The sequence below is a fragment of the Xiphias gladius genome, chromosome 7, assembly GCF_016859285.1.
Source record: "Xiphias gladius isolate SHS-SW01 ecotype Sanya breed wild chromosome 7, ASM1685928v1, whole genome shotgun sequence".
Taxonomy (NCBI): Eukaryota; Metazoa; Chordata; class Actinopteri; order Istiophoriformes; family Xiphiidae; genus Xiphias; species Xiphias gladius.
The window spans coordinates 19,584,150-19,655,685 of NC_053406.1; the positions used below are offsets into that span (position 1 = coordinate 19,584,150).

Here is a 71,536-nt window from a genome sequence, read left to right on the forward strand (position 1 = left end):
TCAGGACCATGAATGAAGTAATTAAATTGCTTAAGTGACATCAAAAAAGTGATTTTAAATGGAGGAGAAATGTACACAATGTAATCACAAAACTAGAATAGAATAAGGCTGTAGAAACACTAGAAATAATTTCAGAATATTAAAAGTAAGCTAAAGGTATAAGTAAGTGTGGGAATTACTATTTATGTCAATTTAGTACAGATTGAGTATTTTTTGCTTTTTTGTCTGATGATGAACAAACTATTATGAATATGTGATGCACATTAAAAAAAAAAAAAAAAAAGAAAAAGAAAAAAAAGTTAACCACAGAAACACATCTTTTACCCAATTCCCCAGTGGTGAAACTCCCGGTCCTGGTAGAACATGGACAGAAACAGCCACATACTTATGGTCTCGACCCAGAAGATAACAAACAGGAACCATAGCGATGACAGCAGGACTTCACACAACATCCTGGAGCTCTGAGAGGACAACAGGCATACAGTAGAAAATAAGTGATGCCTTCTGGATTTGTATACTGCGACAATAAAAAAAAAAATTCACCTATCCTCTGACTTTTTTGTGGTATTTTTTAACTCTGACGTAGGGTGTCTACTGCCAGTGATGTTGCCGTACAGTTTGGGAAACTTTAAAGATCATGTTTTTTTTTTTCCTGTTCAGTTAATACCTGGGTCTATGACCAAAATGTTGCTGCTTTAAATAAACTTAGTGCTGACAGTTGTGAACGTCACTGCTTTCCTTTGCATGATTTCCTACGCCCCATGCATTGGACAACTTTTTACAGATACATATACATTAAAAAGAAAATATTATAAAATTTTGTATACATTGTACACATGGAAAGTCAACATAATATTATTGGGTTGTTTTTTTTTTACGTTACTCAGCTGTACAATACATATTTGAACTCATGATTCTTATACTGTAATCCGTTTATGCTAATCTACCCTATGTTTTTTTTGTATATGCCATCTACAGCACATCATACAAAATACTGCTATGGGAGGTGTTTTGATATCTAACATGCCTCAGAACATACTGTGTTGTATTAAACTATAAGATTATGGGGTGTAGCTTAATAATGTAGCTAAACTCAAACGAGCATGCATTGTGTCGTAGTATGTATATTATAAATCCATACATTCCAATAGCTATTTTATAAATTGGCTGGCTTGTAAATTTAAACCTAATGTTTGAGAAACGTTACCTGGCCAACCTTGAGCTTTTGTGTTTTTATTTTGCTTTAAAAGTAAAGTTAGCAAATCAGTGTAAACATTTTAGCTAACGTTAATTAACGACTGCTATTCATCCTACAACACACGGCTAGCCTGATATCACCGATGTTGTTTAAGTTAGTGTATCCTTGCAGTAATGCATAAACTGTTGTTTGTCAATGTCCTCGATGCAGGGAAAACATTAAGTGTTAAAGCAATAATAACAATGGCTAACTTAGCTTGCTAGTTAAAGCCGAGCTACAAGCAGCTGCGCTAGCCAGCCAGCTAGCTAACATATAGTTGATTTAAAGCCTCGTTTGTGTAGTCAGTCAAGATAATCCATACATTTTTTTCTGTAACATTAATGATTACATTTAAATGTAATTATTGCATCACTACTGCAAAGATTTCAAACGTTAAAACGATAAGGTTGAAAGAGAGGAACTGAACTGATGCAACTTAAATTTTAAAGCTAACACTTGTTAAATATCCCTATTGTTAACGGGCCCAATACAAAGGTAAAATACACTATATACGTTAAACAAATACAAATTCTTGTTTTTAAGACTATTTACTTACTCAGGCCAAAGACTCTTTTGACGGCATTACTTTTCCACGCTAACTAATGGTAAACATTCCCTTTCCTTTACAATGTTCGTCACATATCGCGTTACATTATTTCCGCTTCTGGGACCACTTATACCATTGTTTGATTGGTTCCCAAGCTGTGGTCCGCGGACCGTCAGAGGTCCCGTCACGCCCTTGCTGCAATTCCACGGAAGTAGCATTAACACTATATTGTGCATGGCACAGTGGTAACCTAATGTTGCACGTTAGGTCCAAAAAACACACACACACAAGGCGAGTTATACTAAAATTACTTTATTACATCTGATTTCTGTTCAATATCCCTCTGCCAACACAATGGTAACTATACAAACAAAATAGTAAATTTGATCCTATTCTTATTCTGTTTTGTGAATCTTTTTACAGAATTTAAATCCACTTTTAGTACTTTACCATCTCTTATGTAGTATCTTCATAATCTCTCTGACATTCAATAACGAGTTCCACCATCTATACATTTTAATACAGGTTATGAGTTGTAGTGGTAATGTGCCAAAGAGGAATACTGACATCTTCAAAGAAATGCAATCTCGTTTCAAAAATTGCCTGTCACCATGTCATCTTCTCAAGCCTTTTTACCATAGGCACTATACCAAAACCAGTTTGTTTCTATGTTTCATACATATCATGCCACCAGCCCAACGATAGGTAAAATGGAGATGAAACAATGCAGTGGTATCTGGGCTTGGCAACTCAGGTATGGCACAGTGTTTGACCATAGAAAGGATCGCCATTTTCTGTTCTGTCCATTCTGTTCATTCGTTATCCCATATGCTTTCAGTCAGTAGGACAAAATTTGACATCAAAGTTTTAAGTAAAAAAAAAAAAAAAAAAAATTAAAATAACAAATAAAATCCAGGTTGGTGGAGAGGTCTTATGACTGACAATGATTGACAAGAATATCCAGACTCCTTCACACACAACACTGACATAAAAGTGAACAAAAATTGTGCATACAAACTTAAGGTTGGCATGTATGTGAGGTTTGATTGGCCTAACATTCAAACTCTTGGCCTTGGCTTTCGACTTAAGGTATGATTTCAATAGTGATAAATACATTCCCCTTTATCAAATATCAATAAAGCAGAAAAGAATTGATGAATGTAACCTGTTGTGTTACAGTAGCTGGAACTAGTCACTTTGCATTAAAAAAAATTTTTAAAACAAAAATAAAATAAAAAAAACTTTTGGGACCAAACCACATATAACTTGATATAATGCATACTTTGTAGGTAGGATATATACACATGGAAAACTGAAATCCCACCTATTTAAGAAAAAGACCCCAGCATTTGTGTGTCCTTAAATGTGATAAGAAAATATCACATGACGACATTCGGAAAGAGCCAGTATCTGAAAAGTTGGCTCTGAATCAGTGGAATTGGGACAAATGGTCAAAACTTGACCGCAGAGTCGGGGAGAACAAGCTCTGCGGTGATAATGCTCAGCGATGGCCAGGCTGACTGGATAAGTGGCATTTAAGGGAGATGACAGCAAATACGTGCATATGAGGCATTTTGTTTCTTTACACAAAACCAAGAATGTCTTCCAATGAGCTTTGATCAGACAACTCAACACCACTTTGAGTGTGAAAGGTTTGCTAATATCAATGTGTTCTTTCAGTTAAATAAAGTTAGTTTTAGAAATTATTTACTTAAAATGTGAGTTTAGTTTTTAAATGTTTTCTTTAATAAAATATACACATATGAACATTTCATTCCAGCTTTGTGATTCAGGGGACCATATATCCTTTTTATCAATGGGTAATTATCCTTAAAGGCCTTTTCAACAGAGTGTTTTTAAATGCTCTGTATGTAAATGGCAAATCTCAGTTGAACAGAGAGGTTGTTAAAAGGTTAAAAGGGCACTGACTTCTCCAGTGATATTTCATCAACCAGAGAGAAGGCAGCAAGCAGACATATTAATCAGATAGGAACTGCTAGAGCTAGCAGGGGAATACCTAAGTGCTTTTTGCCACATTTATTTTGTATTTGGCTGTTTTTCCAGCATGAACATTGACTCAATTTCTACATTTACATGTATATGCTATGTCATCATGCGAGCGTGTGCTTGATTCTGCCACCCTTGTTCCTGGGTTCTGCTGAGATGGTGTAAATTTTATAATTTAGCACCATTTAAATTTTTAGTGTTACTTAACTGGGCCCCAACATTTTTCTAACAGTGTTGTAGGTTTTTGTTTTTGTTTTTTTTGTTTTTTTAGTAGTGCCAAGCCTGCTGTCATGGTCATGACAATTTCCTTACGCTACCTGCCTGCACATGATGGACTATCTTCAGTTAACTCAGCTCAGTTTGTTTTATGGAAACTGTAGCCAAAACATATCTAAAAGGTCTGCAACATCTTCACATCCTGTGTTCATTCAAAATTCAGCATAAACACACAGAAGAGATAACCAACAACAGCTACTGTCAAAAACACATTCAAAACACAGTAAAAGCCACAGAAAGGGGGGAAATGCTTTCACTTACATACTGTATGTTGCCATACACTAGGCCTTGTCCATATTTGGGAAATTGCTCCTAAAAATCACAGCACAGGTTAGCTCGACTCCTCAACTTAACAACATACGTACCAATAAAACCCTCATCCACCAGGTGGTTTGCAAAAAGAACTCAGATATTAATGTTACACATATTGCGCTGTATAAAGTGCTTTGAAAAAGGCAGCAGTTTTAAAAGGCACTAATAAAAATCAACAGATCAATAATAGGATTGTTTTGAAGGCAAATGAGTGTCCTTTTTTCCCCCTCACAATTCCTCCTCTCAACATGTACAGCAACATTCTCTGTAATGCAGGGGTTTCCAAGTACACCCCTATAGTACCACCACTCTAAAGACTTAAAACTATAGTTACTGATATGCACAAATGATTTTCTATATCTCAAAATTTATAAGACTTAAAACCAACTTTACTGCTTACAGAGTGAATATAATAATCTGAGAAAAGTATTTGGGACCTCTGGAACTAAGATCACAGCTGTTAAAATAGACTGAACAAAACATACACTGGCACTAATTAGAAATGGTTGAGGGATTTTAAAGTATTAAAACAATAAAACATCTGAGAATGATTTCTATAATGAAAGGTAAAAAGGCACTGTAATAGTGTAGCATAAGCCTGAAAGTTAAGATTATTTTATCTGGCTCTGAATTTGTAAAGTCTCATTTTGGCTGATGACCAGGAAATCGGATGAAATAAAACTACTGAATGAAAGGAGGCATCTAATTTATCACAATGACCATTACAGCAGGCTGGTATCACAACAGCGTAGCAAAAAAAATCTTTAGTTGGTCTGCTGCATTTTTAACCACCACCAGAGAACCAGCCAGTGTATAAATGAATATTAATTGAGTGAGTTAAGGAAGGGGGTCCTGAATAAAACTGTGATTGTTTGATAGAACATTTCTAAGGACATAGTCAACACATGTCAAAGGCTTTTTAACAGTGTGTCATGTGCAAAATGAGAACAATGGCTGTAAATAGCACAAAACATAGTCTAAACATTCCATAGGAGACAACTGTAAATAAAAACAAATGGGAATATTATGTGTTGACACTCAAATTGCTTATGTAACATAAATTTAAGGATCTGTATGTGTGCCGATAAACTGCCGTGAGGACGGGCTGTGCCTTTTCCAGCCCTTTTGACCTGAGCAACATTTATTTAATCACACATCCACATCTGTACACGGGAGAAACGGAGGGGAAGTGTCACAGAGAGAGACAGAGCACCAGAGCTCGGCCAATACTCTGTCCTGCTGTGTTTGTTGGATTCTACATCTCCACGCTCAAACTCTGACTCCACGGCTGACAGGGGACCTATGTGTAGGAGAGGTGTGACCCGTTAGATATTTGAGAGGTGACACTGGTACTCCTGCTCATGCCCTGCTCACTGCGCCCCCCTGAGGGTGTCCTCCCCATTACTTGGGGGCTGTTCTGTACACCTCCACTGCTGCGGGAGACCAGGACTCCTGCTGATGGGTGGCCCCACGGTGGTGGACCCCCACGTCCCTGCATGCCCTGCCCCCAGCCCTGCTGCATAGATGCCCCTCCTGGACTGGAGTGATAGTGGTGATGGCTGCTTTGGTGGCTCGACCCTGCGCCTGAACTGCCACTGCCCCAGTGTGGCCCTCTAGAGCTCCCACATGGGTGGTGGTGCTGATGGTGACTCCAACTCCCTGAGGCCCCGGGAAAGCTATTGCTAAGGGCCTCTGGTGAGATATTTGACAGCACCATGTTGCTGAAGCCCAGGCGCATACTCTCTGAGTCAAAAGCCTCAACTTCTCGGGCTTGACGTTCCAGCAAGCTTCGGATTCGTTCCAGGCGTTCATTCTGCAAGGACAACATCTCCTCCTCAATCTACGGAAAAAAAAAAAAAAAAAAAAAATTAGTAAATAACAATGTTCATATAACGTATGTGTTTCACAGTAGGCAGGTACACCTAACTGCTCTGTATTCTACCGGCATCCGTCCAGCGACGGTGCATATGTAGCACTCTCGCTGGACGGATGATTAGTAACACCTGTGCTTTTCCTACTGAGAAAAGGGCCTATCATTCAGTTTCTATTAAAAGGCCCAACACAACCACGGTACACATCCACAGGTGTTCTCACTTATTTTACTTAATTAGACCTCTCCAGGACTGAGTGGAGGTTTACAGACTGTGTTTGATCGACATTCACCTAACTCTCCTGTTAATTTTGTTGCACCTGTACCTTCCGGACAAATTACACCTATATCATTTATGAGTACATGGGGTCCACTGACCTCCCAGGATAGCTTCGCCCACCTTCAACTCAAGCAGGTTTAATAAACCAGAATAACTGCGAACCTGTGTGAGTGTGCTGGGGTTTTTTTTAAACTGGAAGTACTTTCTAACTTTCTAGCTCTAATCTTGCCAATAATCCTGGAGTCAGACCAGTGTAAATCTCCACACAAGAATAATTTATAAAAGGCAACCTTCTGTTCCAGCAGGGCCCTCCGGAGTGACACCCTCTGCTCTAGTTCCTTCTTCTCGCGTTCATGCTGGGCATCTGTCTGCATCTTGATCTTGCTCTGGTAGGCATTGAGAAGCTCGAGCTCCTCCTGTAGCTGCATTCGTAGGGCTTGGCACTGAGCCTCCTGAGTCTCATCCAGACGGAGCTAAGGACAGAGATACGGTCAAGATCAGGGTGCAAGGAGAAGAATACATACACATCAATTAGTGACTCGGACGAATCCTCAAAAAAGGTAGCAAAATGTAATATGGGTGGTGCATTCACGGCCCCAGTCTTCCCTCACAATTTTAGGATTCTACATCCCTGCCATTGCCAGACTCACCGCCTGAGTGGAAAGCATCTCATTGATCGAGTGGTCATACTGCTCTGCCAAGATGGCGAGCTTGCGGTGCTGCTCCTGCTTTAGCCGTTTAAGGACAGCCTTGTGTTCTGACTTTGGTGTGGTCTCCAGCAGATGATTCCTCAGTGCTTTGTACTGCCTGGTCTGGATCTTACAGGTGTCCTGGAACTGCTTCTTGATCTGTAGCTCTTTGGACTATGTTTTAGAGAAAAGTAATTAAATTATGTATTTCTTGATATTTAAAAGCAAATATTGAAGCACACAAATACAGACCCTTATTATCTATGTTAGGGCCTGTAAAATCACAATATTTTTAGGCTCAGTTCGGGCAAGTAGAACTGGGAAAGCAGGTATTACATCAATAAGAAACATGGGTCAGCTTCTATTTTCAAATTTTTTGAAAACAGTATGCCTAACTAAACGGGAGGTAAAAGCCGTACATTCATAACCCTGATGCACTTTTTGTGCTCTGAATATAATGGATCAGCCCTTCACCACATCTTGGCTTATACAAGATGAAAAATAGGTCCGCATGACAAGTGGTGAATTGCTTATTATACAGATGCTGCAGGTACCTAGAGCAGCATTTAATTATCATCATTAGAATTCAAATGAGCTTGTCTACTGAATATTCAATGTACATGCATGCTCACAAGCTTATTCTAACCTTGAGACTCTTGGGTTGCTGGCGAACCTCCATAACATGTTTGCGACGAAGTTCCCTCTCCCTCCTCTTGTTGTACTCCTGCTGATTGGTGAGCTCCGTCTGGTGCTGCAGGCGGATCAGCTCAGCCCTCATCTTTTGGATGGTGTTGAGCTGGCGGAACTCCAGCTCTTGCATGGACTCGTGGTGCCGGAGAAGCATGGCATGTTCCAAATCCTTCTGGGTCTGACGCTTGTTTAGCTCCTAATTATTTGCACATGCGAGGACAAACAAAAAAGAGATGAGATTATCACACAAGAAAGATAACTCTGGGAAAAAAAATCTTAAGAGACCAATTTTAGTTTTTTAAGTAATTAATCAATATTTGTAACATCTGAAACCCAGCACTACAATGTAGGACAGTACTGACCTCTCGCACTAAGTCCTGTTCAATATTGTGGCGAGCAATCAAGATCCTTCGTTTGAACCTGCGGCACTCCAGCTCAAGGTACTGCCTCTGTCTGCGCTGTAAATTGGCCTCCTCCTCTGCTTGGAAGTGTTGGAAGTTTTCTTTCTGCTTGGACAACCACTCCTGCTTTTCTTTCTTGGGCGTTGACTGGTTTTCATTCAGCTCCTAAAGGGTAGAAAGATTACAGGTCACCGGTCAAACTGACTTCATAGTTCTGATTGATGTCTGTTTATTTACAGTAAGTAAGCTGAAAGGCTTACTTATGGAGGAAAATGTATGGAGCAAGAGTGCAAATGGATCTCCCTACCTCTTTCAGTTGCTCCTTGCGAAGTTTGTACTCCCGTTTTTGGGATTCTAGGAAGCTGTTGAGCTCTTTCTTCTGCTGACTCTGGATATGCTGTTGGAACTTCTTTTCATCATTGCTAACGGTTTTTGCCTGATGGGGAAATGGAGATCATAATCAGTTTGATCTTTGCCAAATATTACCCATGGAAAATGGAAAATCGTAAGGAACAAATAAATGAGATGAAAGAATACATCTTTCTCCATTGACGCCTGGTGCTTTTTGATCAGTTTCTCCATCTCCTGGGCAAAGCTATTCCTCTGGTTCTCCAGCTCCTTGTCCAGACGGAGTCTGTGCTCATCCATCTCAGCCTTCAGCTTGTTTTCCAGAGCCATCAGCTGTTTCTGGTGCTGCCGTCTCATGCGCTTGTAGCCCAAAATCTGCTCCCTTAACTCAGAATCCTGCTCGTGCTCCTTAATCTGGCGAGTCAGCTGGCAAACACAAGACACAGATTCTTTATATTGTCGTCGACTGGAATTAACAAGATTTTTTTGGGGGGGATAAATAAATAAATAAAAACATTTTTAAAAATTATATATCTATCTATATATCTATATCTCTCTCTCATATATATTATATGAGGCAACCATATGTATCATATAAAAGTGAGGTATTTAAGGAAATGAGAGAAAAATAGACAATTATTTTTAAAGTATATCCAAGTGCATACATTTTTCAAGCTGGATCATGGCACTGCTTTTGATCACATACAAAATTACTACTTTCTAGCCTTAAAGCAAAAGTATTCAATGATCACCAAGGCAATATGTCAGAAGATTTTTGTCTTTTAACAAGCCATTGATGTTCAAAATTCCAGCAGGTATACCAGCAGTTATTTTAGCCATCATCTCATTTAACCTGCAAGTACAATAACTGTGTTGTTACCACTGAGGCTGTGCGTATAGTGGCAAAGTGTTCGCGGTTTCGTTTTGGCCGTGGAGTGTGTGCAGGTGGTGACTGTTGCTCAGTTGGCCGGGTGTGAGGTTCTGACTCTTGATTATATGTCTCTTCATCCTGAAGGGGAGACAAAAATGCAAAGAGGAACAACACATTAACAACACATAACAATTACTGTAACCAATTTGAAACACTTATATAAACCACGGCTTCAGAACAGACTAGAACCTGAACTTCTTACTGGTTTGAGGTGTATGACAGAGCTGTTGGACATCACTGTGTGGTCTCCCTCCATGTCCACCTCACTCTTGTCATCGCCTGCATCTGTTAGACTGTTGACAGAGCTGCTCTGGGAACTGGCACTGATTGACATACTGGGGATGGATTGGTTGCTCCCAACGCTGTTCACTGTACCTGTCCTACCCACATTGTGTTCTGGCTCCTAAAAATAACACACACAGCGGACAGTAACAGGGTTATAAAAAGGCTCTCTAACCACATCAGTTGACACAATACTATAAATACAGCCTCCCTAAACTGGAGATGAATGACAGAGAGAGACAAGCAGGTTAGCAGCAGCTAAAACAGTCATACGACAGACCTCCTCTTCATCTTGTGCCTCAGTTGTGGGGCCATTGTGAGCTTCCTGAAACAAGATCTTCTTCATTTTACGATACTGCAGATTGTCCAGCTCCCGCACTGCATCCTTAGTCCGATTTATCAGGTCTATTAGAACTGATTCTGGTCGTTCACGCTGGACAAATGCATGCTGTAGGAAGGACAAAGAAAACACCTGTTGCATTAAAATCCTAAATTCTAATGTGGCTATAAGGATTTACCATAAAGCGTTACATAAGTCTGTCATAGCCGTTTTTTGATTTGTACCTTTAAGAGCTCTTCAGAGTTTGGTCTATCCTGGGGAAATTTCTGAAGGCAAGAATCTACAAAGTTTCGGAAATAATCCGTCCTAAAGTTGAGAGATGAAATGTGGAAAAAGGATGCAATTTTTGTTATTTTGTGGATTCATTTTGTTTAAGAAACATTACACATGCTCTTAAAAATGTAATTCTAAACTCACCATTCACTAGACTGCAGTGTGGGGCTCTCATTCTGTGCTATATGGTATAAGGCACTCATTGCGTTCATGTTGAACAGTGGAGGCTTCCTCTCAGCTACAAAGCAAGTAGCAAGTTACACCAAAGTCAGACGTGAAGAAAAATTAAATTATAAGAGGAAGAAAGAGCATCATTATTCAGTCATTGACTGATTAAATGAGCAACATTAATGCTGGCTACGAGATTTTAAAAGTATAAAAACAGATGTGTGGATGTAAGCAATGCAACAACAAATGAGGTCTAAATGTTAGACAGTACCTAATTCAATGCAGGTTATTCCCAAAGACCAAATGTCCACCTTTCCATCATACTGACCCTCGTCCATAGCTAAAATGACTTCTGGGGCCATCCTGAGAGAACAAACACACACACAAAAAAAATATGTGAATGGAAATTTAATGAAAGATCTACAGAAGTGCTATGAGAGGCACCTTTAATGTACATGTTTTGTAGCTTACCAATATGGAGTCCCAACAAAGGAGTTGGCAGGACAGGCAATAGAGGCAGAACCAAAATCTGCTAGTTTTACCTGCCCTGGCTCTGTCAGCAAGATGTTTCCTGCTTTGATATCGCTGTAAACACATATGAAGAAATGATTACAGCTCCACACAGAAGAAAGAACGCCTGGGGTCATAAGCACTTGGTGCGCAGCATGCTCCCTAACACTTGAGACACTCACCGGTGAATCATGTTGTGGGAGTGCAGATAAGCCAACCCTTGAAGAGCACCATGGGTAATTGCAGCTATTTCAACTTCTTGCAGAGGTTTTTTGTGAACTGTAAGGGATACATTCACCAACAGTGACGTAAATCAAGAAAAAAGTAACAAGGGTAAACTTGAAAAAGGAGACTTCCCTCTCTGCTTGTAGTCATGCAGCCTCATGCATGATAATGAGTTCAAAGGTTTTTTACTCACCTTCTAACAAATCTGAAGCAGAGCCTAGACAATACTCCATAACCAGCTGTAATGAAATAAAGAGTGTTCTGTATGAATCTTTTTTTCCCCCTCTTTATTAATCAGTGGGTAATACAGTGTAGTCATCATCACTGACACTCATGTTGAATCTTACCCAGGCAGTGTGCTCTCGCAGGTAACATCCTTTGTACTCTATGCTGTTTGGGTGTTGTATCCTCTGCAGGAATTTCACCTCCTTGATGATGTCTTGCCATTTCTGTGAAAGTAGTAAAGAGCAGAGCATTGTAACGACAGACAAAAATAACTAATTAATGAGTAAAGATAATTACAATTGCCTGTTAACTGGTAACATGATATAGGTTAGTGAAAGTTATCATACCTCACTGGACTGCTTTCCATTATAGGACATCTTCTTGATGGCCACGACCTCATTTGTCCGCACATCCCGTGCCTGAATGATAAGCACATTACATTTTGGTGTGATTGTTGTGGTCACTTCATAACTGTGCCAATGATAACTAATTTTCTCTGTATTATTTGCATGTGAAGCTTAAATGTCTGCATGTGTGTTTTTGCATTATTAAATCGACAATAACTGTATATGACCTCATTGCCCAAACCATCATGACTTGAGACTACACTACAGGATCCGAATTAGAATTCAGACTATGTAGACTCAATGTAGCTGTTTGAGCAACATTACATTGTATAACAACAACAAACTGGGACTTGTGATACAGTTCTCTGTGAGCTGACATAAGCAATGAACGCTTCTAACTGCTCAGGTTTAACACTGACATTACAACATATATATATAACTCATTTTAGCTAACTCGTTTCACAAAAACACCAAGTCACAACCAAAATATCATATTATCAAGGATACTGAGACAAAAAACACACCATCAGAATCACAAAATATCACAATAATCAATTTTTACTGTGAAGTTTGCTTGCTCAATAATTTGCTGGAAGTCAGTGTTGACTGTTGTTGGCTGACACACTGAGACAGTGTGATTAAAACAGAGCTGTATTTCTAGAATCATTGTGAAATGTTTAATAGGATATAAAAGGCATTTGTGATTCATACAACAGTGCTCTCCAATTGCACAATACTGAGAAAAAAGATTCATGGTTATCATGGTTATAATTTTATCCTTTATAACCATGATGAAGAGGTAACAACTAACTTTTGCCGTTCATGTAACACAGTGGTATACAAGAAATGTACGCTTAAATATATTTGATTGACTGAGCTAGGCATAACTTATTTCCCCTCACTGCCCTTTTATTTTTTTGCCAGAACCCTATGTGTCCTTATGAGCAAGAACAGTGGCTTCATTGAAATGAATGAGGAACCTGCATTTTTTTGTCGCAGTTCAGGTGTCAGAATGAACATAGCCTTATATTGTGAAATACTCACGAAATACACAGCCCCAAAGCTGCCATGTCCGATCTCACGCAGATCTGTGAAGAGCTTTTCTGGGTCCTCCTTGAAGAAGAGTTCAGCAATTTCGGGGTCCTTCAGGCTCCCCGCCCGACTGCTGTTGGGCATAATGGGGAGTTGGGGGGCAATGCCGCTGCCGCCAGCAACTATCTGGGTCTGCGACAGCGACTTGAAAGCCCCCACCGATAGCTCATCTGCAGGACAGTGGTCTCATATGTGTTCAGAGCTAAAAGTACAAGGAGAAACAAAAATGAGTACAATGAAAAAAATGTGCATTCCAATATAAATTAAAGTGCTTCATTATTAATGCAATAAGAGTACAATATGCTCAAAATATGGTTCCTGGATGTTTTGGGGTAAGATACACACATTCTCTACGTTATTATGTTACAGTGAGAGACAATGTGAAACAAAATGTAAGTGAAACTTCTGTCTAAAAATCACAGCTCCTTGGCTGTCCATATCAGCAACAGCAGAGTCTATTAACCAGAGATAGAGAAGGCAACACAAAACACAAACTGCAGCGTGATGTCAGGTGCAAATGTGGAGAATGGCCTGGTGGAAATCCTGAGGTAACAAGAGATAAGTCTCCCGTTACCATAGTAACAGCAACTAGAGTTAGGAAATCAGTGGGCTGTGTCCTGACAACCTCCCCTCACACCTTTAGTGACCGGTATGTTGACAGACAGATGTGATGAGGATACAAAGAACCAGCTCGAACAAAGAAACCAAGGTAACAACACACTGCTTCACTGTGAAATATGTGCCTGAACTGAAACAAAGCATTCCAGTGATAGGGCTACTTGTTAAACCTGTAAGTACTTGGTAAACACGCATTCTCAAACATACCAACCATTTTCATGTAACCTTCCTACAAGTGATTAAGAGTCCGTTCATCAAACTCACTCACTCACACACAACCCACTAACTACAACAACAACAACAACAAAAATCGATTCCCAATTAAGATATCCACGGCCACAGCATCTCAGTACAATGCAGACAAATACTTTGTGGTGCTCACAGTGTTGAAAAAAAATTACACCTGAAAAACTTAAAAACCAGCTTGCTCTTCCCAAAATAATAGCCCTAGGTATTTCATCAAGCTTACTGTAAACACCTGTCATTGTGAACTGAATGTAAACAATACTGAAAATATTCAAAGTAAGGTTTGTGGATTAAATATATTTCAAAAGTTCACCACAGAAAACCGACCAAAACTATCTTTGTGACTAGATACCACTATGTATTTGAGGGAAAATGTGGGGTTTTTCATTTGTCTCTCTTTTTTTTATTTTATCTTAGGCGAACTCACCCTTTAAAATTACGGAAATTAACAAAATATAGCTTAGGTCCACAACTCCACTGTCAGGCTTAAGCTTTTAACCATTTGCTGCCTATTAAATAGTTTGTTATACAGCTTTATTGCTGTATTACAGATGCAGACTTTAAAAGATCACTGAGGAGAGTTTACTGAGTACATGCAGCTCAGATGATCAGCTGCAAACAGATGCAGAGCTGACGCTAGAGTCACAAGACTTCTTTCTCAGCCTGGGAGAAACAGCCCCCAGTTCACGCAGACATCTTTTGTCTCACAACAGCACTGAACAACTCACTATTCCACACAGATTCAGCCACAGCCCTGAAATAAAGCCTCATTACCATGTGGGACTGTGCCTCTTTATTGCCATTGTTCTTTACTACGTTGTTGCTCTTGAATGAGCTTTGTTGTCATATCTCATGATGGCATTTTCAACTGTGGACACGTGAGTACAAAAGTGAGTGATGACAACTGATACCTTCATAAAACACGCTTGCGTTCCAACTAGCACACACACAAGCACAAGAATGCAGCAGGACAGGACAACAAAGCTAGAGGGCTGGAATTCCCTATGTATGCCCTCATTTCGCTTCATTTCTCAGCATTTCCTGTTCGCACAGCTATAGGGAGGTAAGACTGGGCCCTGGTGAGCATTTTGAGTAGTTATTATCTGTCTTTCTTGACTTAACAACAATGGCATGCTTTCAGACATGCACTCCAATTTTAGAAACAGGGAAAGACATTTTTTTAAAGCTTTCATATCATACAGATGATTTATCTCTACAAAATGCAACTGCCATCACGTCTTAGAAATCCGTAAGCAATTTAAATTTATCAGTAATCTAGGCCGGTTAAGTCATTCCTTTTTGGCACTCCAAATCATTGCACAAAAAAAATAAAATAAAAACAAAAACAGAATCACACTGTGACAACCACCAGTGTGTCCTTTATCTTTACCGCCCATGTCAAAGAACAAAAACCAAACACTACAATCTTATATCCAATGTATGTTTATGTAAAGGCCTAAATTACTGTATATTTATAAAGTGGCAATTGGGCATAATCAGAGTTAGGACAGGTAGACACTTTTAAATACAGTAGTGTTATTGGTTTGAAAAATGTAAAACCAGTACTACATGACCAACGTGTGCCTTACAGAAAACCCACAACTATCATTTCTGTGGTAGTAGCCCAGCCTTACCTTCTGCGTTTTCTCCCGAGTTACCTGTGGCTAGGTAACGCCACTGGAGTTAAAAACACAAGTGGAATTAGACAGAGCACTTAGTGGCATTTTGCTGAAAGTTGTCACTTTCCAACAGCTGTTTCAGTTGTCACACAAGAAAGTCAACCCTAACGAATACTGATATGTAAAGACCCAACAACACTCTCAAGCGTGTGCAAACAAATCAGACTGGGCAACGTTGACTGTAAGGCTAGCTACAGACCAAACTTAACGTTAGCTTAAGCCAAGTTACGTGTCATACGCTGAAACAATCCAAGCAACATTCACGGCGTGTTTGCTACCCGAGGAGTTCAATAACTGCCCGAGTGGTCTGGGATTAAACCAACTTTAAGAGCCATCTATCAGAAAATGCTAAATTAGCAGGCTAACCTGTGTGATGTTTGCTAAGTTAGCTTAGCCAGTTAGCTGAAACTCACCCTCTTCTGACAGGCCAGGTTTCAGCGCCTCAGATAATGTCGAGTAGCGTTAATTCAAAACAGTTTGGGGTTATAAAAGTATTCTTCCCGTTTCATCCCCGGTGCAGCAATTTCGCACACTAAATCCTTGTTGTTCTCAACACTGTCAGTCGATTCTAACATACAGATTTGTTAATTATCATAGGTTAAAATCCCCACCCTTGAAGTAACTGGGGTGCCAGAATAGTCGAATCCCACTCCCAGGCAGGTCCAAAGATGGCTGCCGAGCGCTCCACCGCCGCCTCCCTTCGTGAAAATACGTCGGGGAGAATGTGAGGGAAGTTCAAACCCCTCCAAAACACCCATAAACAAGCCGCGATGGTATCCGCGATGTAGTTACAAAAACGGAGGGGATGGGGTGGAGAGGAGGGGGGGGGTGTTAAACCTAGCACACTGGCATGTTAACTACTTAGCTATTTAGATATGCTGTGGCGCTGCCTGACTGTCCGTCTTCCCTCGACATACTGCGAACAGCAGTTCCGCCCTGCCTGTTGCAGTAAACTCTCACTGACCCAACGTCCAGAGGCGGAGACACTGGAGCAAAATTAAAAAACACTCTAAGCCTATAATGTATAGGGGAGTAAATGCTCTACTCTTTCCAGCCAGTTGTGGTGTGGTGGCACCTCGTATTTATCTCAGGCTACTGTACATTTTTGACTTAAATGACTACACCGTGGAATAGATGGTACCAAAATACACTGTATTACCTTTCAGTGAAAAATGCTTATCTGAAAAGTAGAATGGATTTTAGTGGACTACTGTAGTGAGTCTGTTGAAGGTAGCATAAGAGTAAAGTTCACAGATTGCCCAAAATGGAAAGTTTCCTCCTCTGGAGAGCATGGAAGTGGTCTTTGTCTTTCGTGATTGTCTGCCAATGAAATTCTTTATTTTATTGTTATTCCAGTGGCTATTTATTTTTAAACAAGTGGAAATTTTTCGCTTGATGGTGGCACCAGAGAAATGGTTATGGCCTCATCAAAAACACAGTAATTCCTTCTCTCTGTACCATAAATATCAGTAGCTACACTTCTTTCAGCAATGCTCCAACATTTTGGCTCATACACGTGTTGCCCAAGAAGATTTTTTGACCTAATTTTGGCAAAAAAAAAAAAAAAAATTTGGGCGATTACCAAACTCTTTAGGAACTGGGACCAACCGTACACATGCCGTATTTCATGTCAGACTGGCCAGGTGTAGTGTTAATAGATTGTGGACACTAATACTGGAGAAACACACTATGCGACTGACTGACGAACCAACGCCACCATCCCAGGCCCGCAAACATATGAAGAACTCGGGGGATACATTCACTTGCAGTTTCAACAGAACTCTCTTTAACATTTCTGCTCAACCAGTATTAATGATATAAAGGAAAGTGCTGTAATGTTTGTTGAATGTACTAATTGTGCGTGTGTAAGTACTGTGTGTATAATTTCCTATTTTAGGCCTTTACGATTATGAAAATATCTGAAATGTATATTCACTGGCAGCTAATGAGCTTTGCAGGAAATATCAGTTTATCAACACTACCTTGGCAAAAAAAAAAAAAAAAAAGCCACAAGGAAATGTTTTTCATCATGCCGTGGTTTATAAAATTTTAAAACACACACATGCATATTCACAGGATAATACTTCCATGGTCCACGCCACAGAATTTATCCTTACAAACACAAGTATTCCGTTTACCGGTGACTACTCAGCAGCTCCACTGGAACAGAGTGTTATGTGCCTCGCCCCTGGTGATTCTTGACAGTAGGCTTTGTTGTTGAGGGGCCAGAGGACTCATCTCAAAGCCTTCCTCTGTAATTTTCCTGATGATTTAAACCCGAAACATTGCAAGCATCCCAAACCAAAGCGTATGATCGATCTCGAGTTAGAGAAATATTGAAATTAAATATAAAATTGTTTCTATTTACTGAAAAAAAAGTTTCTAATAATCTGCAGCATAAAAGGTGGCGTTCTTGGGGCGACTGGTTGCAAAAATGATACTTATAGCATACTTATAGAATCATCCCTCAGGAGTAAGAGGGCATCCTCTCCTCCAAGGAGCCATCACTAAATGCATGGTAACTCAGCCTGTGTAATAACCTGTCTGTTACAAACAAATGGCAAAGTTCTACCTGCTTTTCGAGGCTATTTGGATCAGTTTAAGTGCTTCCTCTTCAGACGATGCCACATGTGACTAGTGCTGCATGTGTGTTGCACAACTTGGAGATTTCTTGTGAAGAATGGAGATCCTAGGGGTTACAGCAGTAATTTTGTCTGTTTTGAGCCCATAATAGCCCTGAGCAAACTGCATAACAGAAAACAGAAGAGGCTGGCCATATAAGGCTTTAACTGCAAACCAAAGAGTGGGCTCTTAATTTCAGTGTAAAATGTAGAAGCACAATTTACTTTTAATGGATGATGATGATGATGATAATGACATCAGTGATGACAATTAAATAAAATGGAAGTAAAGGAAGAAGTCTTGTTTCATGTGACAATAATTATCTCTCAGCAATTACACATTACTCTCCGCCCTTTTAAATTCCCTCTCATTCCTCTGCTTTCTCTCTCTCTCACCTTTTCTGATTGTTTTTTTTTTTGTTTGATACCCAGTGATCCCCTAATACTTCTTCAAGGCCACAGCATTCTTCAGTCATAAAAACACAGGATACACAGCCGTGCTTTTAGTTACTGCAACAAATAAAGTGTAAGATGAGTCATTCATTACACACATTCATTATCTTTAGCTTGGCAACAGAAATTGCGTAACATTTTTTTAAGCAGAAACCTGGTTGAAGTTCTGATAACAGCCACTTACATTACTTTTAACATGAGCAAACTGGCCTTATTTTTCTCTCAAGTGGTTCAAGCCCTGAATTAAGTGATGGTGGTAGGCTAGACAGGTAGACACAAAGAATTTGCAGGTGGTAGCTGACAGGAGTAGCAGGCTTTCTTACTACAAAAGGGGACTAAGAGGTTTTTGGGGGGGGGGGGTAGCCATGGAAGTAGTATCGGTGAATGTTGTCAAGTTGGAAAAATGCTCTCAGGCTTACTTAAACAGCATTAGCATAAAACAATGGGACCCATTAGCTAAAGGATGCTGCTATGACAGGAACCTGTTTTCTGAATGAACAGGTGTTTCACTGTGGGGAAACAACAGAATTACATAATTGAAAAGAGGTTGAATCAGAGACTTTTGATAAAGGACTAAATATCAGTATATTATTTTTGATCATATACATTCACAATTGTAAGTAGTGCATTAAGAACAAAAAACATGTTGAAATGTTATTTTCTCTTCATGGCAACGAATAATTATTATGAGCATGTCCTTTAATTTTAGACGGTTAATACCTTTTGTAGGATAGTCTACTCTTATCCCATGATGGATGAAGTATCCAGACGCTTTCCTTAAGTAATACCACACAATATAAAAATACCTCTTTACATGTAAAAGTTGTGCACTGAAATTATTGCTTGTGTAAAAGTATGTAAGTATTATCAGAAAAATGTTTTAAAGTATTCAAAGTAAAAGCAAGTGTGTAATACTTCTATATATCAAATCATACCTACTACTGATGCATTAGATGCAGCAAGTATGAGCAGCATATTAATGTTGTAGGTGGTCGAGGAGAAGTTATAACTACTTATTATATTGTTTGGTAGTTTAATCAATACTAATGTATCATATTTTGTTATGTGATCATAGATGTGATCAGATATTTTATATATTTTGTATATAAAATCTTAAAGCACCCGCACACCCATAGTCCAAGCATACAGGGGGTTTCATCTATCTTGTCCAGTTGCCCATTCTGCACTGACATGTGCTAACTGTGCTTGACTGACATCTTTCTCACCCTTTCAGTTGATTGTTGTTGTTTTGCTGTATGTTTTGAGGCAGGACAATTTGCCATCATTCTTACTACATAAGATTTGGTGAGAGAATGGAATTCACAGCATAGCTCCATTCAAAGTGCATCCGGGTCTAATCAGCCAGAGTAACTGAAAATACCTGTGTGGGTGTGCAGAGCCTTTAATTTGCAAAGTAACTGGTAACTAGAAGCCATCAGATAAATAAAGTGGAGTTAAAAGGCAATATTTCTCTCGGCAGTGTAGTGAAGTAAAAACATAAAGTAGCATGACATGGAAGTACTGAAATAAAAGGACCTCAAAATTGCACTTAAGTACAGTACTTGAGTAACTGTACTTAGTTACTTTCCACCACTACTCTTATCTAGTGTAGCCTATCATACACAAAATAATTTAGATTCAGTTTTTTTCCTTGGCTTGTGTCTAAAATGTATGCTGTCAGCGCACTGATATGATGCAGTCCTCATTGATGTCAACTGACGTGCAAAAACGCGTCCCACAAATGATAAGATGCTCCCGTGTTGTTACACGGGCTTTTATTTTGAAGGAACACTTTTCCGGAAAGTCTGAAAGTCGGAAGTAAACTGCCCGAGTTTCCCCACATGGTGAAAATGGCTGCGAGTGGGGAAAAACAACAGGGCCACAGACCCGGCGTATATAAACAGAAAAATAAAGGACACAAACATGGCAAGCACCGGACGAAAGGTGAACTTGAGAGAGAAAACAAAGGTGAGCCATGTCCGGTTAGACAGAGTGTTTCCAACAGCTGTTGTTAGCGGTGACCACGGCTCCGCGGACACACGTGTTGCCTCTTTCGCCGTGGAAATTAGCGGTGGCATGAGTTGTGTAGATAATGTGTTGCACGTTAATCGTGTCTTTTTTTGTTTTAAATTTTATATATATTTTTTTTTTACATATAAATGCCGATCGTGTGCCGAGTCTCGCTTGACATTGGAAACTGGTGGGGTAGACCTCGCTCTGTCAAGTTGACCATGTTAAGCATTTTGTGGTGGGGGGGGTCATCATATGTTCAAGTGAGCGGACACCGTACACTGTAATGCAGTTCATAACAGCAATGACAAAACAGCACGGCCTCCAAATTTATCCACTGAAATCAGTACTTCTGAGAATCTAAGGAGCTTATATATGTTCACTTTTTCTTAAAGTAAAGGCAGCGTTTGTTGCAGGGCCGTTGTATTGGATTACACTGAACCCTACGGGTGTTTTTGATATATTGTCAGCCCAACGTATGTTTAAAAGCAGCAAAGATATTGTATACATCAATCGTAACTACAATAACCTACAGAAAGCCATAAGAATAGTTGCACACTGTTTTCTTCTACTGCAGATCTATTGACAACTTACAGTTACAGCATCTGTTTTACCCAAAGGATGCATTCAAACCCCACAGCAGTTCAAATATTGAATCATGAAAACGTGCACTGTGCGATATGAGCTTCCAGTAACTGACACCAGTCTCTTCAATAAAGCATCCAAATAAGGCTTGGAACGCGTGCATCTACATATGTACCGTATAATTTGCTTCACTTGGGATCTTGCACAACGTACAGATGTAGTAAATCCTTGTGTTGAATTGACACACAGGGAGAGTGTCAGTGACAGCTCTTACCAAAAAACAGAGGAAGGAGCAAAAGAAGATTGACAGAAGGCACAAAGCCAGCCAGCTACGCAGGAATAAGAAAGACATGGTAATACTCTATTTCACATTAAGAATAGTCGATATTTTGAATTCAAGGACCAGTCAGTCTTTGAATTCCTGACTGATGCTGCAGAGTTTCCGTGCATCTTATCTGTTTAGGTCCTGACAGAGAAGCGACGTCTAGGCAGCAGGGATGGTCCTCCTCATCTGGTTGCTGTGGTGTCTCTCCATACTGGAGTCGATGCTGGGGCTGTTACCAAACTGCTCCGTGGGGAGGGCGCTGGGGGTGTCGTACATCAGGAGCGGTGCGTCAGTGGCGTCAGTGACAGTTTTGGGCTGATTCTGCCTCGTTTTAAACAGAGGTTCACCTTTCTGAGCCACAGCACAGGTAAGAATTTAGTGATATGGAACAGTTGTTCGCTTCAAAAAACAAAAAAAAAACAAAACACTGCCATTGAAAATATAAATATATCCATTTAAAAAAAAAAAAAAGTCCCATCAAAGTCTGCAATACTTTTTTTTTTTTTTTTAAATGGATATATTCATTTATATAACATAACATAATACTTAATTTAGCAAACAAAAGATGAGTTTCCTCAATTAAGTTACTCAAATTAGTCTGTAGTTCAAGAATATGTACACCAGGACCTGTGGGCAGTTTTACACTGGTGACATAAGATAAAATATCCGTAAACTCAAACAGTAAGACAGTCACATAGTGAAATAAAATGATTCACTGTGTTTTTCCCATATTACAAAAGTGGGTTGGATATATTGGCATTGGTTCAATTAAAACAGTGTAATGTAAAGTCTTGTCACAGAACAATTTAAAACATATTTAAAGATCATACTATGTATCATGCCTTTGTTGTACTAGTTTTGTCTCGGTGAACATTTTGTTTTCCCCACTATGACGCTCATTTCATGGCTTCTTTGGACAGCTGACATGCACTCCCTGCTGGATGTGGCCAAGATTGCAGATAGTCTTGTATTTGTGCTGGACTCTACAGAAGGTTGGGACAGCTATGGAGACTACTGTCTGTCCTGCCTCTTTGCCCAGGGCCTCCCGAGCTATGGTGGGTATATACCTGAACACACTGCTAGACACAGCTTTTGGACTCCACCATGGACACTGGGATAGACTGTTTTAGTAGATTTTATACATAATTTCTACCCCCCCCAATGTACACTTTCTAAACTCCTGTCTGTCTTTCCTTGAATTTATCCCATGTAGCACTGGTGTGTCAGGGTGTTGCTGATCTTCCTGTGAAGAAGAGGGTTGAGTCCAGGAGAGCTCTGTCAAAGATCACAGAGGTCCGTTTCCCTGACGCCCGTCTCTTCCCTCTGGATTCGGAGCAGGATGCCACGCTACTTCTCAGACACCTGGGCACTCAAAGACAGAGAAAGCTTGGTTTCCGCTCCAGACGTTCCCATCTTTTGTGTCAGCATGTCAGTTTTACGCCCAACAGCCCTGCTGAGGGGACAAGTGGTGGGCCCACTGGCCTAGGTACACTCTGTGTCTCTGGGTATGTCCGTGGCCGTCCTCTAAGGGTTGACAGACTGGTGCACATTAGTGGACATGGAGACTTTCAGCTCAGTCAGATTGATGCGCCATCAGACCCTCTTCCCCTCAACTTAACCCCCAGACCAGCAAAGGCTGGCAAGGCTGGAGATGTGGACATGCTGGTAGGTGTTTTTGGACTCCATGTTATTGCTTAGATTTTATTGATCAAATATCTTAAATTTCAAATTGCAGTTGTAGTTCCCTCAACGCCAGTTATCTTCCACATGGTATTTAAAAAAAAAAAAGTAAAAAGTAAGGTGAGGAGACGTGAAACTTGTTTAATTTAGTTAAAGCATCAGTTGTCATGTCAGCCTCTTTTTTTCCCTTCAAAGTCATGTTATTGTTGCTTAATAATGGAGTGCTTTCACTGAACATAAATAGATATAGAAAATGTAAATTTAATTAGTCAGACTTATCTCACAATTCAAACATAATTTTACTAACAAGATAAGTTTACAGGACAAAGTTGCACCAGTTTAGTCCAAGTTTGTAACTCTTTGAACTTGGCATATGATCATAATATTAAGACATTTTGATTTGTTTGTGCAGGCAAAATAAATTTATGCTTGCACCGTCTGAGAAATTAAACATTACATTTTCAAACATAGGGCTCAGCACCCTATTAATGTCCAAATATTTCCAAAGGGGTGACTCATCCGTTTACCAGTCTTTTGTGCACATTTATGCAAACAAAATCATTTTTTTGCTTCATTAATTCTCAAGTTACGAGCATCACATGTCCGATAAATGGCGATAACTTGGCAAATAACGAAGCACAGATGTTTGTTTTGCTTGTGCAAATGTAAAATGCGTGCGTATTAAAAGGTCTGCAACAAGGTGTGTGCTGATTTCCAGGTAGTGTGATGAACACTATGGGTGTGTGGTCAGGCACAATGAAACACCAGAAGAATCCAATCCAGTTGCAGTTTATTGTAAAATCTATGTTGCAGGGGGCTGGCAGGTTATATGCTTTAGCTATCTAAACAGAATATATACAGTATACCATGCATTAACACTACACATTCAATGGAATATACGCAGTAATTCTATATTGCCACCAGGAAACTAAAAGGAACTAACAATATACAGCAGCCATATAATTATTTCAACTTTAACATAGAGACCTCAGGCATTGAGGAACTACAAACATAAATGTACCAAGAACAAAGGAACTCACATATTTACTCAGACAACAAGGTTGTAGTCAGGAGCGAGCCCAGGGTTCTTTGGCAGGTAATTGAGAAGGCTCACACCTGAACTTCATCCTATATATAAGCTCCTGATGAAGCTAAGCTCCTCCTCCTCCTCTGGCGGGTCCTTCTCCAGACCTTCTCCTCACAACAAATGTGCACGAACAAATGAGCCCAATTTGGAGTCATTTGGGCGTTGACAGGGCGCTGACATAATACGTCCATGCTTCGAATCGTAATACTCAATTTCCTAAAAATGTCTGGAGCACAAATTTGTATTTTGTGTGTAGAAATGATCAGAAATAGTCTTTTTCGTATCCTGATGCCATGGGGTGCCAGCCTCACAGAGGTGCAATGTTTGTAACAGTGTCAATGCATAGCCCCACAGGATTAACTATTAACCATTTAGCTTGGTTTGTAACAATCACTTCGCCGTAGAAAATTGGAAACGTTCTCTTTATTTAACTCAACTGTGGTACTTATATTTCTACTGCCTTTGCCAAAGAAGTGAGCTGAGTAAAAGACTTTCCGTTTGGAGAGGTAGGTTGGGCTACCTTGTCGCTGTTTGCCGATTCTCTCGAGTGTATTGGCCAGCTGCTGCACACACACACACCCATGAAAAAGCTATGTATATCTGCTAAACAGTGAGCAAATTTAAGCATTAGATTTTCATATTGTAGTGTAATGATCGAAAAGAGTGGCTGACTGGAAGATGGCAAACACTATTCAAGAATGTAAAACTCCACTGTTCTTAAAAATGTTTGAGCCCATTTACCCAGTCATCGGTGTTTCCCACAGGATGCAGGTGAAGAGGAGGCTCCAGTGCGGGTGCTCATGAAAGCAGACCCGTCCCGCAGGGAAGGTCTGGAGACTGAGGCTGAGGTGGATCCCATGGACGGAGAGCAGACGTGGCCAACTGAAACAGAGCTGCTGGAAGCTGAAGGTGCAGAAAGAGAATTCACGCATAAAATTCTTACGTGACCTGGTTAGTAGGATGAAAACGCCTGGGAACCTACATAAGATACTGGTCAGTGTAGGGGTTGAGGCCTAGCTTGTGTTAAAGCAGCCACACCTGGTTTGAGTAGATCAAACATTAGAGTATAGTCTGACACTGTATTTTTTTTTTTTTTGGAGCAGTCCTGTTGCACCGAGTATTAACACCAGATTGTGACAGGCGATCTTGGAAATCCTTCAACTGACTGGAAACAGTTGTACTGAGGAGGCTTTGTGCCACTGAAGCTAGTTTGCCAGGTGCTGCTGACATTTGCCACGTTTCCCCTGATTACAGTTTTATATGACACCATCATGTGACATCTTGGAATCAGATGCTTCACAAAAAGATTTGATAGATAAACACAAACAGTAAGTTACATGAAAACTTGTACACAGCCGTCATGTCACCTTTTAATGTTAAATTGTCAATATAAAATTAAACTCTCCATAGTAAGACAGTAATCCAAATGTTTCTTTGATGTTTCTCGTTGCTCTTTAGAGGCCAGGAAGAACAAACGTGTAATGAAGGTTCCCAAAGGAACATCCGCCTACCAGGCCACGTGGATTGTTGACGGGGATGAGGAGGAGAATGGAGAGACGGATGAAGAAAGCAGTGATGACGATGATGACGACATGATGGACGAGGCCATGGAAGGGGAGGATGAGGAGAATAACTCTCAGGTACACATTAAAGTTTCAGGTTGAGACTTCTTGCTTTAGAACAACAACTTAAGAGTGGTGTGTGAGATCGGACCAAATGGAAAGTGAATTTCAAGAGGCAGAAGGGTTGCATAGTGTCCGGGGGAAAGTAAAGACGTTTTAGCCTCCAAAACAAAAATGTGCACTGAATGTAGAAAGATGACGAAAAATGAAAGGATGTTTTTTCCGTCAAGTTTTGAAATTTGTGTGTGTGTGTGTGTGTGTGTGTGTGTGTGTGTGTGTGTGTGTGTGTGTGTGACAAAAAAAGGGAGCGTGATTTTTGTGGTGAATAAACAGACGGCTAAACACGAGTATGTATGTCAAATATGTCAGAATAAAGTCAGGTGTAATATGACTCTGTTCAGTGTAGGGCTTTTTTTTTTTTTAAATGGACCATTTAATTGTTTTGTGCATAAATTAAAGGAGAAAAATGATGACAAATGTCAGTTGCAAATTTTATAGGTCCCAAGCTGTCGTTTTCAAAAATTTAATTTTATCTAAAACAAGTTTTTTTTTTTTTTTTTTTTAAAAAGGTAGAAAAATGACCAGAAATGGTTCTCATTATAGTTTATACTTAAAATAATTACTCAGTCATTAAAATTGTTAATTTTGTTCATTTTCTTAAATTCTTAATCGATTACCAGTTAAGAGTTTCAGCATAGGTTCGGCCTGAACACACCCTTTAGGGTTACTTTGTCCAGCTGCCTCTTGTTGCCACAGCAACAGCGTGGCTGCAGCCAGACAGAGTGTAATCCTAGGGAGGGTGACGAGGACGGCAGTCTTCGGACAGGCTGTGAAGTCTGAGTGTCAGTGGTTCCGGGGCCGGAGCAGTGCATACGTGACCCGCGGTCAGTTCACCTCGCTGCTGAGAGGCGCTGTTTGTTTTCTCACTGTCTGTCTCTGGGCTGCAGTGCCAGGCTGCTCACCACAACAATAGTGTTTGGAGCAGGGGTCCCGAGAGAAGCCTCCTGTCTTCCTGTCCTGTGAAAAGAACTTCCTGTCTGGTCGAAGGGAGGGGTTGACCATTTATTTATTTCCAGCGCTGCTTGAAAAGAAGTCGGGGAAACTCTCCTCATGCAACGGGTTCATTACGATCTGTAATTGTTATTAGCATGTGTTTGATGTCAAGGTTAGTGCACAGGAATACATATTTAGGAGAGGGTAACAATAGGGAAAAGGGTACTTCAAATGATAATGATTATTATTATTGCAGCAGGGATGTTGGAAAGGTTGTGAATCAACCTCCTGCTGAGTGCTTTTCCCCTCCCGTGTCTAGCTCCTCTTGTAATTTGCCAGTCAAGGGAGCCCCGTACCGCATGTCTACTTTGATGATTCATTTCCAAACGCAAATATATTTCCCATGGAAGTTGCAATTTCTAGATATTCTGAGAGTGGATGTCTGGAGATGCTGGAGGCATTCGTTTGTAGACACACTGGGAATGGCACAAGATTTAAATATATGTAAACTAAGGATTCCCATAGTTTGAATTCTGGCAAATCCTTATCACATTCACACATGCAAATCCTATTATGCACAGTACAAGTCTTCCTAAAACACTGTTCTTATTGTGGCTGGGATGGTGTTGTAATTAATAATTTTATTCTTGCTGCGAGTTGTATCTGAAACTGTCAGCGGTACCGGTTTTATTTTTCCATGTTTTGAGATATATACAGTAGAGCTCTGAGATGTCCTCCTCCATCCCAGTACAAGGGGATGGAGGAGGCTGCGTTGAGTACAAACTTGAATCAACCCCCATTGTGGTGGGGTGGCAGGATGCCTCAAAACCTGGACAAATCAAACCAGAACTACCTGTAAGGCTAGATACCAGTACAGGTATGTAAGAAATTATCATTATTATTTGGATGAACCAATGCTAAGGCAACTAAAAACTGTCCTTCTGTTAGGTTGAGTCCAAGCATTAGTCATCTTGTGACCTGTGACCATAAATTTATGGCCACTAAAAGACATCATACTGTGCAATGATCCAGATACAGTATGTTTGTAGTCAAAGAATAAGTAGCATTCTCTCTTTAGGCCTCTTCTGTCCACAGGGCTCAGTGCTACGGTATGTTAAGACAGATTTTTGCTGTGTCCTCCCTGCTCAGGCCCCTGGTTCATGTTGTGATTCAGAAGAAGAAGAGGAGGAGGAGGAGGAGGAGGTAGAGGAAGAGGTGTGCTCCACGGGGCGAACTGGAGCAGATCAGCGCTATGATGAGCACATGGATGAGGCTGCGGAAGAAGAAGGTCTAAAACGCTACCGTGAGGCTCGGGCCAATGAAATGTTTCCAGATGAGGTGGACACACCCCTCGACACGCCAGCTAGAATCAGGTCCGTTCTGTAGGACGAGGAATAAACATGAAAGTATTGTGAGTTTAGGTTAGAAGGAAAACAAAGTCTGAGGTAATTTTCTCGATACAGTTGCCACATTTGATCCGGTTGCTGTCCTCTGTCCAGGTTTCAGCGCTACAGGGGCCTAAAAAGTTTCCGCTCCTCACCCTGGGACCCCATGGAGAACTTGCCCCTCAACTACTCGCGCATCTTCCAGTTCCAGAGCTTTGAACGCACTCGCCACCGCATACTGGCTGAGGCTGCAGCTGAGGAAGAGGGGGCCATGGTAAAAAAAAGAGTGACTGTCCTCATTTATCAAATGTACTTTTATTAGGTTTTAGATTTGTGGCTTCACAGATTATGCTGCTCCTCTTAATTCAGGTGGGCTGGTACGTTACACTACATATCATTGACGTGCCTTTTTCTGTGATGGAGAGCGTCCAGTCAGGCAAACCTCTGGTGTTGGTGTCCCTCTTGCCGCATGAACAGAAGGTATGATCCACAGTTCTGACATGCGAAAGCCTTTGTGTCCGATTTCATAACTGTCCATTTGAAGAAAAGCCACACTGACAGTACAGTTTTTATTGTTGAATTTTCTGGCCTCATAATTTTTTCCAACTGGTCACAGATGTCAGTGATGCATGTCTTGGTGAGGAGACACCACAGCAATACAGAGCCGATCAAATCTAAAGAGGAGCTGGTGTTCCACTGTGGATTTCGGAGGTTCAGGGCCTCTCCAATCTTCTCTCAGCACACCTCAGGTAGAACACGTCATTCCAGCAAACATGCCCCCATATGACCTTTGAATTTCTTCTTAATGAAACAGTAATTCATAAAATTGTCCCAGTACTTGCAATAGAAGAACAGAGACGGACTGGATTTGGTGTTACTACAATTCAAAATATATTTAGCAGAATGATTGTCGGTGTGAAGGTCTGAAATGGATTTACTGTAGCTGCTGGATATACACTAGTAAATTAATAACTGAGGATTGAACTCGACTCTGCTCTTCTCTAGCTGATAAGCATAAGATGGAGCGCTTCCTCAGGCCAGATGCCCCCACCGTGGTGTCAGTGTACGCTCCTATCACCTTCTCCCCTGCAGGAGCCCTGCTTTTCAAACAGAGGAATGATGGTGAGATAAAAAGTCCTGCTTCTGCTGGAAAACAAGTAGATTTCATCAGTGGTCCGGCTCCCTTGATTTTAAACTTCTGACAAGCCATTCGGTCCTCTAATTCTTTTATTTAATTATCCACTTAAGTTAATTCAGTACTGATATTTGAGCTTGCGTTCTTGTTACTGTGTCTTTCCAGGCATCCAGGACCTGGTGGCTACAGGCAGTCTGCTCAGCTGTGACCCTCAGCGTGTTGTGCTGAAGAGGATCGTACTGAGCGGACACCCATTCAAAATTAATCGGCGCTCTGCGGTTGTCCGTTACATGTTCTTTAACAGGGGTGAGAGGGTGTTCTCATACTTTTTCCTGCTGTGGCTACAGAACATTACATAGTGGTTGACTTCTCTGTAATTCATGGGTTACTGTTCTTTTGTTTCTTCCTGTGACAGATGATATCATGTGGTTTAAGCCGGTGGAGCTGCGAACAAAGTGGGGTCGGAGAGGCCACATCAAAGAGGCTTTAGGTGAGAAAAATTAAAAAAACATAACACCGCTTCTTTAGGCAGCATATGTTATCTACTGTGAATTCTGACTGCCATATTTAATTTTTTCAGGAACACATGGACACATGAAGTGTGTATTTGATAACCAGCTGCGCTCTCAAGACACTGTCCTGATGAATTTGTACAAGAGAGCGTATCCTCGCTGGACATATGACCCCTATGTGCCCTTGCCTCTACCCTGGGTCAAGAGAGAGGGCGCCGTGGAGATAGACGACTTGGACATGGAATAGTGGTGGGACAACATGACAGCACAGGAAAGACACAGGACATGTATTAACAGAAATACATTACATCAGCGCGCTTGCGTGTCATTTTCACAAAGTGTAATGTGCATTGATTAAAATATTAAATAAAAGTATCTCCTGTTTAATTGTTGTTCATCTTTGAGCCGCTTTGTTCCATTTTGCTCGGAGGCCTCTAACTTGCTGCAGAGTCTGTTTCGGCCACTAGATGGCAGTAATGAATAAGTGTTAATAAAGTTTTTTTTTCTGTATTGTTGAGTAACTCTCACCTTTGTTTGAAATAGGTCCGAAATAATTGAGTGACTACCAGTGAGCAAATAGCTCTGTGTGTGTTTTTTTGTGTGTGTGTGTGTGTGTGTGTGTGTAGTACTTTATGGTAAAACAAATATCGAGAGCTGTTGCCACAACAATCGGTTGGTCAATAATAGTTTTTACATTAGTCACGTCAAGCCCATTAAACTGGCAACTCTTTGAAGTCATGCAGATGTGGCTTCAAGCCTGCAAGCACATTAAAATGTACAAACATGGAGAAAATCATTATATAGATAATTTTTGTCATATTTGAGGGACTTTAATCATGGAAAAATAACTCCCAAGTTGTACTTTTAAGCAAAAGTTCTTGTTCATAATCTCTCAATGAATTACTTGTGGCTTTTAAGATTTTGACAAATAGCAGCTGTCAGGTTCATTTACTTATATAATCTTTCATCACAAACATGTGTCAGTGGACTTTACAAAAAAGAGCCTACCAAGACCTAATAAGCAGTCTCGGATTGAATTTAATGCAGTATGAAACAACATAAAGCACAAAACACAAGACTTCTCTTGTTTAAACTACTGAAGCGACATGGCACCACCAAAATTGCATTAGTTTGAGGGCAAGAGAGGAAAAAAGCAGCTTTAAAAATAATTATTTTCCCTGTACCCTGTGATTCACTGAAATAATTTACAAGTGGTCTACCTAAAATTGTATGAACATCTAAAAATAGACGTACTGATAGAAATTTTCCTCCTACCAGTAGTATTAACCCCTCCACACACACACACACACACACACACACACACAGCTTTTTCTCTATCCATGGTGGCCTTGCCCTGACCTGAAGCCTCCTTTTTAGCTCTAGTTAACACAGACACACACTCAGATGGTGACCTCGCTGTCGTCTTCAAACCGAAGCTGAAATGCTCTACAGTTTTGCATCCTTCCCTTCCCCTTAGGAAAATGCTGATTTATGAATTGCAATATTTATCGCACAACTGAGCTCTTGCATGCTTGCAGCAACATGATTCATCTCGGGGCTCTGCTGGGACTGCACCATAGAGGCATGCCAATATGTCTGGGAAACCAGAAGTTGAAGACTGGAGAACATGTCTTCATGGATGGAGAGGAGAACATGATCCAAAAAACGAAGGGGGAGCAAAAGTTCACTCTGTGCATTTTTATTTGATGACAGTGGAAAAAGCTGAAGAAAAAAGATAATACAGCCGAGAAAGACGAATGTCTCTATTGCCCATGGGGGGGCAAGCTGTGAGCTCTGGACAGTTTTGTGGTAACACTCAATTTATTCCCAACTTTACTATTTTTTTTTAAAAATATGTATCAAGGCAAGGGCACAGTGATGTGTTGAACACATCTTGTTAAGGCTGAGGGGAGGGGTGTTGTGTGCTCTGCTGGCCAGCAGTTCATTGTAAGGGGAGGGGGAATTCAATACCCCCATGATGGAGAATGCTCTTAAAGTAACACATGTACAAAAATGGAACTGAATTTACATGCCTACACTACATTTTTCCCTGACACTATCAGTTTGAAGCAGATAAACATTTAGCTGTTTGGGGATCAACTGCGACGTGGTATGGCTGAATCCAGCCGATAAGTGAAGTGTGTGTTTGGCACAGGCCAACGCGCTGGTGACTTAGTGCAGTTTGGATCAGGAATGTTTTGTGGTTCCCAGTTCACTGCCACCACACTTAGTTGGCTCCCGCTGAAGATAAAATGGGTGAGAGATTTTTCCGTTGGATGTGGATAAAGAAACGGAAGGAGAGAAAAAGGGGCAGTTAGGGAGTGAGAGATAAGGGAAGAGCCAGCTGATGGTCAGCATGAATAAAACCAGAAGTGGTGGGAAGCAGCCAAAGGAATGCTAAAAGGGGGATGCATAGAATTTGGAAATTAAAATAAAAAGTTAGTGGGTGAAAGAGAGAGAGAGAGAGAGCGAAATGGAGGATTGTGAGAGTGAGGCGGTGTGGGCGAGAGAGTAGGATAGCGAGAGTGGCTGCTGTTTATGGATTGCAGATGTGGCGCTATGGGGTTTTGGCAGGGGCCATGCGCGCCTGAATCCTGCACCGGCTGGGTGGCACCGGGGTGAGGGGGAGGTCACTGCACCGCAGCACACAGCCCATAAAACACTGAGAGTACTGGGAGAAAGAGAGTAGGCCTCAAATACACACTAGCCCGGGCAGTAGGGGTGAGCAGATCACACTTTAGGTTCAAGCACACACATACCCAGACCTCATGCATATGTTGAGTCGGGCTGCCAATAAAGCCAGAGGTTAATGCATAACACTTAGCATGCGGTTTAGAGCCGATAGGCTTATCTTAAAGGATGAGCCATCCGAAGACACCTTGAAACCGTGAAAAACAAACCCATCTTCCCTGTTAAAAGGAAACTTTCCACTTCTGTACACATTTATGCTGAATTTATTACGAGTGCTTTTGTCAAGATTTCTAAAGAGAAGCCAGCCAGCCACGTGCAGAGCAAAAGTGTTCATTTAGTGTCTGTACGCTAAAGTTCATCCACCCACTTGCCTATAAATTTTACCATTTCTGTTTCCGTCCTCATCGTTCCCCTTTTTTAATGTAATTTACATGTCTGTTGGTTATTTGTGGAATAGTTGGCTTTGGACAAGTAACTATTTATATACACAGATAACACTCGGGCTCACATGTCTGATGGCCGAATATTTAGGAGGTTAGTTTGAAAAAAGGCATGTTTGATTTATGAATTCTTTAATTTTAGCTAGAATATGGCAAAATTTTAAAAGTGAAATGTCACACACGCTCTCTCTCTCTCTCTCTCTCTCCCACTCCAACACGCACACATAAACACACGCACGCACGCACGCACGCAAACAAATACTCGAAGCAAAAGGCAGCCATTAAAAAAACCCTGCAGTTGTGAAACTTGCTGCCTGCAGGTGGCGTGATACTTTCCTGGCTTATTTGGAGGCGACTAGGACATACAGTATCTACATCTGCAGATCTACGTAGCTGCTGTTGTGACTTTCCTGTCCTATGGGAGGCTCATAGCCGTACTCATAGATGTAGTGCATGTCTGACAAAACAGCTCCCTCTGTGGAGAATCTGCAGCCTGCTGAATGTGAATGACTGAATTTGTGAGTGAGGTACAAGTTAGTTCTATTCAGTGCTTTGCATTTGAAAAGTACAATTCAATACACTGATTATATTTAGGCAACTAAAAACATTAATTCATGCAAAATGGAAATACTTGAGCAAAATGCTATTACCTCAAAAATGCATTATGGTACTTTAGTAAATGTAGGGTTTTTTTCAACTCTGAGAAAACTACGTGCTGATTTTGTTGCAACATGAAACCACAAGACGACATTAGTATCAAATGGTAAAACAAACTTTTACAGGCTTGTGTGTTTCTGGAAATGTGATGCTTTTTACCGTTTTAACCATAAAAACCTTTGAGGAACATCTCATGCAATCTCCTGTTTATGTAGATGCTGCATGACAATACTTTCATATTAGGTCAGCTCTGTTTTTCTCTTTTCTCTTTTGTGATATCTTTCCTTCCCTCTCTTGGTCCCCTTTTTCTCCCCCTTAGCCTGGTCCTGACTCCCTGGTTCCTGGGGCCAGGCCAAGGCGTGTGTCCCTGGAGGAGCCGGAGAGAAGATGGTGGGAGGGGGCAGCAAGGGGGTGCAGTGACCGACTGCAAAACCACAGCTGCAGCAACCTCTCCTCTCCTCTCCTCTGATGCCTTCCCTCCGTGCCTGGCATACCCCCAGCTCTGCCATTAATCAGAGGGGAAGGGTATATGAGTGCATGTGTGTCTTTGTGTGAAGAAGGAGAGATATGCTGACTGCGTGAGTGGCTTACTGAGTGTTTATGTGTATCTCTGTGTGTGCTGATAGAGAGCTGGATGGGTCGGTAGTCATGGTATGGAGACCAGGATCTCACAACAAAGCTGGAGAGTTCACCCAGAGAACGAAAGCGGGAGGGAGGGAGGTTGACAGACTTAAAGCCTGGTGAGCAGATTGGGACTGCCGGCGACTAAACGGAAGAGGTAGACAGATGATCTGCAGAAGTTTTTAGCATCACGGGATGAGACCAGGATATCTAAAGATGGCCCTGACCTTGTGTGTAGCTTTCTGAAATCTCTCCAATCTAGTTCCTTTGGATGTTTTTGTAGAAAGGTGTCGCAACAGCACCTGCGCACAAATGTAAACTAGGCACACTAGGCAAACAGTCCATGACCTGACATCAAGGTTCCCTTCAAGGTGTATGCTCCCTCTCTGCTTTCCCTCCTTCTGCCCCTAATTATTCAGGTGGGAGTGAAATCTGAAAAAAAACCAAAAAAGCCAAAAAAAAAAAAAAAAAAGCGCTGGTCTCACCCCTGAATGGGCCTCCCAGAGTGCTTTTCTGCTGACATCACTGCACAAAGACCTGGCAAGCCAATCTCTCCCCTGCTCTACCATTCCCCTCTCCCTGCTTCCTGCCCTGATGATGTCACACGCCATATGGTTTTCAGCAGTATCAAGCCGGAAAAGAGATTTAGTCAGTGGAGAGGAGAAGGAGAGAAAAGGAGGAGGGCTGGAATGGGGCGCAGGTCGGACACAGAAAACAAAAGGTTCGCTCTTCCCCTTGTGTGCACTGTGAGTAGAAGGTAGAGAGGGGATAGGAGGGGAGGAGGTGAGGGGGCGAGAGGGGAATGGCTGCACTGTGTGAGGCTAATGAGGAGAGACCAGGGAGCAGAGACCATGCATCGGACAGCCATGTGCTGCACAGACGCCCATTGGGTTGGCCTACACACCAACACGCATACACAGGCACAAGCATTCATACCCACACTGTATAACAGGGGGATACAGGACTCAGCTAACAAGGCCGAGCTGGTAAATAAGGTCGACGTGCATTGCTCGACCCTCTTCGATTCCAATCTTTTTAACCTGGCTCTGCAGTTTCCCCTCAGCCCTACGGAGCATTTTTTGCGACTTTCAGCTAATTGTTCTCGTTTTCTGGCCTGCGGCTTTATTGTTTAGATCCACTCTCATCTCTGTTTTCAGCTGCAGCAGGTGGGCAGAGCTCTCAAAATCCACTGTACACTATCTGCCTAGCAACAGCCGGCAGATAGACACAGTTAGCCTCTAGCTGGTGAGCACAGTGAAGCTCTGAGCAGCTGGAGAGCCAGATAGTTTTTCTCAGGAGTTGGTGGACATTACCAACAGAGCTAATAGGAGAGTGAATATTGCACTTACATTCTCGGTGGCCAGAAACTCCAAATTTATTCTAATTTTGTTGCGTCTGGAGGTGTAAATAAGAAAGTGTTTGGAAACAAGTTCATCGTATCAACTTAAAATGGGATAATATATTCAGTTTTGTGTTTACAGCTTGTTTCCGCTCCTGTTATTCAAGCTTTTGGTTGTATCACATGATCTACCTATATTCCTTAAATACCTTATTTTCTGTAAAGAGAGAGCAAACAACCGTATTTCCCAAAATGTCAAACTATTAAGATAATATATGTATTCACTTTCTAAAAAGCATTTTAATATTTTTTGTAAGTTTTATTGTACTTTGTATTTCTCTTGTAAATTCAAATGGCTAGTTAGTGGATCGGGTACACTGAAACTGGAAACAACCTCATGTATACCACCCTAATGAAGGCAAGATAGCAAAAAAAACGTTTGGGGAATAAAACATGATACGGTTTAAGTGTTTTGGAAACCAGAAACTAAATTGCATTCATACACGTTCCTTATGTGAAAAAAAAAATCGGATCTGGCTCTAATCATGGCGTGATAATTGTCTATCACCAGCAGATGGGTGAACTAGAATAGCGACCAAATGCACACAACAGCTCTGCTCATTCAAATGACATGCCTTGCACGCCTATGCTCTAAAGCTGTCGCAAAACTGCTCATTACAATGAATTAAGAGAGGTCTGTGTGTAAATGTTGAGCCTACCATTCAATTTTTGGTGGCGAGGGGAATCTGAAGCTGGAGGGGGGTGTGTCTGGTATTGTGGGGCGGTCACAGCACGCATCTGGAGATATGTGTGGCGATGTCCACGGGAAGGAAAGAAAGAAAGAAAGACAGAGAGGAAAGAGGGATGATTGATGAGGATGAAAGAAAGAAGAGAGAGCAACAGCCCTTGTGTGAGTACTTGAGGAAATGTGTGGGACATTGCACTTGGATGGTCTGTTTCAAGGTGTTAAGATCACTTTTATACTGCCCTGTCTATTGTCCAGTCCCGCTCTGCCTCTTGGCTGGCAGACAGAAATGGAGCAATAAGAAGGTGATGGCAATATTCGTCATTCAAAACCTAAATTGAAACAAGATGGTTCTGGCCGTGGAGACAGGGTGACCCTGCAACATATCTGCTCACAGATGTTTGAAAAAAGTTGGCTACAGTCGTTCAGAGTATTCACCCCCTCATCTATGTCCGCATCCACCAAGCTTCCACAAAATATATGTCACATGTAAAACCTGCAATGCTCACACTTGGAGAAATGGTGGAAAAGGTGTATGATTTAGAGGGTGACAGCAGACTGTAAAGGGATTTAGCTGTTCAGCCTGCCTTATCTCCAGCTCTGATTCCTCACTGAGTGTCGGTCTTTGGGGACGTATTTGGGATGGGCTCCTTGGGCTGTGTTCGGCGCTCAGCTCTCACAGCTTTAACTGAATCATTGCTTACAACCTGCAATTTGGAGGCTTTTTCAGTTCATTAAAAGTTCAGTGTTTCAGGTTTTGCAGCGCCCCGGATTACGGTATGCTACGTTGTGTTTTGACAGGCTGAGGTTCGATGTCCAGCGCGGGCCTCTGGAGGCTGATTGATTAGTCAGATAAAGTTTGTCTAGGAGGACAACAGCTGTACCCAGAGACACACAAAGAGACAGAAATTTACCAATATTCGTTTCATAGTATCATAGGGTTTAAAAAAAACTCTTCCTTTCTTTTAAATATAGTTGACATGCCCCTGTTCACCATATCAAAACCTTTTTATTTGCTTTTAACTCTACCTGTCCTGGCTGTGCTCCGGTGTTTGCTATCAAAACACTTGTTAATTATTGGTTATGATGCCTTTGTAAACCATTCACACTCTAGGCTTTGACCCTTGACCCCTACGAAGTCAGACAGGCTTGTTTGACTCGGGTGAAACCTGAATAAAAGTTAATCAAATTTTGCCTGTGTTGTTCATCGGTTATGACGCTACTGTATGCGCATGGTTACTGCCACTTACAAAACCTCAGAGATTTCACTGATTAGTTGGATTACTGCTTTGTAATGAGCAATCAGAAACTATCTGTAAGGCTACATGTTGTGTGTATAATCGATCAGCTAAATAGAATGCAAAATACACATATAATATTTCTTCGTTTTAAAATAGCCCTGTTTAGAAAAATGTGCAAATCATCAATATTTGAAACCAGTAAAATACGCGGATGGAGCTAATAATCCCATAAATACCAGTAGCAGAAGAAATCAGTTTTTGGCATGAGAACGTAAAGGTTAAGCAGCACCGCCAACCATCATTCTAATGTTTTTAAAGGTGTGCACATTAAAACAGAAAGAAATCAAGCCATGTAAAAGACAGAACATACCTGACAGGCAGCATATGTCATCACTATGTGTTTCCCTTCGTGGAAAAAACTATTTTGGACCATGAATTGAAACACGCGGTCACATCCTTGATAGAACATATCTATTCTCCCGCAAAGCTCTGCCTACATCTGTCTGTGAGGTTATCAACAGTTCATCGAGAGAAGCTGGAAGTGAGAGACAATACCTTCCTCCACTCCACCAGGCTCTCAGGGTGGCTCGGATCGCTTCATTCAAACGGCAGCACCTTGAACTTGGATAATTTCAATAGGAAGAGGGCCTGCACGCTTTAGGAGATTGACATCTGCTGTTGTGATCAAAACAAACATGAGCAGACCTCAGTCTGGTGAGTGTTTCACTGCATCTCATCGTCTGTCAGTTAATGACCTCGGTGATGGTAAAATAATTAGTGTCATCTATTTCAATCTGCTGTCTTTAAAAAGAGCTCTGGGTGACTATAGAAAGACATGAAGTTGAAGGCCGGTCGGACATGAGCCGTCCCAATACAGCGGATTAAATATTAGTTAAAACGATTTATGTGTTGATTTGTATGATGTTTATAGAAAGTTAATGACTCCTGCTGACTACAGTGCAACGACAGAACAAAAATGTTACACTTTCAGAGACACCGAAGCTGATTAGCAGCAGCATCGGCACTCAGCATTTTTCCGGAGACGCTTTCTAAATTACTTTTGTCACATAAATTGAAATAGTCCAGCCTTAAATGGTGATCATAAACTAAAGAATTGTCATAACATGGTGTCAACGGGTATCTTTTCCTTTGCAATGACAGGTTGGAGTGCAGCTTATTCACAGACAGTCTAAGCCTTTTTATTAATCTACAACATTGTTAGACTTTTACCGGGGTTGAAACTACTGTAGCTAAGTACAGTACTTGAATAAATTTTTTTAGGTACTCATAATTTACTTGAAAATTTTAGACCACTATATACTTCCTCTCCACAACATTGCTGAGGGAAATATTTTACTTTGTGCTCCCCGACATTTGCCTGACAGCTTTAGTTACTTTACAAATTAAGATTTCACACACAAAACATAAAACCAGCCTATATAAGATTAAACTGTACTCCATTATATAAAGCAGTTAAAATCAGCTCCACCCCTGACTAATTACAACATTAAAGTACAGTTTACATGTTAATGCATCTATAATAATGATTCAATAACATAAGAATATAATTTTATAACACTAGCAGGGGTAAGAGTATCAAAAGTACTTTTACTTTTGATACTTTCAGTGCATTTTGTTTCTCTTGTTCTTTATTAAATGCCGGATTTTTTACTTACTTGTGGGATTTCCACCTTCACTGAAGCAAAAGATCTGAACACTTCTTCCATCACTACACATCTTTTGTGAATATGAAGGATATTCATCCCTGAAGGTTAATTCAACTGACCTTTCATTTGCAAGGCCGACGAGGGCTGATTTTCTGTATAAATACATAAGCAATACACAGATTTATAGGTTACTGCGTGTTTTATATATGGTGCTCATAAATAAGAGATCATAGCTTTGCTTCCTCTTACTTTGCAACCCACCCCCCCCCACCCCCCAAAAAAAAAAAAATCACTGCACAGCATGTCCACCTTGATAAGGCCAGCGGGACTCGCTGCCATTGGGTGTCGCTGTGCGCGTAAAGTCTCCACCGGCAGGTTTTCTGGTCCGACCGGACCTCAACACAGTCTAAAGTGTCAGATAGTCTTGTTAACACGTGAGAAATCCAGTGTAGCGAAGAGGGCGAAAGACGAGGGAAAACGGGGAGAGAGACAGGGCTGAACGCGGAAGAGAGTTTTTGGGGAAAGGGCTGAGCTCGGAGGGAAGCGCGCGGATCTCAATGAGGGAACGCCGAAAAGGAGAGCGGACGAGCGGCCAGAGCACCAGACATGAGTCCGAGGTAAGGCTGTGACACCGCAGAGAGGCAGGGATGCCATGCACTCAGACGTGTGATCGTACACCGTGTCAGAGGGAAGAATGGGCAGCATTTCGTGGACTGCGAGCACAACTCTAATGGGCTTTCTAATGTACCGAAGTTCCGAGTCGATGCTCCTGGCGTAGCCTGTACTGACTGAGCATCTGGATCATATGCTCATGTCCGGCCTCAAGCTTATCTGATGTACAGTAACTTCGGCTACAATAGACACTTTTCTTTTTAAATGATCAGCCCTGCTATATGCGCATTTAATTCACCCGAGACACTACCGTTGCACGGCAGACAGTGGAAAACATCCACCAAAAAACTGGGAATCAGGACTTTCAATGGCAGCGCGCTGTGTACGTTATGGCATACAGCTGCGTTCTTTTATTCCTTATGAATATTTTGACATAAATCCCTTTGAGGTTGGGATGGGGCGGGTGGTTCGAGTTTTCTTAAGTAGGCAGGCACGTTATTTAAATGTCACCAGAGGAAAGGGCCCCCCTATGCCCTTGTGCCGCCAGTTTTGCAGGGGGATACGTTCAGTAACCCTGCCCTGCTCAGCCTCCGTGTCCAGGTGATGGTGGTGGTGGTGGTGGGGGAGGGGGGGGGGGTCTGTTTTACCTGAGAGAGAGAGAGAGAGAGAGAGAGGGGGAGAGATGTTTTAAAGTGTTTAAAAGTGTTCATCCAACCTCCTTTTAGTTTCCACAGGGGTGTTCTGCGGGGCAGGTGAAAAACACCTTCAATTAGCCGCTTGGTTCGTTTGACTTGATTAGAAAGTGTACGCTTGCAGAGCACCCGCGGTGGTGAATGTATTTGCAAAAAAGAAAAGAAAGGAAAAAACGCAAACATGGATTGCGATTGAATTTGAGTTATTTGTGGCCCTAGTGACAACATGAAATTAAATATGGTGGTGTTTTGGGGAAAGTCCGTTTCCTTGAAGGCCCCTTGACATGGGAAGCTTCAGCAACTCTCGATTCAAACAGTAATTTCCGTCATTAAACTCCTCTCCAAAGTGGGCTGCCTGATCACAAATATGGAACATGTATACCTATACATACAATAGCTGCCTGTCTCTTTAAGACGATGTGTTGAGAAGTTCAAGTCGGGGTCACTTGAAGTTCCTGCCCTCGATTTTACCTTTTAGTTTTATTATAGACTGACATCACACGGGGCGCTAAAACACTTAGGGCGCATAGAGGCTCCATTATCATCCCGGTGCGCGTTATTGCTCCGACTCAAAAATAGCTAAGGAAATTACTAGAAAAAAAAAAAAAAAAAAAAGAGGAAACTGATGCTGGTCTAAGCACGTATTTTTTTTTTTTTATAGGAGGAGATGAGAAAGAAGGGAGAGGAGGGGCAGAGAGACAGAGAGAAAGAGGGAGAGGGAGGAAAGTGGGTGGGAGGACGGACCCAAGGAGCGACAAGAAATTCATATCAATTAATAATCATGAAAAAAGAGCTGGCAGACGCACTCGGAAAACTGGCATGGTTTGTTGGAGGCTGGCAGTTCAAAGCTGAAACGTCAGATATGACTCCTAGAGACTGCTGAGATGATCATTAAGGGAGACTTAGATCGGATGGCAGAAGACATCGGGCATGCAGGTAAGAGCTCCACACAGGCACCCGGACAAGGGGAGGGCAAGGCTGACGTTCCGATTTTTACTCATTAAACTGTACGGTTGTGTGCTGCCCGAAAGAAAGCGTTTTGGGGTTTTTTTTTTTTTAATTTTCTTATGAATCATTCATATATGAGTGGGGCGTATTTCCTATCACGCATCCTTTTATGCCTTTTTGAAGAAAAAAAAAAATGTCCAGTCTAATTCTGATATCGACATGAAAAGGCTCCGCTTATTCTTTTATCCGCATGAAATTCGAGTCGGTTGTAAACATCCAGCCTTTTTTTTTTTTTTTTTTTTTCCCCCCAAATAATTAATTCTACTCAGACCAGTGAGTTAATTTGTGAAACTCTCCGGGATCAGTCTGAGGTACCGGCGGATTTAGATTTAGATATCCGAAAAGCTGCAAAGTGATCCAAAAACAAAACAAAGAAAAAACAAAACTCTTTCACGCTACGAAATCCGATTTTTGAACATGATTTAAAGAAAAAAAACAAAAAAGTGGAAACTGATGCTGGTCTAAGCACGTATTTTTTTTTTTTTATAGGAGGAGATGAGAAAGAAGGGAGAGGAGGGGCAGAGAGACAGAGAGAAAGAGGGAGAGGGAGGAAAGTGGGTGGGAGGACGGACCCAAGGAGCGACAAGAAATTCATATCAATTAATAATCATGAAAAAAGAGCTGGCAGACGCACTCGGAAAACTGGCATGGTTTGTTGGAGGCTGGCAGTTCAAAGCTGAAACGTCAGATATGACTCCTAGAGACTGCTGAGATGATCATTAAGGGAGACTTAGATCGGATGGCAGAAGACATCGGGCATGCAGGTAAGAGCTCCACACAGGCACCCGGACAAGGGGAGGGCAAGGCTGACGTTCCGATTTTTACTCATTAAACTGTACGGTTGTGTGCTGCCCGAAAGAAAACGTTTTGGGGTTTTTTTTTTTTTAATTTTCTTATGAATCATTCACATATGAGTGGGGCGTATTTCCTATCACGCATCCTTTTATGCCTTTTTGAAGAAAAAAAAAATGTCCAGTCTAATTCTGATATCGACATGAAAAGGCTCCGCTTATTCTTTTATCCGCATGAAATTCGAGTCGGTTGTAAACATCCAGCCTTTTTTTTTTTTTTTTTTTTCCCCCCAAATAATTAATTCTACTCAGACCACTGAGTTAATTTGTGAAACTCTCCGGGATCAGTCTGAGGTACCGGCGGATTTAGATTTAGATATCCGAAAAGCTGCAAAGTGATCCAAAAACAAAACAAAGAAAAAACAAAACTCTTTCACGCTACGAAATCCGATTTTTGAACATGATTTAAAGAAAAAAAAAAAACCTTCGAGTTTAATTTCTTCCAATTGTTTTCTCTATTCAGAAAACTCTGATCTCATGTAAAAAGTTCAAGGGGACATCGACTTCTTTTAAAAGGTCGTCTTATTCATTAATCCTGTAATAAATTTAAAAAACGGAAGTTACAGCAAAATGATAAAAATAGGCCCATCATTGTGTGTCATAGTGTGACCAGAGTTCACAGTAAATAATATTATAGGATATTTGTTTTTTTTTGTGTGTGTTTTTTTTGTGTTTGAATTTCTTCTTTATAAAATCCGAGATTTTACACAGCTGCATGAAACAGATGCCTCTGAGTGCTGCTGACAGTCTCTAAAGGCGGAAAGAGTTTGTAAACGACACAGTTGTCTGATACACCTTGAAGCAGAGTGGTCTGAAAACGGTGCGTTTGTGGGTGGGCGTGGGGGTGGGGTGTGTGTGTGTGTGTGTGTGTGTGTGTGTGAGAGTGTGTGTGTGAGTGTGGGGGGGTTGTCCAGGGCTCTTGTAACGGAGGTAAGGAGAGGTAAAGGATGAGGCGCTGCGACGCAGAGCGATGGATTCACTCGTGGCTGGGTTTACTGTACAACATGCGAGGAGCAGGGTCAGAAAAGGTCAGAAGACGGAGGGGGAGCGCGGCGACACACACGAGGTCAACAGGCTGCTCTGTGCTCCTGCCTGCAAAACGCACCCAAGATATGTGAGGCAGTGACATGTGAACGAGTCCCTGATCTGCAGATCCTGCTCCTCCATAAAACGGGACCAGGGCGAAAAACGTTTTTCGCACAGAGTAAAATCCAATTAGAATTTCGAGTAAATGTTTAGTGTGTGGCCCGTCAGTGCCCTGGAGACGGAATTGGAAACTAAAAATAAATAGTAAAATTAATTAAAATTGAATAATATGCTGTAAATCCTGCGCGATATCAAATGGCTGGAAACGAAAAAAACCGACAATTTACCCGGCAAATACTCCAGTGGAAGTGCTGGTTATTCTAATATCGCGCGAACGCTATTATATACACGTTGAAATAACCCCAGGTTCACGTCCAGATGGAGAAGCCGCGCGTTCCGCTCCTGCCTCCGACGCCGTTTTAATAAAGTGTGTGATGGGTGATTAGAGCAAATCAGACAGGAAACTGACACTGGCTCTCCACGACGTTGGCTGACGTGATCTCGAGGGCACTTATTTCACTTGATCGTGGGCGCAGCTACTCGATCTGCGCCCCAGGCTGCGCTTAAATGGTAAAACTCGCAGTCTGTCACTTCACGCGCGTAAGACTCCTCCAGCCTGTATTTGATTCGTGCGCCTCAAAAAAATAAACGAGTTGGATTGGGGCATTATGAAACTACAGTAAAAAACTGACTTTGCACTGCAGGGTCGCCCCATAAATCGAGCATGGGCTTTATGAAGGTGGTCGAACGGGTTCTAAAATAAGCAAGGCAGTATGAGGCAGGGGCAGCAAATTGAAATGAGAGAAAATATAATGTCAAGACACCGTTTTCAGCAGATGTCTGGGGTGTTTATGTGACCGAGGCTGAGCGGAGAGGTAGGAAGTTCAGGCTCCCGCTTCACCCCAAAACCTCAAGAGTGACATGAGAGAGAGAAAAAAAAAACACACACACAGCGACACCGACCATAATCTAATGCAAATAACTGAATGCCACCCCCGCATACTGCATTGCCACCAGTTGAGTTTCCCCCCAGCTTGTTGACGGGACATCAAAAAGAAGGCTGTCAAATGAAACAGCCCTGCATCCCAGGAGGACTCAAGTAACGTACTCTCAGGCCACCGTGACTGTATGTGCAACCTAGAAAAAAAAAAAAAAAGAAAAAGAAAAGATTTAATTTATCCTGTTTAAAATAACCCACCAACAAAACAAGCTGCAGTGCATCCTTCGAATGTGTTTACAAGAATGTTATATGCAGCAGGCTTGATTTAAGATGTCTTCTCTGACTAAATATCATTGCAATCATAGCTGGCTTCCTAACAGGATGCAGTGAGCTTACACATGCCCTCCGGATCAAGACTTTTATAAAACAAGTTTTACTGTGGTCTTTCACTTTTTTTTGGTCACCAAACAGTGAGCTCAGCTATTTTTAAGGGTCATTTGTAACCTCTAAAAAGACCCACTCTGATCACAGCGAGAGAGAAGAATTTTTTTTTATTGTGTTGATGGGAAACCCACAGCCACCTTGACAGTTGTTCCCACAAGACCTAACCCAAAAATGATTTGTTTAATGCGCTGCACAGTGCATGGGGCACAGAAATGTTGCTTTTTTGCAGGACATTTTTTTCCTCCATCACAAAAAAAGTTTATAAATTTTGCACATATATATTAAATGTGGATTCAAATGTGTCATACACTCTGTTGTAAAAAAAAAAAAAAAAAAATCAGGGCGTAAAGAAGGTTTAATTTTGCTGTTATGCTTTGTGATGCACTTGAACTGTGTCGTTTAATATGGTGCCGTGCACGGATACAGACAAGAATGTGCACTCATTTGTGCGTGTGAGTGCACAACGTGTCAGTAATAGTAACAATAAGCTGAACACCCCTGAACGCAGTGGAGACTCTGCAAAAGTTCACCAAGTTATGGAAATAACTCGGCCTATTCCTCATATCCCACTCATTTGTAGACATGTTTGATCTGACCGACATTGAAATTTCTAGTAAAGTATAACCGTTGAGTAATCAAAGCCAGACAGAAACCAGAAGTGGAAACACTTTAGATGACAACTGGGGACATGATGGAGCGCAAACCCAGCGTAAACCTGCCATACCTGCTTATTTATTCATAGGCTTTCTTTTCTTTTTTTTTTTTTTTTTTTTTAGATATTTATTACCAGATTATAATTAATAATTAGCACATAAGTCATATGTGCAGATATGAGGACAGAACCTTTCAAAATAAAAATCAAAAATGATTTCTTAGAAATATTATTATATTTAAAAGATGTACTTTGCTTTCATATTGATGACCGTTCACCACAGTAAGTTCTCATTTTCCTCTCCAACAGTGATAATGAGGCTGCCGGATACTGAACATGCATTTACAAAAATACTCCGCTAAAATGGAAATAAGGAGTGACCTTGAGTTTTGGTAATACACAGATTTAGCAGCAGTGCATTGATAGAGAAAACTGAAAACTGACATTATTTTCTTGTTCAGGATTCTCCAGAATTCCTTAGCAAATCATTTGTCAGGTTTTTTTTTTTTTTTTTTTTTAAATTCGTACTTCCCTATTATTGTGCTGAGCGCCTTCACTGAATGAAATAAACAAGAAGTGAATGAGCTGGTGTCAGGAAGACCATGATCAGACAAATGACACGATATTTATTTAGTTGCTTGTTTCCCATCAGTGAGACAAGGCCCTTAGGGACATTTTGAGACGTTTTAATCTGCGAAGTAAACTATCCTCAGATGCCACTGATTGAACAGTACATGGTATTTCATGCATGCTGCCGATACAATTTATTTTAAGTTTGATGGAACAATTAGTGTTGATACTTAAGTGTGTGTGAATGCGTGTGTGTTCTTGTGTGTGTGTGTGTGTGTGTGTTTGTGCATTAGATCCCTGGGGCTCATCTCAACATAAAGTATTGAATCATCTAAGGTTGATTTACATTCTGCGCGCTCAGTGTTCCTTATATGACTGAACAGAAAGGGGAGCTGAAAAACCTATCTTTTTTTGGATGTGTCCTTCCCCCACAGGTTTATACCTGCTGTTCATCATAATTGTGAAACATTTGTCTCTTGCTTTGTTTAAAACTCTGCACAACACTTCTGGAATACTTTATCAGGAAGCCAGCAGTTACAAAATATGTATCTGCAGTTCTCTGACTTTACTTCTTTCTCTCTTTTCGGTCGCTGCAGAGGAAGTGAATGCATAAACTTGAATTCCTGATAATGAGAAAACCATTGCAACGACTCACCTTTAGCAAAAGTTCACTTTTACTGAGTGGCCTTCGTGTGCCCTTCCCGCATGTAAATTGTGCAATCTGCACACATTCCATCGAGGGGAATCTATGAATTAAACATGGTTATTTAAATATTTAAGGCATTAATTAAAAATTAATTAGTAAACCGGACAACATTATCAAATAATAAAACTGTAATTATGATTTTGCATAAAAATGCAGTTAAATTAAGTGATGTGTTGTGTGTCAAAAGAATATTTACAATTAATTAATCTGTATTAATCCTCAGAAATGTGTCCTCCTGCAAAGGCTGTTTTTATTTCTGTGTTACTCCTACAGTTTTCTTTCTACTGACTTTTTGAATTTTTGTTGGCAATCAAATGTTTTGACACTTAAACCTCTCTCTATATATATATATTCCAATATAGTCTGATGCGTAAATCATAACTAGATTCCCTTTTTTCAAAACGCATCAATAGTAATAACTGTGGTGTAGAAAATTACACATTGATTGTGTTTTTGTGGCTTGAAATGCTGACTGCTGCATGATGTTTTACAGATATCTGTTGTTGCAGGTGGCGGACTGAAGACGATGCTGGATGCCATGGAAGTTCCAAGTCATGCTAGGGATCTCCTTCTGCAACTCAACAGCCAGCGCACCAAGGGCTTCCTGTGTGATGTTATCATTGTGGTGCAGAACGCCCTTTTCAGAGCTCACAAGAACATTTTGGCTGCCAGCAGCCTCTACTTGAAATCTTTGGTGGTCCATGACAATCTCATCAACCTCGACCATGAGATGGTGAGTCCAGGGGTCTTCAGGGTCATTCTGGACTACATCTACACAGGCCGTCTAAGTGAGGGAGACCCCATTTCTCCCACTGAACCCAATCTAGGGGCTGTTTTGGCAGCAGCCAGCTACCTTCAGCTGCTTGACTTAGTGGCTTTGTGCAAAAAGAAGCTGAAAAGACATGGCAAGTACCCTCCCCGCCCAAATCCCGCATTTCTGCCGTATCCAAAGATGGGACCCAATAGTATGGGGTTAGGGAGTGGAGGCAGGTATAGGGTCTCTACTCCTGTCATTCAGCCCTGCCCTCCAGTAGGAATTTTGAATAGCCATGCACCCCGGGCACCACCACTAGAGGAGCTAGTTCCCCATCGACTAGCCATCCATGCTGGGGAGCTGTATGCTCCCACCTCCGCCCAGGGCTCTCAGGTGTTCCCGTCCCTGCAGTCACCTCTGCCTGCCCAGCTTGGCCGCTCGGCCCACTCTGAGAGGAACTGCTCCCCAAACTATGGCCTTGATCTCTCCAAGAAAAGCCCCAACTCGCAGTCTCAGCACACACCCTCTCAGTCCCATCTGGCAAACACTCACAACGATGAGGAGCGAGACGAGACTCTGAGTGGCCGCACTAGTCCCATGCAGGGGACGAATGGCAGGGCCTTCCCCTCTGAGAAAATGGAGTCGACCGACCAGACAGGCCCCCTCACTCCTCCACCTTTCCCCCATCTCAACCAGCCTCTTGGCCCGCACCTCCCCCACCTGCACCGCTCAGGCTCCCAGGGCACAGATCGCTACCCGTGCCCCCCCAGCCCTGACACCCCCACAGAAGGTGGAGAGGCAGGCAGAGAAATGGGCAACATCTACCGCTGGGTGAAACATGAGCCACTGTCATATACGGCTGAAGATGAAGATGAGGATGAGGATGAGGAGGAGGGGGGTGAAAACGGAGACCGGCATCATAACCACCACAAGGCTGGGGAGGAGAGTGAAGGAGCAGACGACAAGAGCGGATCAGGCACGGAGGAGACGGGCAGCAGTGAAGGCCGCCCCTCCCCTCCTGGACCAATGGGGAGGTTCCACATGCCGTATGAACCAGAGAGCTTCGGGGACAATCTGTATGTCTGCATTCCCTGTGACAAAGGCTTCCCGAGCTCAGAGCAGCTCAATGCACATGTGGAGACACACACAGAAGAGGAGCTGTACGTCAACTCCGGCGGGGAGATGGGAAACAGCAATAACAGCAGCACTAAAAACATTAGCAGTAATACAAATGGTTATGGGAGCTTGAACAACAGCAACAGCTTGAACAGTCTGTCCCATATGGAGACCAAGTCGAGCCAGGGGCTGAGTTCAGTGGGCATCGGGGAGATGATCCGACCCTACCGCTGCTCCACCTGCGATAAGTCCTACAAAGATCCGGCCACTTTGCGACAGCATGAGAAGACCCATTGGCTGACTCGGCCGTACCCTTGCAGCATCTGTGGCAAGAAGTTCACGCAGCGTGGTACTATGACGCGCCACATGCGTAGCCACCTGGGCCTCAAACCTTTTGCCTGCGACTCCTGTGGCATGCGCTTCACCCGCCAGTATCGCCTCACTGAGCACATGCGCATCCACTCCGGGGAAAAGCCCTATGAATGTCAGGTGTGTGGGGGAAAGTTTGCCCAGCAGCGCAACCTCATCAGCCACATGAAGATGCATAGTAGTGGAGGGACTGCAGGGGGCCTGACCACAGATGGGAAACTGAAGCTGGACTTTGCAGAGGGCATCTATCCTCTAAGTAAATACACAGCAGAGCACCTGGGGCTGAAGCAGGAGAAGGCCAATGAACTTCTCATCCAAGCCCAGCAGCAACTGGTAGCTGATGCAAAGGCCATGGAGAGCCTCTCCCCACTTTCCAAACTGGCCTCGGAGCACATGAGCTTCCTCCACGACAAGATGGGTGTCCTGGGCCAACCCCTGCCCCCTCCCCCACAGGCCCTGTCTGAAGCCCGCACCATTGACCGCTACTCACCCAGCTAAGACATGTGACCTGTATAAATGGCAGTCACCAACAGGTCTGTGTGCACACACAACTTGCAGTATTCTAAAGCCATTCACCTCAACTAATTATCTCCTCTGCACCTCAGACTCAGGCCAGAAGGAATTGGTCTGCTAATGCACACCAAAATGTGTAGACTGTAAGTGCCTTTCTATGCATCTAATGTATCTTAAAGTCCTCCTTCATAAAGGAGTACTGTGCTATTCCATGACCAAGGGACACTCATTCAAAGAAGTACAGTATTTATGTACAGTGTATGCAAACAAACATTTTTTTTTTTTTTTTTTTAAATTTCAGCCATTGAGCCAAAGTGACAAATTGAAAACCAAAATGAAATTGTTGTATTTATTTTTGTATCATGGTGAAATCCAAAGAGAAACTCTTGCAAGGAAATGTTGCAATCAGACCCTAAACCTGTGTACTATTAAATATCATCTGTGTACAAGAAACGAAAAAGCACATAAGGACAAGATTCAGGGTTTGTGTCCAGACCTGAGCGGAACTTTTGCCACATGAATAAGCCAACTCTTCTGGACTTTAAAGTAATGGGAGGATATATTTTTTCTTACTTTTTCTTTTTTCTGTTTTTTTGGGGTACTGGACAATTTATGTATCTCACCCTCCAGCTTCTCCCCATCATGTTCCTGCTTCCCAAGTCACAAGAAGGAAATAACTGAACAATGAGAGCAATTGCTTCGGCTTTTCGGTAAATTCTCTTCTGCTTTCTCCACATTTTTTAAAGTAAACCACTCCCCCGCATATTTGTGCGGATAAAGGCTCATACTATGTGACAGTAATGGTAGCTTAATCAGCAGTACACCCAGTGCGTAACCCTTCGTGAGCTAACACTTCCTTCGCATTTCTTTTGCATCCCTTAGCTTTTACTTGTTATTGAGATGCAGCAAGCACGGCCCTGTGATCTCATAACTGGGACACGATTGCACATACCCAACTGATGACACACTAATCCGTAGTTCATGACAAGTGTAGCTTCATCTCATGGTGTAGACGAAGTATGGGTGTTGCCTCTGGCATTGTGTAATATTTACAGTTACAGATGCAGCCGAGGCCAGCAGCAGAGGCAAGGACCAGGTCAGAATTATTGACACAGAAATCTGTCATTTACTGTCAAGAGCAATTACTCCATTCACAGCAGTCTGATGATTAATTGTGGAACGGCAGTAGTCAAATGCCGCATTGAACGCCGCTCTGCTCCACTGTCCGACCTCTCGTTTGACCTCCCTCCCCTGTAGTCTGTTGTCTGGGAGCACTGCTACTGTTTGGACGCCAAAGTCAGCGCTTTGCCTTAAAAGTGCTTCGCACACCACACGCATATACGTTCCCCCTCCACACACACATAGCGAGCTGCTAATCTGTCAGTGATATGAACATAAGAGGGGGTTTGTGGGTCTTCCCTGGAAGCCAGCGGGTGAACAGCACACCCCAGCTGCTGTGGCTCAGTAATCCCTGTGAAATCTCGCTTTCTCCTGGACAATTTGCACTGCTTGCCGACATGATGTCCCATTTCATGCCTGCCATCTTACCCCTCTGATCCACTTATTAACATCATATCCCGGCCTAGCAAATGTCTCCCGGCCTCGCCTCCTTTCCCTGCTGGTATCAGACGCGGAAACAAAGAATGACATATTTCTGTGTTGGCTGACCAGCAGTTCCTCCAGCCTGAAAACAAAAGAGCACTCAAAGGTTGCGGGTTGAAGGCACATTCTTGTCTTTGAATGTTTATTTCAAAGAACATGCTGCCCCTTTTCTCTTTATTATTTTTCCAATTTTACTGGTCCTTGATTCAGATTACAAATGTCTGACCACTATAGTGCCAATGCCAACCTCAGTGGGTGAATGTGAAGACTAAAGCCATAAATACACTGTGATAGACGTAGTGAATCTTAAAGGCTTAAAAAAAAAAAAAAAACATAGACAATGTGCCTGACTTTTGGGATTGTTTTTTTTTTTTTTAAATGTAACAATAATGTAAGGGCTTCTTGTCTGTAGCATATGATCATATCAAACATGTTTTTTTTTCCTGACACTTACTTTTCTTTACTTCATTTTGATTTGAACTGAAAGCAGCGCACGAGAAACTGGTGCTTACCTCAGGACTGAACCCAGCATGGGGATGCTAAGCTTTATTAAACCTTCAAATAACAATGTCCTCACACATACACAGACACACATGCACACAGTCACACACACTTTTTTTATTTTCTTATTAACAGGGCAGTGGTCCTGTGTTAAACCTGTGGTTATTTCTGTGTTTATACATTTCTTGTTACAGCTTTATGGTGGAGAGATAACATGTGATATTAACGTTTTTGTTTTTATTTTTACTACGCGGTATACTTTTTCTATTGTTTTGTCCTCAAAGAGGCTTGTGTCGGTCTGACCAATTCCATTACATAAGGCAAAGTCATTTTGGTAGTATCTTAACTGGCTATTTGTGAATTTCTGAACCACATTTTAGTAAGCATGATGGAATTGATCTTTGGTTTCACCTACAGACAGTACACATCCAGTAAAGTCTAAACGACAAATGTAGTGTGTTGAAATTTCCCTGTTTTACCCACAAGACATGATGTGTTATAGGTAGTTTTCTAAAAAGACAGTTGGTGGCTTTTCTGGGCAAGTATGAAAAGTACCCTCTTATTATTTAAACCTCTTTCTCTAGAGGTTAGTGAACTTTGGACGAGCGTTGGACTGAGGCCGTACATGCACAAAAACACACAGGAAGCCTGCTTGTTCTGTTTGATGCTTCAAATTTTTGGACTTTGTTGTTAAGCTCTGTAACAAAACAAAAAAAAAGAAAAGAAAGAATAGCTTAAATGAAACTATATTACCATGTATACAAACATTATTAACAGTAGGAACTTTTACCACGAACATGTGCATACGTGTTTTAGGAACAGGCGGATGTCAGTCGTGGGAATTTGAGTCCCCTAACTCCCTCTCATTCACTAGTTTAAATGAAAATCTGTCTCCTCCTTTCCCTGCCTTACACCATTAAAATAACATTAATTGTTTTCACTGTCACTTCAAATCTGTGCAGGAGGGAAGAGCAAGATAATGCCTGAACATTTCTGTGAGATGTGCACTGTTTGAAATTTGCATGATTGCATTAATGTGTATGACAGACAGAGGGGGAAGGTTGTGTATCTATAGAAAGGGGAAGCGTTTTCTTGTCTGTTTGTGTGTCCCTATGCTACTTGAGCATATAAGGGGCTGTTAATGCATGTCCTGGGAATAGGGTTGGTGTGAAGGAGAAGAGCTGAGGAGCAGGAAGTGAACTTTTGGCTGGTGTGTTGTGTTGAGCAGGATGTGCCGTGTGTTTCTGCTCAGAGGCAGATAGAGAGACGGAGGATGGGGAGGGAGAGGAGCAGGGAGAACGCAGCAGGGTGGACACGAGCCATTGTCTCAGTATGAAAGCCTGTTCGTACTTCTAAAACTCTCCATTCAGAAAACAAGTAGACTGTATCTTCTCTTTTCCTTCCCCTTTTTGCTCTTTGGGAATAAACCTCTGCTCAGTATCACGATGATACGACATTGTGGCCTTTCAAAGCCCGCACGGTGAGGAAGCCATTCAGACATTTACAATTTGAGGATGTTGTGTATTAAATTTTTTGGCATCCTTTTGGTCACAGGAATTCATTACAGTATTCTCCCCATGTTCTGTACATATTTTGAACATTTTTAGAAATTGGGGCAGGGGCTGATCAGTAAGAAGGCCATAGAAAATGTATTGCAAATCATAATTTAAAAAAAAATGACAGTATTTCTTCTGCTCTGTGGTTGATTTGGTTAGTGAAATTAGAAGAGTCTTGTTTCAATTTACTGGTGTAGCCACTCACCCCATGGGGTTTTATGCCATGTGCCTTTGTTAATGTTATTTATACCACACATCAACTCAGAAAACCTCGTGTTCCCACCAAAGTGGTTTAGATGAAAATGTTTTGAAAGTAATAAAGCAAGGCATTTAAAGCAATTAGTGACATTGATTAATATAGTGAAAATGAATGAATACAAATACAAATGACCACCAACTATGAGATGTGGGTTTTTATTTGATTTTGTTTTTTAGACCATTTCATTCCTTTTTACTGTAATGGCAACCCTTCCAGGCCTGTAACTTTTGTAACACTAACCATATAGAAGTAAAAACGTTCTGGATGAGTTCCAGCGGCCCCGTGGAGACCAAAAAAGGGGTTTGGTTTAATGTTAAAAAATGTAAAGTATGTCTTTAAGCTTTCTACCAGCGGCAGCAGACCGAGGTCACCTATGTGACTGACAGGCTGAAAAGTCCTGATCTGCAATCATACACTCTGTTTGACATTTATTGGGTTTCATGCTGTGAGCCAAGAGCACTGAAGCACTTAGCAGACATCGCAGATGCTCAAAACAAAACTCGGGGACAATCTTTGTTGTTTCCAGGGGTTGACATTGTCGAGCTAAGCTTCTGACCAACTTTGACTTTGCCTTGTTATGAAAACCATCGTCTGTGGGGCTAATCATGACAGCACAGCACAGACGTGTCACTATTATCCAGTGTACATATTTCTTTTTATGAGAATTCATGTTTAAATGTGAGCTAGAGCCAAATATTATCAATAATCAAGCCTTATTTTGGCGTTGAAACCATACACTTACACTTAGGTCAACCAATACAAATGTGCCTTCAGTATAACAAGCATTCAGTGATATTGCAATAATTTGTACGAGTGTATGCGTGTTGTGTGAGTGTGTGTGTGTGTGTAGGTTGTCTGATGCATCCACATAGTGCACCTGTCCATCTACATGTCTGAACGCCTTTCCCACAGTGTAGCAGGGTGAAGTACAAGGGAGAGATTTGACACTTTCAAGAGTCTTTATTACAAGCAGCTGCTTTAGATTTATTTCCCCGAACTGCACTTTTCTGGAAAAATCATTGTATTGTGATTTTTTATTACTCTTATGATCCCCTAGAAGTCCCACAATTGCCTTTCCTCTGGCACTTTGCTTCCTTCGCTTTCCTCCTCTTCCTCCCTCCAGTGCAGAGCTTGGCCACACTCGTTCGCCGCCCTTGTTACCTCAAAGCACAGCTCTCCTCCTCACCTCTCTCTGTCCCCTCTCTCTTCTTACACTCAACACAAACCGCTGACCCACAGCGCCCACTGCCTCCCCCCTCTCCCGCGATCCACTTACTTCCAGCTGTTTTTCATGCTGAAGAAGACAGTTGTCTAAATGTTTATGTGAAGAGCTACTTTCTTTTTCTTTAAGCCCTGATCAATTTCCAAAATGAACTTTGTGGCATGTGTTAAAATACAGCAGATGATGGGCCAAATAAAAAAGTCTGACATCGTTATTGTATTCTGATCCTCAAGCCAAGAAACGGCTTACAAAGGGGAGATTAAAGACAGCATCTAGTTGTAGAGGAAATGCAGAATAATGTGAGGGGAAATGTTCAGGGGAAAATATGCTCAGAAAGATGCCAGTAAAGTAAACATGTATGAAATTGCACAATTGAGCCGGGCCTCGGCTGCGCCAGCCAAGTCATGCGCTGAGATGGAGGGAACAAGTAAGAGAGAAGGGTTGAGAGGAAAAGAACCAGAGACAGAGAGAAAAATAGCTTGTGCTTGATAGTCATAACCTTCAGTAAATAACAAAGGAAAAGTGGTTGCTTTTTGTGTCTGTCCACCTCTTTTTCCCACCTCGCTCTGTGAGCTTACTCTATTTCATTTCCCTCTTTTAGGAAATTGTGAGGAAATTAAGTTTTTTTTTTTTCCTTTTCATTGTCAATTTCTGCAGGTCATTGCCAAGGTTTTTTAGTGTTCATGTCAGCATGCCCCTTCGCGATGTCATCCTCTTTCCAGGCCTAACAATTATCACCCAATCAGCACATGACCCACAGTAGGCTCTTTGTAGTTGAATAGGGAAGGGGGTTCTGGCTGCCCATGTCCTCTTCCTGCATCTGTTTAGCTTGGATCTCTGTTTCTTTCTCTACCTTGGACACATACAAGGCTGACTAAGTGGGCTCTGGCTCGACTCTTTTCATTTACAGCGTACAACCTCTGCCCCAGAAGTTTAAATTCAAAGAGCGAGGACAAAACAAGCAGGAATTTGGGAGACTGAAAACCGGTCAGGCAGAAGCTTTGATTGTATATCTGTATATCACACACACACACACACACACACACACACACACACACACACACACACACACACACACACTCACGCAGACAGACACATACACACAAAGCTGGATGGCAGACTGCTGCTCCAGATTAGGTCAGATTTAATTAGGTTGCCCTACTCCGTTTGGAGTGTCGCTTCTTGTAGAAAAACCCATTATTAAAGAAAAAGCGATTCCACTAACCGCTTCCACCAAACACACTGAAACCTGTGCCAAAATGTTACAGAGCCTCAGGGTCCTCTCCTCACACACACACACACACACACACACACACACACACACACACACACACACACACACACACAAGTACACCAAGGTGCACACACACACACACACACACACACACAAAAGCATCTATTCTGGTTTTGGAAAAAGGTTACGTGTAGAAATGATGGATTATGATCTAATGAAGCTCACTGTGACGTTTTGAGGTGGATGTACCCGACTGGTTGTGGTTCAGGGATAAGAAAGTTCAGCAGTAACACAGACTGCCACGCAGACAGTAGTAGCTACAGATAGATGGAAAAGAAATACATACATCGCAAATTTACAATGGAAATGAGATTTCTCAGTGGAAGACAGGATCTTATTTCAGCAGGCATGAAGCAGATGTGCATGGACAGAAATGCCCAGTGTTTCGTTTTGTGGTTTTTACAGCGGTTTATACCATACAAACAATTAAAAGCAATGTATTAAACCAAACAGTATTTTTGCATTTTCTGCATTTCTTGTCAATATTGATCTTACTTTGCTTTAGTGAAATGAATGTATTTATTGCATGTCAAAATGTTTTATAGTTAATTTTTGTGTAAATTTCAATTGTGGGTTTTTATGATAATTTCATTTAATTATGGTGTCTTGATAAAATCATGTTGATAAGGCTTTTATTTTTTTAAAAGCCAATGTGAAAAATGTCATGTTTTTTTTGTTTGTTTACTATACTCAAAATCAACTTGGCAATAAAGTGAATTGCATAATGGATTCATGATGAACCGTGTCAAAGCATTTAATTTATTTATGTTTTTTGCACTTCCAAGTCAAATACAAATAATTATACATAATGATACATAAATATAAATTTCTAATATACAAACATTCCATTCAAGTTTAGATACGATGATTAGATATGATTGAAATGAAAGAACTTGATATTTTCTTGAATTTAATTACACTAGATGTACCCCATTTCAAAATCTTCTGTACCTATACTTTTTAGTGTGAGACCAGTGCAGTAACCATTTATGTTTTTGGCACATTTATTGTGCATCATATGGTTTCATTATGAGAAAAATAGACAAAAGACCACAATCAAAACCATTTCACAGCAAAAATGAGCAACTTCTGTTCATTTTCCTAAAATACGTTCGCCTTCAAGTCTATATTCTCCCATATGGAGACATGTGAGTGCCTCATTTGAGACAGAGAATTTCAAATGAATCTCATACATCACACACATTCCACATGCAACAACGAACAGATCCATTACTCTGTCAGCAGGAGCAAAACCAGCCAGGCAGGCACATACACTCACATCCTTTTCCACTGTGTGAAAATCACCTTATTATCACCAGCACATAAGAAATCATAGTGCCTTCCAGATGTATTATATGAATCTAGCAACTTGCCACAAATGAAGTCTTGACATTAAACAAATTAGCATTTCTTCACTCAGGTGCTGTAAATCATCAACATTCATGAGCTGAAGGTGCTTCCTGCAAGATCATATTCACCAGGTGTAATGAAAGACATCATCTGCTCGATGCTGTTTGAACAGTAGGTGAAAACAAAAAAGAACAGCATGACATTCATCACGTCTCAGTTCATTCTGTTCCTGAAGCTGGAACACAGGCACAGTTTTCTCCGAGTTAAAGGAAAATTCCAGTTTATTACAACATGGGTATTATTTTCATAGTTGTGGCCGTCATATCTAAATTTGACAAAATTTTTTTAACTCAAAGTCCACTTACTAGCTTTTTCCAGAACTTTCAAGCCAGCAAGCGTTTCCAAGGTCAGGAATTAACTTGTCATGATAGTTTCTATCAGTTATGAGAACACTGTACTCACTACATTTTTTTTGCTGGGATCTGAGAACATGGTACATGGCTACAGTGAAGTCCTACAGGTCACAAGCATTTCATCTGGTCAGACAGGTTATAAACAAACCGGAAGTTTAGCCAGATAATCTAAACCACCTTATTAGAGGGTAATATTTAGCAGTTTTAAGAAACAGCTCTGCGTTAAAAACTGCAAGCGGCTGCATTGGTTGGTGCGTTTTTCTTCAGATACCGGTGTGACATGAGATAAAACCAGGAAGTCCAGTTTGAGAAACCGATATATGAGTTGCCAAAGTGCTGAAAAGCTGTTTATAATACTAGAGAAAAGATTATTACAGTGACATGATTTTTCAACCCTGGAAAGTTATCATACTAACAATTATTTAATCTTTTGTTGCAACATTTGCGAGGCAAACATCATGCATGTACTTGATTGGCTAATGCAGCGGATGACGTCAAGTTGCAGTTGAGCCAGGATCAACTTTGTTTTTTCATGCAGAGCTGAGGGCGGTCTAAATGCGGCCTAGAACGGAAAGTTGGTAATAATCCCTCACTACACAGGAAAACCTCGTGTGCAATCCTAAGAAAGTACATCAGGTTAAAGTTTAACCAGAATATCAACCTTTACACTGTGATGGATGTTTACTACAATAATTTTACAATTGTTTTTTGGTCTCTCCTCTAAATAAGTTTGGCTGCCCCGGGAGTTTGTGTAAAATCCGTTTAATTGTGTGATTTCTACCTTGTCCGATTTTGTCGTGAGTACAATGTTATCATCACTGATAAATGAAAAAAGAAAAAAGAAAATAATTCCCAAGATGTAATACACGTGAAGTTTCCTTTAATATCTTCGATTCAGGGGCAGTTGCCAGAAGCCTTAGTGCCCACTGCTAACACGGAGAAACCAGAACACTTGGGGCAGCTGGCCAGTCTCCGCCCTGCCCCTTTGCCTCACTGCCACTCAGAGGCATCACATATTAAATGGCAAAGGTCAGAGGTGTCTGGTGTCGGGCAGTGGGTGCCCTGATTCAGCCTGGTAATGTCAAGGGAGGACACAGGGCTGGTGCCAGGTCTCATTCACCCCACCATCCCCCAGAGCCTCCACTCCCCCTCTCTGCTAAAAAAATTGAGCAGCCCCCCCCCACCCACCAGACATGAAAGTCAAATCAAAATGTTCACAAGTATGCATTCAAGCGTGAGTTATTGCCTGCCTGTCTGTTTTAGCTCGCTGATGGAACAGTTCAGGATGTTTTCCCTCCTTGTGCACAGTGTATGCTGTTAAGAGGCTCCAGACCTTTTTCACCCTGCGTAGGAATAACTGTGTAAAACATGACTAAATGAGGTAGATAATCAGTGCGTTTTTCCAGTGTACTGGATGTTTGTGTAACCTGGTGCTTCAGATGTAGAGTAGATGGGATGTGAGAAGGCCAGGGGTGTTGACTGCAGAGTCATTTAAACTGTGAGGGACTCTGATGTCTGCTGTGGGCAAAGAGATTAGGAAGCGTGTGCTCATATGCGTTTGTGTGTAAAACGGACATAATTCAGGTCTATGCCGTTTGTGCACTTTTGGGACTTCTCTTAAATTCCCGGGATCATAGAAATCATCAAAAATCTGCGGACTTTCCTTTAGCAGCTTTCAATATTTTGACATCACTGTAAAATTGTAAAAAACAAACAAAACAAAACTGTAAAAAGGTCACAAATTTAAACCTTTGAAAAGTTCCAGTTCCTTTTTCGTGTAGTTGGGCTCATTCAATGACCACAGAACCGAGATGAGATAGGATGAGGCTGCTTAATTTCCTGCATCTCTGATAACTGTGTTTCTCCTCTCTCGAGTTAAATTTTAAACCAATAACTATGGTCTCTGACCTCATATTAAGACACTTCCTCTGTAGGTCACACCTCAGTCAAGTAAGTGAACCAAAGCAAAATAGTCCAGCCGAATGTCCATGCAATAAAACATGTGCATACAACCGGATTTTACAAAAAGTAGGGAAAAAACATTTCACTTTTAGCCGTGACATGCAGACTTTAGACACTAAGTGTATTTTTTATTGCAGATAAAAATAATCTGTGTTTTCTGTAACTGTAGCACATGGTTTTAAAAGGCTTGCATTATGTTTCTGATTTATAACAGGACAGTGAGACGCTGACGGTACTGGTTTTGTCTGTGACTGTCAGTAACCATTGTATGTAGAGGGTGGAGGTATGTTAATATTTTTGCCCATGTGTTGTATGGTGTTAATGGCTTTCTGCTCAATGCTTTCAAGAACACAACTCAAGCTGCAGCTGGTTAGCTTGGCGAGTTCTTTACAGGTTTACTATGTTTATTATGATTAGCACAAAAAGTTACTATTGACCATTACTTGACCTATTGAGTGTGTCCAAAGTTTTTCGTTTGAGTGTTGGATGAACGTGGCCATGTAGCTACTACATTATTACTGTATATTTTCTGCTTTTCATATAGTTTTATCCAAGTGAAAGGGTGCCATAGGCCAGTGGGTCAGGCACATATTGAGTCTAAGAGAGGAAGTGGTGTGTATCCTGCACACTGTGAACTATTTGATGGGTGTAAAAACGAAGTAGGTTATCAAAAAAAGCATACATCAAATGCAATAATCTAAAAACAACTCCCATTCCTTTAAAGGGAGTGTGTTTTTGTGTGATAGATGCAACTTACGAGTCCATAGTTCAATGTAGTTTTTGAGAGAAAGAGGTAAACACAGAGAGAAAGACAAGGGAGACAGACTCATCAGTCCAATTAAATGGCCGCCATCATGACCTTTACACATTGTGTCTCAAGCCATGTTTTACTGTCTCACTCCTCCTCCTCTTCTCCAATTCTCTCTCTGCTTGTCTATCCCACCCCTGCTACATTTCACTGCTTGGACTCCCACTGAATGGAAAACAGCTGGTTCAGGGACTGTCCAGAGCACATTATGCCCAATTCTTCAATGAATTCCCATCTACCTCTCCCCGCTCCTCCTCTGTCCAGTGTGCTCCCCTGCTCCCTGTCCTCATTTAAGGTGGGGCCGTGCAGCTGAAACAAAAGAAAAACAGCCTGTATGAGAACATGTTTCTCACCCACATATGGTACTCTCTCCCTCTCCTCCTTTCTGTGAATTTGTTTCCCAACCCTACTCCCTGGTGATTCTCTGGTGTTATGGCTGGTTCTGCTTTTGACAAGTTGAAAAACGCTGAGATGTAATGCAGCTGAGCTGTACGGCCAAGTATGCATAAAGTTAAGTAACGTGTCAGTTATTACTTTCTCCTGATACCCAACCTATTTCACCTGCTGTGAGACAGGGGCCAGTGTTAAGACAAAAAGAGCCATAAATACTGTGCCTAGACGGCACTGTAGAATAATGGGATGTTAGGGTAATATGCATGATGGAACATGTCGTTCCAAAGTTTCATATAAAATACTATTTCTGCTGTGGAAAAATGTAAGTGGACCTGAAGTTTTTTTTTTTTTTTTTTGCTAAACTACCATTGTCACGAATGAACCTTAATGCTCAAATACAACTCTAGCCTGGTTCCAGACCTCCTGAATCCCTGCCAGTATCTTTGATTTTATCAGTAACTGAAATACTTCTGGTGTTATCTTCCATAAGGATGATGACAGAAAAGGTTCCACGAAAAAGCCAACAAGCCTGGATAAGATTGACTTACAACTCTAAAACAGGCATATCTCTTCTTTGTTGACTGAAAATGATGTTGGCAGGAAAGATTTTTTACAATTTGTGCCCACACTGCAAACCAATTTTCCCTCCGGGATAAAAGAAAAGTTAAGCCATCAATATACCACATGCTACTGATTATTTAGGGCAAAATAACAACCCCTTTCAAAATGGCACGTTAATGCGAGCCTATATATAAAATTTGAAAGAAGAAATAACACAACCTTCCTCTTACAAATTTAAATATGCAGTGACTGTTAACCAAAACAGTAGCTAATATGTACAGGTTGGAACACCAAAACAGTGGGCTGAAAGTCGCAATAAAGCTCTTGTAGAGCAAGGGGGGACTGCAAACTTGGGCGATAATTACCTGTGGGTTCATCACTATGGGACGACCCCTTTCACACACGGGTAGTCATCTGATCCTTTGTTAATATAAAAATATTGATCATAGCTGCTTTATGGAATTCATTAGCAATTAAATGCACCTTCACTCCATTTAGTATACTCAGTGGGTTTTGCTGCTACAGCTTTACTTGGTCTGGTATGACCAGTAGTTTATGATGGCTAATGTTGTAATGTTAGCTCATGCTAGCAAGTTTTAGAAAGATGCTGCTGCTGTTTAACTGATCTTATCAAGCCAGTTTGCTGATTTCATAACCTCTCTCTACTTTTTAGTGTAACACAAGGTTTTAATCACAAACAATGATGTCTTTAAAGCAACTGACTCAAGACAATCTTGGGAAACAAAGGGAAATTCAATGTGTCATCATCCGGGCATTGCCACTTGTGGCAACAATGGCCACTGTTAAATACTTACAGTTTTACTTCAGGTGAAATGAGCTTGGAAACTTCAATTTTATCACACCTGATGGTCACTTGAATATAACATGTGAGGGCTACAGACTAGAGGGAGTGTCAATCCTACCTTTGCTGGTAGCCAAAACTTCAGAGGAATACTAAAAATATGTTATAGGCTTGTATAATTTTAATTTGACGATAAATAGCTTAGCTGAAGTGGAGTCAACTGCAAAGCCTAATTACGGTGACTTAATGATGAAAGATGAAGATGCAAATACATTTGAAGAGTGAGAAGCAGCACAGGGTCAAGGGAAGTTCGAGGAGGAAGTATTGCTTAAGCTGCTGAGGGGGCCTGGGTGACAAATTGGGTGTATATTGTGGGCAGTGTGTGTGTTTGTGTATCTATGCCAGTGCAATTTCCTGCTGACAGATTGACTAACATGTGGGCACCTGCCCTGACAAATCCACCCATCCTGTTTCTCTCAGCTCACACAATGCATTTGCTATTTCTGCTCCTGCACACACTTTGCAAAAATATGCAAGTACAAGATTGAAGAAGCATACATAAAAGTGTAAAAACTGTGCAGCCTTTTGTTTGTCAGGACCCCAAAACACCCATTAGCTAGGCATGAGTATGAGCTAAACATTCCAGGAAGTTGTGTTTCATACCAGCCCACATGGTGATAATAGAAACTGGTATAAGTTCATGAATTAGTCATGCACAGATGCTGGAGGCAACAGGGAGAAGCATACACGTAAACCAAACAGGGACGTCACATCATAAATTTTGCACATCAAGCACAGTGGAGTGCAGCGGCCAGACAAGCCTGGACAAAGTTGCCTGGCCTTGGGGGAGAGAGGCTGACGGGCAGCCTGGCTGGGTGACATACACATACACACACACACATATAAATACAGGCAGCCCAATCTTTATCTATTAGGGGAAAGGTAGAGAGAGAGCCTTTATACTGTAGGCCTGGAGGGGGAATAGTTTGACAAACTAATGAGCTGGCATGCAAACAATTGCAGTTCAGAAGGTGATCTATCAAGTGCGTCAGTTACTATAGGAGACACATATAGGGTCCGTGTATTAGGCCTACAGAAATTGTGTGACCTTTAGTGAGAGTGACTTTGTGAACACGTGGGCAGTGTGATGTGTTCTGTGTATTACACAAAGTATGAAGATGAGACTGACAGAACTGTTGCTGGAGCCTTGATGCTATTGTGTTTGGTGACGCGCTCTCAGGCAAAGTCTGAGCCTGGGTACACATCTGTGTGTATGTGTGTGTACTTCCATGTGTCACAGAACAGAAAGTCAGTGAGCTGTTAAGAACAGGGTGTCCATTACCGTCTCAGCATGGAGTTACACACTTAAAAGCAGTCCATTAGTATTCTGTTAAGTTTGACAAGGGTAATAAATTACCAAGTGCTTCATCACTTTCACTTTGTGTGCATGTGTGTGTGCGGTTGCGTGTGTACGTGTGCATGTTTGTGCACAGTGGATGTGTGAACTGTAAAGGTGATAGGAAAGAGAGGATATTACTTGTGTGTTGTCTTAGTGAGTTTCTAACTCTGTGTGTCTGTTCATTTTTGTCTAAATATTAAATATTTCAAACGTCTTATGTTTTGCTCAAAACAAAGCAGCAAACAAAGGGAAGCCGTAGCTCAGGCGGTTGAATGGAGCACACTGAACCCAAAACTGCTTCCCATGTGGGTGATAAAAGTAATGTAATGTAAATAATGTAAAAAATACCAGAAAAAGATGTATTTTCCATGCACTTCAACAGCATTACATACAGTAAAATGTAGAAGAAGTACATCATTGGTAGAGTGAAATCATGTTGTAAATGCACATGTGGCACACAGAGGTTATTTGTCTGTTTGAGAGGCTCAGAAGACGACATGTGTGTATCATCCAGCTGTAGATTAGAACCCCATTAGCCTCAGTGGCTGGTTTGCTGTTTAGACTGAGTGTAAACACACAGAGAGGGATGGTTTGAACGTCTTCTGTCTCCATCTTCAACCTCCTGATAATACTTGCAAAAACATATGCACACACACACAGCAACATGTCTGGACAACCGTGCTTCACTATGCCACGTGTGTGTGTGCGCGCGCGCGTGTGCGTGTGTGTGTGTGTGTCTGTGAAGTGAGTTGTGGTGTCTCCTGTTAGAACGCTCTGTTGATTGCTCTCATGCCCTCCACTGGCATCATCCTCACTTCCTGTACCAGCTGCAGCTTGTCTCCTCTCCTCTTTCTTTTTTTCTCTCCATTGCTCTCTTCAGGCAAACTGGGCTGTTCTCTCTTTCCCACGATCACGTTTAAAAAAGTGTTTCTCAGCTGAGACACAAGGGCAATACACCTATCAATCCAACAAGAATCCAACAATTGGATTCTTTGTAAGACATAGCGGGTACATTAAATTTCGAAATGATGAAAGCCTGTTTTCCAGTGAAGCTTGTTGGGTTCATGGATAAAAAAAAAAGTGAATTAATAACATATTTTTGAAATAAAATCAAAGTATTGAATTCCCAACACAAAATAAAGAAAAAAAAACAACTGATAAACTTAAAGATGGGTGACAAATAAACAGCAAAACCAACATAAAGTGTCTAAGTTAGGTGTTGGGACACCACGAGCCTGCAGACCAGCTTCATTGCTTAATATAGATTCTACAAGTCTCTGGAGCTCTATAGGAGGGATTAAACACCATTCTTCCAAATATTATTCCCTAATTTGATGTTTTAATGATGGTGACAGAGAGCGTTGTACATATATTGCTCAAAGATCTACCGTAGGCGTTTAACTGGGTTGAGATCTGGTGATTGTGAAGGCAATAGCATTAGATTCACATCATTTTCATTCTCATGAAATCATTCAGGGACCCCTTGTTCCCTGTATGGAAACAGCTACATTCTTCACGTTTGCTCAATATTTTAAGCCTTTTTTTGTTCTTGCTGGGAGTGAGATGCGAAGATCAATGGCACTCTCGTGTCTGTATGGTATCCATTAAAACTACATCCAGCAGCTGCTTAGGTTAGCTTAGCATAAAGGTACCTTCCAGCCCCTCTAAAGGTCACTAATTAACATGTTATCTCTTATCTTTTTTGTTTAAAGTGTACAAAAACTGAAGTGTTAAAAACAGTGTTGTGTGGTTTTACGGGTGATTAAGTGCCGGACTATTTTTTGGCCGAGTGCGGGGACTTACTGAAAAATGTCTTTGCGCAAATGCCAGTCTTTTTACTTTGCCTAAACAAAGAAAAGACAACATGTGAATTAGTGAGCTTTAAAGGTGCTGATAAGGGGATTTTTTTTTTTGTGCTAAGCAAAAGTAGCAATCTAGCTTTAATTGTAATGGACAAGAAAGCAAAGAAAGCAAATTAGCATCTTTCCCACAATGTTGATCTATTCCTTTTATTTGACACTGTCCTTACATGGGATGGTAGAGGCAAAGACAGCAGCTACAATTTGGTGTAAACCACTTGTGTACAGTATGTCGCAATCAGACTTATACATGGACATAAGAGCGAGCGAGTGTACATCTCCAGCCAGTTCTGCCCCAGTTTACTGGCAGCGGCCCCACTGTCTGTGCTAAAAGTCACGTCGCGAGGAGAGAGAGAAGCCCAGAGAAGCGGGGTAGGAAGGAGGAGGGGGTGTAGGGGGCACAAGGAGCAGGACACAGGAAGTGGAGAAAGATGAAGAGCTGGGAGACAATGTGATGCTCAGGGGTGCTGAGACGAGGGGGGGGGGAGTGCATGCAGAGGAGAGAGAGGAGGCAGAGGAGGAATGTTGGAAGAGGAGGAGGAGAGACTAATAGAGGGAGAGCACAGGGTGTGTGCATCTGGCACTAGGAGGCAGGGAAAGATAGCGTGGGCCAGGCTGGCCGGACGTGTGTGTTTGTGTTTGATTGAAGAGGGATGTGAGACACAGACCCCTCACTGGCTCAGTTTTACTGGAATGCTGCCAGGGAGAGATGGACACTGACACACATGCTTTAGAAACACATGCACACTTTTGTACAGTGAGTGCAGAACATGGAGACAGAGGAAGAGAGTATAAGAGGAGAGGGGAATGAGAGACGGAAGAGTAGCATGGATGGTTACTGGGGAAGGCATCTTTCTTAGAAACACTTAACAAGCAGTGGCTCGGTGTGAGGGCAGTCATTACAAACTCATGCTGTGCAAACATACAGAACTTTATTTTAAATTCTAGGGGAGAGCCCAAAGTTTCCAAAGATACCAAATATATCAGGTGGAACAAGCCAAAATAAGCAGTGTAGAATAAGAGGGTTTTAACAACCTTAAAGCAATAGTTTGGGAAATATGCTTAGTCACTTTCTTGCCAAGAGTTAGCTGAGAAGATTGATACCACTCTCATACTGTACAGTAAATATGAGGCTGGAGCCAGAAGCTTGTTAGCTTAGCTTAGCATAAAGACTGGAAGCAAATTGAAACAGCTACCTTGGCTCTGTCCAGTGGTAACAAAATCCAACTACCAGCACCTGTAAAGCTCACTTGCTAACATATTAGAACTTGTTTGTTTGATCCGTAGAAACACCAAAGTGTAAAAACAATTAAATTCGCAGGGTTATGTTGAAATATTTCTTGACCAGGAGCAGTTGCTAGCCAATCAGCAGAGACTCCAGGAAGGTACTGGTCATGGTCAAGATATAGTTTGGCACATAATCACCTGTAAAATTGCGATATGTCATCTTTACACTTTGGTTTTTGTACGGATTAAACAAACGTGATAAAATGTGTTAATTACTGGACAGGAAAGCAAAAAGGCATATAGTTTCAAACTATTGCTTTAAGGGGAAACAAAGGGGGTTGTTATATGTTGAGTGGTTGTGTGTTCAAGTCCCCTGTAGAAGTGGTGCTGTATGTTGAGATATTAGCCGAGGGGAGAGGAGAGGGTACAGGGAGAGAGAGGATGAACTAATGAGCTGCCAGGGAAGCTTCCTCACAAATGGTTGATGATAACAACCGTCTGTTTTTAACGTGACACTCCAGGAAAATGACATGTTTCAAGGTTGCAGTCGCACACCAAAACAGGATGAACCTTGGATCACCCCAACAACTCCTGTGCGTGTGCTACTGTAGACAACCATGCCCTTACAGAGTGGCAGCAGGATGAAGACGCACAGATAGGCTAACAAAGCTGACACATGGTGCCTTTGGATATTCACAGCACTGCTTACATAACCTGATGAGTTAATAGGTCAATCAGAGTTGGACGAGACTGATGTAAACGTGTCTGCTGACAGGCAGCAATATCCTGTCCAAGAATGTTGTACGCTCGCTTCTGATGGCATATTTTTGCCCCCATAACGTCAGACAGGACCCGCCGTCTCAGAATTCCTTTGCCCCGTGGGTCACTTCCTGTCCACCGAGGCAGAGTGTCCCTATCGCCACGGAAACAACATCGCAAAGTGAGTACAGGGGCCGCTAAACATTCTGCTCTTCCTTATGGGACTCCAGAGGCCAGATGGACTCCAAGTGCACACACATACACACACCTAAATAGGGAGAGGCAGCACATCCAATAATGGCACAAGGAGTGTGTGTGTGTGTGTGTGTTGGTTCTGTGTACGTGTGTGTGTGTGTGTGTGTGTGTGTGTGTGTGTGTGTGGGTGGGGGAGGATGGGGGAGGGACATAGGGGTACCATTGTTTCAGACTGGAAAGCAGAAGTGTTGGGAGGGGGTGAGGGAAAGTCAAGGGAAGGCTAAATTTAGAGCACCTCCGCTCAAGTATTCCAAATATTCTTACATGTATTTGGATGCTCACGTATACAGTTTGTTGCTTCATCTATTTCCAAGAATTATGTCATGATGCAGCCAGATAATCATCGTTGATACGGAAAAATTCCTCTTGATAGATTCACGCTTTACCCGCAGACTGACACATCCCCTGTACTTTTTACATCCTTAATTAAAAAAAGGTACTTTAGTGCTTATTGTTTATAATTTTATAGATACAAACAGACGACTAACTACTTACTTACTACTTAAATGTAAACCTCTGTTGATAGCGATGATAGTTATCATCTCAGATGAGAAGATGGCACGGTAGACATGGGGTTAAATCTTCATGCACATGTTTTGGCTCATTTCCTGCTGGCTGCACAGCCCTGACCTGCTGGTGTGGACCTGGCCACACAGACAGACAGACATGCACATACACATCTAGCGCTGACCTACACTTCCTGTCAGACAGTGACACCCCCTCGGAGAGAGAGCATCTGTCTCCACTACGTCCCCTGCAGAATCTTCTCATCCATTTCTGTCCACCTCATTGTTATTTTCACACTTGGACATGATCACTAGGGACCGTGGCCGAAACGACAGCAGACCCCTGAACAGGTGTTTTGTTACATAAAAAACACACATTCTTCAGTCAGAGTAATGGTAACAGACCTAGCTGTTCTTATATATAGAGCAGGATATACTCACAGAAACTCTGAGGCTGTGTGTTTCAGGTTGAAAAATAGCAGCACTGCCCGTTAAAAAAACTAGTAAAACTATAATTAAAATCAAAATCTCAAGAGCTGCTTTGATTACTCCACATTATCTTCCTTGAAAGTAACAATAAAACGGGTTGTGAAAAATTATACATGGTGTTTGTCACCAATCAAGACCCTCCCAGGTTCACCTCTCCTCCCTCCCAAGCTCCCCTCCCCCACGTAAAATAATATTAAGAAGTAATAGTAATGATGATAAAAATAATGAATACATGAATTACATAAGTTGATTAATTATTTTTAGAAATAACTTAAATAGATGTGACCAAAGATATATTTAAATCTAGTATATATATATATATATATGTATATATAATTAATTAATTAATAATGTTTTGTATTTCCTTTCTCACTAAATTATTGTATCTGAAATTCACACCTAACCTCAGGAGCAGGGCTGATGTCTGCTGCCCTACTCAATACGACTACCCTCTTCTTCCATCATGTTCAGCGGGACTGTAGTTGTATTATCTTTAGTGCATGTGCATAATGTGCGTCTGTTATGCACGGGCGTGTTTGTCTGTGTGTGCATCTGGTTTACCCATCAGAGCTCCAGCGTCATGTCTCTGACCTGTTGAAGGGGCACAGCGCGGTGAAGCTACGTGTGTAATGGGTTTCCGCCCATTGCTGGGGCCTGATGTCACTCGTGGTGAGGTGTTGGGGTTGGAGTGAAGACTGGAAGAGTCCGGGGGAGTCTGGACACATCCACGGGCCATCCTGGAGAGAGACGGTGTATGTATAAGATTTTTAGCAAGGTTTTATTGATATGCTGCATATAGCCCATGCTTTAGAATACAACAGAGACTCTGGTGAGTTGCACCCACCCTGCCTGAGGTGTCATGCATCGGTCAAGTGTTAAAATCAGCATTGTGTGCCGTAAAATGGCCTCGTGCCCCTTAGGCTCTCTCATTTCTACCTCTAACACATGCCTCTCCTCATCTCATTGCAGTCAAAGCGACCACATGCTGCGGTCTGTGATTGCAGCCGAGTGTTTACAGTCCTCCCATATTAACACTTGCATTAAACAGCATGGGGTACCATGCTGTATCAGGTTTTTTGAAAATGCACAAAATTGTATTGACACCACCAGCTTGATGGCAGTTTCCAAATTATCTGCCAATCTGAGGCAAAAGCGTGTAGAAAATAAATGGACTTTGACTTTTCATATGGAGAGAGACTGTTTCGGCCTATAATAATTTATTGCTTTAACTGGACAGAACACAGTTCTGTGAACAGAAGAGGAGATGGAGAAAAGTGTGACAAGTTCAAAGACGATTTGAACATGTACAACAAAGAAAATCAGGACTCTAGAGGAGGAAGAGAACGCTGTTTATGCTTCCATATCAGAAATCTAGCCAAATAGGCCTCATAAATATTATTTGAGAAGTGTGTTGCATTCTTTCTCAATAGTGTTGCTGTACTTTTTCTTGCCTTTCCACTTCTATATTTTACTGTTGCCCCGTTTATCTAGTGCTACATACCAGTGCCAATGCCCTGATTCACTATGCATGGGTAAATTAGGAATGGCACTCCATGTTTGATACTGCACAAGTTTGCATATGCATATTTGTGAGTGTGTGTGTGTGTGTGTGTGTGTGTGTTCTGTGTGTACATGTACATGTGTATAATGAGAACCAAATGTTGGTGTGTGTGAGTGCATGGTTCCTCTCCCCCATCTCTAATCAGACAGCCCCCAGGAGTATGGTGTGAGCGTGGACTCAGGGCTTAGAGCGCTGAGCTGCTACATAAATCAGCTCTGCCCATGGAGAAACCGGGATACATGTGGACTCCGCTAACCTGCCTGATGGAGCTATGAAATGTTGTAGACTGTTGTGTTGTGGTCACTTTTAGAAGGGTTTTCGTTCTTATTTTGGTCTTCAGTGGCGATTAAAGGTGTGAAAAGAGGTGTGAAGCAGCAGAAATAACGAATTCCTCAGTATCTGGTGGCCTAGTGTGGTCTGGGTAGGTGGTCTCTAATGACAAGGCCAGGTACTGTCTAAAGAGGAATAATTTATGCTATATGCTTGTTCTCTCGCATTAGATTCCCAGCTATGTTACTGCATCTTTTCCAGTATGTGTATCTTCCCTCTTCTCTCTGCAAATTTCCCTCTCCCCCTTTTCCTCCATCTCTTCCTTCTCCATTCTCTCTGTTTCAATCCTCATTCCCCGCAGGAGGTGGCCTCTCCCTGTCCTCCATCTTTCCTTCTCCTCCCTTTCTTTCTCTTCCACATCTGGTTAGGCAGCTGTGGCTGGCCCGGGTTCAGTGGGGTGGGAAGGTGTGGAGGGAAGAAGAGGACGAGGAAGGGGGGTGGTGGTTGAGTTTTGAGTAGGCTATCAATTGCAAAGCCCAGGGCACAGTAAAAGAAAAAAAGATTTTACACAAAATGTGCACTGTGAAAAAAAAGTTTGAACCAAATCTCTTCAGCTTCTCTCAGTCTATCTATCACACTGTCTCCCTGTGCACTATTAAACTCTATTAAAGAGAGCAGAAGTGCAGGGAGAAAGGGTGTAAGGGAGGCTGGGGGTTTAGGGAGAAGCAGGGGAAGCAGGGGGAGGATGGTGAGGGCAAAGATTTCAATATCTG

The 71,536-nt window shown here is 41.7% G+C and overlaps 3 protein-coding genes and 1 long non-coding RNA gene across 8 annotated transcripts; 2 read left to right on the forward strand and 2 right to left on the reverse strand.

The window, feature by feature from the left end:
* Positions 1-2,080: 2,080 nt before the first annotated feature.
* On the reverse strand, positions 2,081-16,567 carry taok1a (TAO kinase 1a). The gene is made up of 20 exons (XM_040131615.1): positions 16,007-16,567; positions 13,003-13,252; positions 11,959-12,030; positions 11,734-11,835; positions 11,580-11,625; positions 11,344-11,440; positions 11,123-11,236; positions 10,923-11,014; positions 10,628-10,721; positions 10,435-10,516; positions 10,151-10,318; positions 9,791-9,991; positions 9,538-9,666; positions 8,847-9,083; positions 8,617-8,745; positions 8,271-8,474; positions 7,865-8,104; positions 7,180-7,392; positions 6,820-7,002; positions 2,081-6,219 (listed from the first exon to the last, which is right to left on the reverse strand). Exons 2-20 carry the CDS (start codon positions 13,132-13,134, stop codon positions 5,680-5,682), a joined length of 3,075 nt encoding a protein of 1,024 aa, XP_039987549.1. The 5' UTR covers positions 13,135-13,252; positions 16,007-16,567; the 3' UTR covers positions 2,081-5,679.
* Positions 16,568-20,412: 3,845 nt separating this feature from the next.
* LOC120792437 lies at positions 20,413-24,363 on the reverse strand. The gene is made up of 2 exons (XR_005707810.1): positions 24,308-24,363; positions 20,413-21,938 (listed from the first exon to the last, which is right to left on the reverse strand). It is a non-coding gene; the product is annotated as an uncharacterized LOC120792437 (long non-coding RNA).
* On the forward strand, positions 20,443-30,468 carry tsr1 (TSR1 ribosome maturation factor). The gene is made up of 15 exons (XM_040131616.1): positions 20,443-20,635; positions 21,512-21,615; positions 21,726-21,954; positions 22,508-22,642; positions 22,801-23,252; positions 25,119-25,263; positions 25,813-25,994; positions 28,119-28,342; positions 28,469-28,628; positions 28,724-28,834; positions 28,971-29,103; positions 29,360-29,476; positions 29,655-29,795; positions 29,905-29,979; positions 30,070-30,468. The coding sequence occupies exons 1-15, from the start codon at positions 20,509-20,511 to the stop codon at positions 30,246-30,248; spliced, it is 2,514 nt and encodes an 837-aa protein (XP_039987550.1). The 5' UTR covers positions 20,443-20,508; the 3' UTR covers positions 30,249-30,468.
* A 9,329-nt stretch (positions 30,469-39,797) lies between these two features.
* On the forward strand, positions 39,798-51,649 carry hic1 (hypermethylated in cancer 1). Of its 5 annotated transcripts, none has more exons than XM_040130300.1 (2): positions 39,798-40,019; positions 47,457-51,649. In XM_040130300.1, the coding sequence occupies exons 1-2, from the start codon at positions 39,960-39,962 to the stop codon at positions 49,698-49,700; spliced, it is 2,304 nt and encodes a 767-aa protein (XP_039986234.1). In that variant the 5' UTR covers positions 39,798-39,959; the 3' UTR covers positions 49,701-51,649. The 5 variants fall into 5 exon arrangements, with proteins under 5 accessions (XP_039986234.1, XP_039986238.1, XP_039986237.1 ...); XM_040130304.1 differs by having other exon boundaries at positions 47,473-51,649; XM_040130303.1 differs by lacking the exon at positions 39,798-40,019 and adding an exon at positions 41,470-41,642.
* The last annotated feature ends 19,887 nt before the right edge of the window (positions 51,650-71,536 follow it).

What these genes read in the sequence shown, in the direction of transcription:
- taok1a (XM_040131615.1), bottom strand. Translation starts at nt 13,134, where the DNA reads ATGCCCAACAGCAGTCGGGCGGGGAGCCTGAAGGACCCCGAAATTGCT. An exon ending in TGCTTCAGATTTGTTAGAAG is followed by an intron (nt 11,441 to 11,579) that starts GTGAGTAAAAAA and finishes TATCCCTTACAG; the next exon opens with TTCACAAAAAACCTCTGCAA. An exon ending in TTTGTTGGGACTCCATATTG is followed by an intron (nt 11,015 to 11,122) that starts GTAAGCTACAAA and finishes TTGTTCTCTCAG; the next exon opens with GATGGCCCCAGAAGTCATTT.
- tsr1 (XM_040131616.1), top strand. Translation starts at nt 20,509, where the DNA reads ATGGTGAAAATGGCTGCGAGTGGGGAAAAACAACAGGGCCACAGACCC. An exon ending in CCAGGGCCTCCCGAGCTATG is followed by an intron (nt 22,643 to 22,800) that starts GTGGGTATATAC and finishes TATCCCATGTAG; the next exon opens with CACTGGTGTGTCAGGGTGTT. An exon ending in CTGAGGAAGAGGGGGCCATG is followed by an intron (nt 28,629 to 28,723) that starts GTAAAAAAAAGA and finishes CTCTTAATTCAG; the next exon opens with GTGGGCTGGTACGTTACACT.
- hic1 (XM_040130300.1), top strand. Translation starts at nt 39,960, where the DNA reads ATGAGGGAACGCCGAAAAGGAGAGCGGACGAGCGGCCAGAGCACCAGA. An exon ending in GCACCAGACATGAGTCCGAG is followed by an intron (nt 40,020 to 47,456) that starts GTAAGGCTGTGA and finishes GATGTTTTACAG; the next exon opens with ATATCTGTTGTTGCAGGTGG.